This window comes from Mchenga conophoros, linkage group LG3 (assembly GCF_057382185.1).
Source record: "Mchenga conophoros isolate Kocher_MC1m ecotype Shallow Benthic linkage group LG3, M_conophoros_male_GT1.1, whole genome shotgun sequence".
NCBI classification, from domain to species: Eukaryota; Metazoa; Chordata; class Actinopteri; order Cichliformes; family Cichlidae; genus Mchenga; species Mchenga conophoros.
The window spans coordinates 44,773,301-44,825,926 of NC_140528.1; the positions used below are offsets into that span (position 1 = coordinate 44,773,301).

Here is a 52,626-nt window from a genome sequence, read left to right on the forward strand (position 1 = left end):
AAGAACATGCCAGATCCTAGCCCTGTGGAAATGTTGTCCAATAAGAAGTCTAGAAGCCTGGGAGGGAAACAGTAAAGAGGGTTTTATGCAGTACTTCTGAAAAGTTTTTCTTTAATAACAAAAGACAGTATTTTGGCTGGTGTAGACTCACAACTTAGGAATGAACAAAATCCATACAGCAGGCCTAAATTTAACTTTAAAAAAAAATCAAGTTTGTTAAAAACTGACGACGACATCAGTGTGTGAATGTAGAAGTTCACCCTGACGCCTCTGTCTTTCTAAATGGAGGTACAGTAACTTTGTGTGTGTATATATAAGCGTGTAAAAACTGTAGATAATCAGATTAAATCTCCGTTTTCCTCGTCCACATGTAAAAACTTGAGTTTTCAAAAATCTCCACCCCGGCAGGAGTTGATAAAAATCTCGGTTTTCAGTGATTGAAAATGCAGTTTACGTTTTGGACGAAAGATGCATAGAAAAATCTTTTCAAAAAACCCGTGTACGTGTGACCATATTCTACGAGAGGGTGGAGCTTTGACGAAGGATACTCCCTTTTAGGTTTTACTTTCTTTCTCTCTGCCAGCAGTGGCTGAACACGAGAAAAGAAACAGTTTACAGTCTGGTCAGTTAAATTCAATTTTATTTATAGAGGACCAAATCACAACAGCAATCACCTCCAGGGGATTTTGTATTTAAGGATAAAGACCCTACAATAGTACAGAGAAGACCCCAAAAAACAGATGACACACTGTGACCAAGCGTTGGGTGACAGTGGGTAGGGAAAACCTTCCTTCATAAGGAATGAAACCTCCAACAAAACCAGAGAGGCGCAATCATCTGCTGCGACTGGTTGGGGTGAGGGGAAATTCAAGAAATATTCATGGAAAATGGAGCAAAGCACAGACAATGGTAGATTCAAAGGATCTCGGCTGATTTAAAGCTCAAAAACATTCGGCTTTTGAAGCCTACCATACAGCAGCATTATAAGAGAGACACAAAGCTGCCACCAAGTGGTCAAACTGGAACACCGCCAGCCATAAGTAGGTAAAGGTTAATTCTTGGACATGAATTGACCTGTGGTTTGGGGAAGGCCTTGAAAGGGATTGGCGTCGGTTCCTGGGCCTGGTTATGGTTATCAGGGGTTCCATGGCCCCTGATCCCCATGTACCTAATAGAAGTGAAGAAGTTACAGAATTGAAAAAGGGAGGAAGGGAGGGTGAGGCACGTAAATGAGAATCAACAGCTTGCAGAACTGGGGGAACCTATCTAGATGAGAACCGGAAGGAGCGTGTTGGAGACGTGGTCCTGCTCTTGAAATTCCGCTACTTAATATCCAATAATTACTTTCCCACACACTTTCTGAACATATTTAAAAAAGAAAACCTTCGACTCATTTTAAACATTTTGACTACAGAGCATTGTTAAAGACTAAGCAGCACCTTGAAACAAAATGCACACGAACACACTGAAGCTCACAGAGCCACTGATAAACACAATAATACAAAAAGGTTTGACAGAGATGAAACACATTTTACATGATTGAAGTCTACAGCTCATTCTCTACTGCGTGCCCAGATTGGTATAAATCTTGACCTTGTTCTTTATCAAAAAACAACAACAACAGCAGCAGCAATAAGTAGCACACCTAAAAGTGGCAGGCCAACTTTCAGTCCAACAGATCCATCCTCTGTGTCTCCTCCTGTCTGACCTGCAGGTGAGAAACAGGTGTGAGGTGTCAGCTGTCAGGTAGGTGATGAGTGAAGAACAGAACAGAATCCATTTCCTCTTCAAACTGCTGTCAGACATTATCTACTGCACTCTGATCACATCACTCAGACCAGCTGCTTTCTACAAAGTCTCATCAACAACATCTTTAGAAACAAACATCAACAACCAGGAAGCAGCTTCACCTCTGATCACACACACACACTCAACTCTACTCACTCACCTGGAGGAACAACTCTCAGGGTGATGTTGCAGATGGGTTTGGTCTTCAGACGAACTTTTGTTGCACTCATGAAGACATGACACTCGTATATTCCAGTGTCATTAATCGTCACATTCTTTAGAATCAAAGACACGTCTCTGTCCTTCATCTGTCTGTCTCGCAGATCCACACGGTTCTTAAAGGATGGATGCTGGTTTTCCAGATCAAGCTTCTCATTCCGATACACAAAAACATATTCTGGTACCAGGTCAGCTCTGCTCCACTCTACAACAATGATGGGGTCCGTTTTATTTGGTACCTGACATGTGAGATTGACATTCTGCTTAGAATCAGCTGTGATGGTTTCCTGGTCTGAAGGAGGAAACAATACAGAGCAGAGAGGTTAAAGGTGAAAATACAACTGTTCACTTCACAGTGAGGACCAAACAGAGATTCCTGAGCTGTATTTCATGTATTTTTAATCATATTTTACATTTAAATCTTAGGTTTTATTCCCTTCTCAAATCAGTTTTTATATACTTTCCTTATTAATCTCACTGCCTTTACGAAAAAGTACTTTGGGTCAATCCCTGTCGTTTTGTATTCATCTGTTTGTTAATGCAAATGACCAATTAGCCAATAAAATGGAAGCAACCAAATGCATTTAGACATGATCAAGACAACCTGCTGAAGTTCAAACTGAACATCAGAATGATGAAGAATGGTTATATAAGTGACTTTGAATGTAGGATGGTTGTTGGTGCCACATGGGCTGGGCTGAATACTGCAGACAGGTCTGATCTGCTCACAGTCATCGCTACAGAGAATAGTCTGAACAAGAGGAAATATCCAGTAAGCAGCAGTTCTCTGGATGAAGTGGCCCCAAGCCTCTTCTTCAACGCCTTTGACATTGTTGTAAGTAAAGAAAATGTGTACAAAAACAAAAATGATTGTAATTTCTTTGAGTTTATTGCAGTTTTTAGCAGTTTATGTTGTTGCTGTCGACGTAATACATACAAATTAATAAAATGTGTAACAACATGTAAAAATGTAAAGATAAGCTGTCGTGGACTTTTTTCTATATTAGGGTTCGCTTCAGTCGCAATAAATATCAGGACTGCCAAATGTGTTACTTAGCTACAAGATATAGTCTACTCCATTTCCACACAGCTTCTTACTTCCTCCAATCAATCAATTGTTCTTAGTGTTATTAGTGAGCTGCTGTTATTTTGTACTTACGGGAAAACATGCAGGAAAAAAAGCAGCAGAATGCAGCAGAGCGACTCAGTCACTGCACTCATTTTCTCTTCATCCACTTCAAAGTTCAGCTGTTAAAAATCCAAGAATGCTGATATTGTCAGGAAGACAATCTAACACTGTAAATGTCAGGTAACTGATATAAACAGTCTTGCTTTGACTTGAGGTTGAGGGTGTGTGTGCGGTGTAAAGAAACCAGATAGTGGGAAGAGTGAAGCTGAGAGGCGGGAGACACATGTCTGAGCATGAAAGAGAAATAACAGCAAAATAATGAAGTAATTAAAATTTGAGTAAGTGAGCTTGACAGAGCCTCAATTCTCAGCTCAAATGTTTTACATATATCCTCCACAACTTTTCTTTAACCCTTTAAGACCTACCATAGAACCAAGGCCGCCAGAGCTTACTTTATATTTTTACAGGCTGTAGTGCCATTTTAGGGAGCATTTCAAGTTGCTATACATCAATACAACTGTTATAGCTCACATTTTAATAATATGTATGCATTAAGTCCATAGTAACGACATAAATTGCAAAAAAGTGCAATAAACTACAAAAAAATTTAAAATCGTTTTTGTTTTTTTTTACATATATTTCTACTTGGAGAAATTTAAGAGGTTTATCCCTCAAAACTTTAAATACAAAAAAGTTGCAAAAAAAGTAGTTTACAACCACAGGAAATTTATTTTGAGTGTCTTCATAGTTTTATTTTTGAGATACACCAATTTTTATATACTGCAGAAAAAACGAAAAACAATCTTATGATGCAAATTTGCAAAGAAAACAGCATGTGCATCAAAATAAACTATTTAAAGCAGTGCAATTTGAGTTCTAAGCATCACAGAAACTATTCAGAAAAGCATAAAGTCAAACATGACTTATAAAAACACCAGTATAGGCTTTTAAGGCCTACAAGTAAAACACTACATTTTCCGCGAAAATGACGTCACTTCCGGTTTCGGGCAGGTCATGCGGTCATGTGATAGTTCGCGCTGATGGACGTAGGAAGTGTTACAAACAGCTGATCGGATCGGCAAAGCGTGTTTCTGGAATATTATGTTTTTGTTGCTACAAGCGCTTTTTATGCAGTTTTTGCAAAGCTATATGTGGAAGGAAACTGTGACCGAGGACAAGCTGATGGCATAAGATGTAAGTACAATTCCTCCAGTTTCATATGCAAAAAAAATTATTGCGCTAGCTCACGTGGTTGCAGTGCTACCGGGATTTAAAAATAGTTACGCAAAATGGAGCGTGTCCGCTCCTACCGGTTCTAAAGGGTTAAGTGGGATGTGGTTTAACATTAATACCTAAATATTTAATATTTCCAAATTGCAGCAGGGTAGAAGAATTTTTGAAGGAGCAATTAATGGGAAGAACTGTTTATCAAATAATATGAAACACTTGAGAATAAGTTTATTAATGTAATTACCTCAGAGAGTGGTTTGTGAGTGTTGGAGAAAAAGTAACACATCCGCATAAAGACTGATCTTATGTTTTACATTTATGCATTTTTTGCACTTAATTACTGTAGCCTGTCTGATTGCTGCTGTTTGTGGTTAAATAAAATTTGCAAACAGTGAAGGGGAGACAGAAGCTGGGGGATGTTTGGGCATTTGTGCTGTCACAGGCTCTTGGGCAATTACGTAATATTTTCAACTAGTTTATGAAAGAGTCTTCAAAACCAAAATTGTGTAAAGTTGCAAATATAAATAAATGTATTTTTCTGCATCTAGAGACAATATCATGGTTTCAATGTTTTTACTACATGAATAGTCTATAAAATTAAGTATTCTGTGTGTATTTGTTGATGAGTGCCTACCTTTAATGAAACCGGTTTGGTCCGGTAGTTCTTTAAGGGGGGTTTTGTTCCAACACAGCTGAATCAAATGAATGGCTTGTTATCAGGCCATTGCCAAACTTGATAGCCTGCTGAAGAGGTAATCCAACCATTTGATTCAGCTGTTGGAGTAGAGATGCATCTAAAAGCTGCAGGACAGTAGCTCTCGAGAACTGGAGTTGGACACCCCTTACTTAAAAAAAAATAACAGTCCAATTGTGATGAATCTAGGACTGCGTCCACACGTACACGGGTACTTTTAAAAACAGAGATTTTATGTGTACGTTTTTTTTCTAAGTATCCCGTCCACAGGTGCAGTTTTGAAAAATATCTCTGTCCAATTTAAATGCAAAAAACACAGTCAAATGTTGTCAAGAACATGCCAGATCCTAGCCCTGTGGAAATGTTGTCCAATAAGAAGTCTAGAAGCCTGGGAGGGAAACGGTAAAGAGGGTTTTATGCAGTACTTCTGAAAAGTTTTTCTTTAATAACAAAAGACAGTATTTTGGCTGGTGTAGACTCACAACTTAGGAATGAACAAAATCCATACAGCAGGCCTAAATTTAACTTTAAAAAAAAATCAAGTTTGTTAAAAACTGACGACGACATCAGTGTGTGAATGTAGAAGTTCACCCTGACGCCTCTGTCTTTCTAAATGGAGGTACAGTAACTTTGTGTGTATATATAAGCGTGTAAAAACTGTAGATAATCAGATTAAATCTCCGTTTTCCTCGTCCACATGTAAAAACTTGAGTTTTCAAAAATCTCCACCCCGGCAGGAGTTGATAAAAATCTCGGTTTTCAGTGATTGAAAATGCAGTTTACGTTTTGGACGAAAGATGCATAGAAAAATCTTTTCAAAAAACCCGTGTACGTGTGACCATATTCTACGAGAGGGTGGAGCTTTGACGAAGGATACTCCCTTTTAGGTTTTACTTTCTTTCTCTCTGCCAGCAGTGGCTGAACACGAGAAAAGAAACAGTTTACAGTCTGGTCAGTTAAATTCAATTTTATTTATAGAGGACCAAATCACAACAGCAATCACCTCCAGGGGATTTTGTATTTAAGGATAAAGACCCTACAATAGTACAGAGAAGACCCCAAAAAACAGATGACACACTGTGACCAAGCGTTGGGTGACAGTGGGTAGGGAAAACCTTCCTTCATAAGGAATGAAACCTCCAACAAAACCAGAGAGGCGCAATCATCTGCTGCGACTGGTTGGGGTGAGGGGAAATTCAAGAAATATTCATGGAAAATGGAGCAAAGCACAGACAATGGTAGATTCAAAGGATCTCGGCTGATTTAAAGCTCAAAAACATTCGGCTTTTGAAGCCTACCATACAGCAGCATTATAAGAGAGACACAAAGCTGCCACCAAGTGGTCAAACTGGAACACCGCCAGCCATAAGTAGGTAAAGGTTAATTCTTGGACATGAATTGACCTGTGGTTTGGGGAAGGCCTTGAAAGGGATTGGCGTCGGTTCCTGGGCCTGGTTATGGTTATCAGGGGTTCCATGGCCCCTGATCCCCATGTACCTAATAGAAGTGAAGAAGTTACAGAATTGAAAAAGGGAGGAAGGGAGGGTGAGGCACGTAAATGAGAATCAACAGCTTGCAGAACTGGGGGAACCTATCTAGATGAGAACCGGAAGGAGCGTGTTGGAGACGTGGTCCTGCTCTTGAAATTCCGCTACTTAATATCCAATAATTACTTTCCCACACACTTTCTGAACATATTTAAAAAAGAAAACCTTCGACTCATTTTAAACATTTTGACTACAGAGCATTGTTAAAGACTAAGCAGCACCTTGAAACAAAATGCACACGAACACACTGAAGCTCACAGAGCCACTGATAAACACAATAATACAAAAAGGTTTGACAGAGATGAAACACATTTTACATGATTGAAGTCTACAGCTCATTCTCTACTGCGTGCCCAGATTGGTATAAATCTTGACCTTGTTCTTTATCAAAAAACAACAACAACAGCAGCAGCAATAAGTAGCACACCTAAAAGTGGCAGGCCAACTTTCAGTCCAACAGATCCATCCTCTGTGTCTCCTCCTGTCTGACCTGCAGGTGAGAAACAGGTGTGAGGTGTCAGCTGTCAGGTAGGTGATGAGTGAAGAACAGAACAGAATCCATTTCCTCTTCAAACTGCTGTCAGACATTATCTACTGCACTCTGATCACATCACTCAGACCAGCTGCTTTCTACAAAGTCTCATCAACAACATCTTTAGAAACAAACATCAACAACCAGGAAGCAGCTTCACCTCTGATCACACACACACACTCAACTCTACTCACTCACCTGGAGGAACAACTCTCAGGGTGATGTTGCAGATGGGTTTGGTCTTCAGACGAACTTTTGTTGCACTCATGAAGACATGACACTCGTATATTCCAGTGTCATTAATCGTCACATTCTTTAGAATCAAAGACACGTCTCTGTCCTTCATCTGTCTGTCTCGCAGATCCACACGGTTCTTAAAAGATGGATGCTGGTTTTCCAGATCAAGCTTCTCATTCCGATACACAAAAACATATTCTGGTACCAGGTCAGCTCTGCTCCACTCTACAACAATGATGGGGTCCGTTTTATTTGGTACCTGACATGTGAGATTGACATTCTGCTTAGAATCAGCTGTGATGGTTTCCTGGTCTGAAGGAGGAAACAATACAGAGCAGAGAGGTTAAAGGTGAAAATACAACTGTTCACTTCACAGTGAGGACCAAACAGAGATTCCTGAGCTGTATTTCATGTATTTTTAATCATATTTTACATTTAAATCTTAGTCCTGTTCTTAGGTTTTATTCCCTTCTCAAATCAGTTTTTATATACTTTCCTTATTAATCTCACTGCCTTTACGAAAAAGTACTTTGGGTCAATCCCTGTCGTTTTGTATTCATCTGTTTGTTAATGCAAATGACTAATTAGCCAATAAAATGGAAGCAACCAAATGCATTTAGGCATTTAGACATGATCAAGACAACCTGCTGAAGTTCAAACTGAACATCAGAATGATGAAGAATGGTTATATAAGTGACTTTGAATGTAGGATGGTTGTTGGTGCCACATGGGCTGGGCTGAATACTGCAGACAGGTCTGATCTGCTCACAGTCATCGCTACAGAGAATAGTCTGAACAAGAGGAAATATCCAGTAAGCAGCAGTTCTCTGGATGAAGTGGCCCCAAGCCTCTTCTTCAACGCCTTTGACATTGTTGTAAGTAAAGAAAATGTGTACAAAAACAAAAATGATTGTAATTTCTTTGAGTTTATTGCAGTTTTTAGCAGTTTATGTTGTTGCTGTCGACGTAATACATACAAATTAATAAAATGTGTAACAACATGTAAAAATGTAAAGATAAGCTGTCGTGGACTTTTTTCTATATTAGGGTTCGCTTCAGTCGCAATAAATATCAGGACTGCCAAATGTGTTACTTAGCTACAAGATATAGTCTACTCCATTTCCACACAGCTTCTTACTTCCTCCAATCAATCAATTGTTCTTAGTGTTATTAGTGAGCTGCTGTTATTTTGTACTTACGGGAAAACATGCAGGAAAAAAAGCAGCAGAATGCAGCAGAGCGACTCAGTCACTGCACTCATTTTCTCTTCATCCACTTCAAAGTTCAGCTGTTAAAAATCCAAGAATGCTGATATTGTCAGGAAGACAATCTAACACTGTAAATGTCAGGTAACTGATATAAACAGTCTTGCTTTGACTTGAGGTTGAGGGTGTGTGTGCGGTGTAAAGAAACCAGATAGTGGGAAGAGTGAAGCTGAGAGGCGGGAGACACATGTCTGAGCATGAAAGAGAAATAACAGCAAAATAATGAAGTAATTAAAATTTGAGTAAGTGAGCTTGACAGAGCCTCAATTCTCAGCTCAAATGTTTTACATATATCCTCCACAACTTTTCTTTAACCCTTTAAGACCTACCATAGAACCAAGGCCGCCAGAGCTTACTTTATATTTTTACAGGCTGTAGTGCCATTTTAGGGAGCATTTCAAGTTGCTATACATCAATACAACTGTTATAGCTCACATTTTAATAATATGTATGCATTAAGTCCATAGTAACGACATAAATTGCAAAAAAGTGCAATAAACTACAAAAAAATTTAAAATCGTTTTTGTTTTTTTTTACATATATTTCTACTTGGAGAAATTTAAGAGGTTTATCCCTCAAAACTTTAAATACAAAAAAGTTGCAAAAAAAGTAGTTTACAACCACAGGAAATTTATTTTGAGTGTCTTCATAGTTTTATTTTTGAGATACACCAATTTTTATATACTGCAGAAAAAACGAAAAACAATCTTATGATGCAAATTTGCAAAGAAAACAGCATGTGCATCAAAATAAACTATTTAAAGCAGTGCAATTTGAGTTCTAAGCATCACAGAAACTATTCAGAAAAGCATAAAGTCAAACATGACTTATAAAAACACCAGTATAGGCTTTTAAGGCCTACAAGTAAAACACTACATTTTCCGCGAAAATGACGTCACTTCCGGTTTCGGGCAGGTCATGCGGTCATGTGATAGTTCGCGCTGATGGACGTAGGAAGTGTTACAAACAGCTGATCGGATCGGCAAAGCGTGTTTCTGGAATATTATGTTTTTGTTGCTACAAGCGCTTTTTATGCAGTTTTTGCAAAGCTATATGTGGAAGGAAACTGTGACCGAGGACAAGCTGATGGCATAAGATGTAAGTACAATTCCTCCAGTTTCATATGCAAAAAAAATTATTGCGCTAGCTCACGTGGTTGCAGTGCTACCGGGATTTAAAAATAGTTACGCAAAATGGAGCGTGTCCGCTCCTACCGGTTCTAAAGGGTTAAGTGGGATGTGGTTTAACATTAATACCTAAATATTTAATATTTCCAAATTGCAGCAGGGTAGAAGAATTTTTGAAGGAGCAATTAATGGGAAGAACTGTTTATCAAATAATATGAAACACTTGAGAATAAGTTTATTAATGTAATTACCTCAGAGAGTGGTTTGTGAGTGTTGGAGAAAAAGTAACACATCCGCATAAAGACTGATCTTATGTTTTACATTTATGCATTTTTTGCACTTAATTACTGTAGCCTGTCTGATTGCTGCTGTTTGTGGTTAAATAAAATTTGCAAACAGTGAAGGGGAGACAGAAGCTGGGGGATGTTTGGGCATTTGTGCTGTCACAGGCTCTTGGGCAATTACGTAATATTTTCAACTAGTTTATGAAAGAGTCTTCAAAACCAAAATTGTGTAAAGTTGCAAATATAAATAAATGTATTTTTCTGCATCTAGAGACAATATCATGGTTTCAATGTTTTTACTACATGAATAGTCTATAAAATTAAGTATTCTGTGTGTATTTGTTGATGAGTGCCTACCTTTAATGAAACCGGTTTGGTCCGGTAGTTCTTTAAGGGGGGTTTTGTTCCAACACAGCTGAATCAAATGAATGGCTTGTTATCAGGCCATTGCCAAACTTGATAGCCTGCTGAAGAGGTAATCCAACCATTTGATTCAGCTGTTGGAGTAGAGATGCATCTAAAAGCTGCAGGACAGTAGCTCTCGAGAACTGGAGTTGGACACCCCTTACTTAAAAAAAAATAACAGTCCAATTGTGATGAATCTAGGACTGCGTCCACACGTACACGGGTACTTTTAAAAACAGAGATTTTATGTGTACGTTTTTTTTCTAAGTATCCCGTCCACAGGTGCAGTTTTGAAAAATATCTCTGTCCAATTTAAATGCAAAAAACACAGTCAAATGTTGTCAAGAACATGCCAGATCCTAGCCCTGTGGAAATGTTGTCCAATAAGAAGTCTAGAAGCCTGGGAGGGAAACGGTAAAGAGGGTTTTATGCAGTACTTCTGAAAAGTTTTTCTTTAATAACAAAAGACAGTATTTTGGCTGGTGTAGACTCACAACTTAGGAATGAACAAAATCCATACAGCAGGCCTAAATTTAACTTTAAAAAAAAATCAAGTTTGTTAAAAACTGACGACGACATCAGTGTGTGAATGTAGAAGTTCACCCTGACGCCTCTGTCTTTCTAAATGGAGGTACAGTAACTTTGTGTGTATATATAAGCGTGTAAAAACTGTAGATAATCAGATTAAATCTCCGTTTTCCTCGTCCACATGTAAAAACTTGAGTTTTCAAAAATCTCCACCCCGGCAGGAGTTGATAAAAATCTCGGTTTTCAGTGATTGAAAATGCAGTTTACGTTTTGGACGAAAGATGCATAGAAAAATCTTTTCAAAAAACCCGTGTACGTGTGACCATATTCTACGAGAGGGTGGAGCTTTGACGAAGGATACTCCCTTTTAGGTTTTACTTTCTTTCTCTCTGCCAGCAGTGGCTGAACACGAGAAAAGAAACAGTTTACAGTCTGGTCAGTTAAATTCAATTTTATTTATAGAGGACCAAATCACAACAGCAATCACCTCCAGGGGATTTTGTATTTAAGGATAAAGACCCTACAATAGTACAGAGAAGACCCCAAAAAACAGATGACACACTGTGACCAAGCGTTGGGTGACAGTGGGTAGGGAAAACCTTCCTTCATAAGGAATGAAACCTCCAACAAAACCAGAGAGGCGCAATCATCTGCTGCGACTGGTTGGGGTGAGGGGAAATTCAAGAAATATTCATGGAAAATGGAGCAAAGCACAGACAATGGTAGATTCAAAGGATCTCGGCTGATTTAAAGCTCAAAAACATTCGGCTTTTGAAGCCTACCATACAGCAGCATTATAAGAGAGACACAAAGCTGCCACCAAGTGGTCAAACTGGAACACCGCCAGCCATAAGTAGGTAAAGGTTAATTCTTGGACATGAATTGACCTGTGGTTTGGGGAAGGCCTTGAAAGGGATTGGCGTCGGTTCCTGGGCCTGGTTATGGTTATCAGGGGTTCCATGGCCCCTGATCCCCATGTACCTAATAGAAGTGAAGAAGTTACAGAATTGAAAAAGGGAGGAAGGGAGGGTGAGGCACGTAAATGAGAATCAACAGCTTGCAGAACTGGGGGAACCTATCTAGATGAGAACCGGAAGGAGCGTGTTGGAGACGTGGTCCTGCTCTTGAAATTCCGCTACTTAATATCCAATAATTACTTTCCCACACACTTTCTGAACATATTTAAAAAAGAAAACCTTCGACTCATTTTAAACATTTTGACTACAGAGCATTGTTAAAGACTAAGCAGCACCTTGAAACAAAATGCACACGAACACACTGAAGCTCACAGAGCCACTGATAAACACAATAATACAAAAAGGTTTGACAGAGATGAAACACATTTTACATGATTGAAGTCTACAGCTCATTCTCTACTGCGTGCCCAGATTGGTATAAATCTTGACCTTGTTCTTTATCAAAAAACAACAACAACAGCAGCAGCAATAAGTAGCACACCTAAAAGTGGCAGGCCAACTTTCAGTCCAACAGATCCATCCTCTGTGTCTCCTCCTGTCTGACCTGCAGGTGAGAAACAGGTGTGAGGTGTCAGCTGTCAGGTAGGTGATGAGTGAAGAACAGAACAGAATCCATTTCCTCTTCAAACTGCTGTCAGACATTATCTACTGCACTCTGATCACATCACTCAGACCAGCTGCTTTCTACAAAGTCTCATCAACAACATCTTTAGAAACAAACATCAACAACCAGGAAGCAGCTTCACCTCTGATCACACACACACACTCAACTCTACTCACTCACCTGGAGGAACAACTCTCAGGGTGATGTTGCAGATGGGTTTGGTCTTCAGACGAACTTTTGTTGCACTCATGAAGACATGACACTCGTATATTCCAGTGTCATTAATCGTCACATTCTTTAGAATCAAAGACACGTCTCTGTCCTTCATCTGTCTGTCTCGCAGATCCACACGGTTCTTAAAAGATGGATGCTGGTTTTCCAGATCAAGCTTCTCATTCCGATACACAAAAACATATTCTGGTACCAGGTCAGCTCTGCTCCACTCTACAACAATGATGGGGTCCGTTTTATTTGGTACCTGACATGTGAGATTGACATTCTGCTTAGAATCAGCTGTGATGGTTTCCTGGTCTGAAGGAGGAAACAATACAGAGCAGAGAGGTTAAAGGTGAAAATACAACTGTTCACTTCACAGTGAGGACCAAACAGAGATTCCTGAGCTGTATTTCATGTATTTTTAATCATATTTTACATTTAAATCTTAGTCCTGTTCTTAGGTTTTATTCCCTTCTCAAATCAGTTTTTATATACTTTCCTTATTAATCTCACTGCCTTTACGAAAAAGTACTTTGGGTCAATCCCTGTCGTTTTGTATTCATCTGTTTGTTAATGCAAATGACTAATTAGCCAATAAAATGGAAGCAACCAAATGCATTTAGGCATTTAGACATGATCAAGACAACCTGCTGAAGTTCAAACTGAACATCAGAATGATGAAGAATGGTTATATAAGTGACTTTGAATGTAGGATGGTTGTTGGTGCCACATGGGCTGGGCTGAATACTGCAGACAGGTCTGATCTGCTCACAGTCATCGCTACAGAGAATAGTCTGAACAAGAGGAAATATCCAGTAAGCAGCAGTTCTCTGGATGAAGTGGCCCCAAGCCTCTTCTTCAACGCCTTTGACATTGTTGTAAGTAAAGAAAATGTGTACAAAAACAAAAATGATTGTAATTTCTTTGAGTTTATTGCAGTTTTTAGCAGTTTATGTTGTTGCTGTCGACGTAATACATACAAATTAATAAAATGTGTAACAACATGTAAAAATGTAAAGATAAGCTGTCGTGGACTTTTTTCTATATTAGGGTTCGCTTCAGTCGCAATAAATATCAGGACTGCCAAATGTGTTACTTAGCTACAAGATATAGTCTACTCCATTTCCACACAGCTTCTTACTTCCTCCAATCAATCAATTGTTCTTAGTGTTATTAGTGAGCTGCTGTTATTTTGTACTTACGGGAAAACATGCAGAAAAAAAGCAGCAGAATGCAGCAGAGCGACTCAGTCACTGCACTCATTTTCTCTTCATCCACTTCAAAGTTCAGCTGTTAAAAATCCAAGAATGCTGATATTGTCAGGAAGACAATCTAACACTGTAAATGTCAGGTAACTGATATAAACAGTCTTGCTTTGACTTGAGGTTGAGGGTGTGTGTGCGGTGTAAAGAAACCAGATAGTGGGAAGAGTGAAGCTGAGAGGCGGGAGACACATGTCTGAGCATGAAAGAGAAATAACAGCAAAATAATGAAGTAATTAAAATTTGAGTAAGTGAGCTTGACAGAGCCTCAATTCTCAGCTCAAATGTTTTACATATATCCTCCACAAGTTTTCTTTAACCCTTTAAGACCTACCATAGAACCAAGGCCGCCAGAGCTTACTTTATATTTTTACAGGCTGTAGTGCCATTTAGGGAGCATTTAAAGTTGCTATACATCAATACAACTGTTATAGCTCACATTTTAATAATATGTATGCATTAAGTCCATAGTAACTACATAAATTGCAAAAAAGTGCAATAAACTACAAAAAAATTTAAAATCGTTTTTGTTTTGTTTTTTACATATATTTCTACTTGGAGAAATTTAAGAGGTTTATCCCTCAAAACTTTAAATACAAAAAAGTTGCAAAAAAAGTAGTTTACAACCACAGGAAATTTATTTTGAGTGTCTTCATAGTTTTATTTTTGAGATACACCAATTTTTATATAATGCAGAAAAAACGAAAAACAATCTTATGATGCAAATTTGCAAAGAAAACAGCATGTGCATCAAAATAAACTATTTAAAGCAGTGCAATTTGAGTTCTTAGCATCACAGAAACTATTCAGAAAAGCATAAAGTCAAACATGACTTATAAAAACACCAGTATAGGCTTTTAAGGCCTACAAGTAAAACACTACATTTTCGGCGAAAATGACGTCACTTCCGTTTTCAGGCAGGTAATGGCGGACATGCGATCGTTCGCGCTTGTCGCTACCCGATCCGTACCGGAAACCCGATCGGTACCCCGCATGCGCAAATCTTACATCACTTCCTCTCTTTGCCAGCATTGCGACATTCAATATATTTGAATGATACGGTTAGCGCCCAGTTAGCTCCTGGCATTTCTCAGCAGCTCTGCCTCCTTTTCGACTACCGGGACATTTAAACAATGGATAATCCGTATACAAACAAATTCATGCTTTTCTTCTCAACAGAGAGCATTCCCCGATTGAACAACAGCGCCGTAAAATAAGAAGAATGGCGCCTAATTACAGAGTTAATAATACAGACTTTGTAATATGTCACGTGAAGATTCCTCAACCAGATGAAGTGTTTACTGACAATTGACAGTGATAGCAGACATCATCATCAGTATTCCAACAATCCTCTCCACACAGACAAGCATAAACACACTCGACTATCACTAATGCATCCCTTCCGAGCCCTGGGGACCAAAAATGGTCCCGCCCCAAAAAGTGCAATAAAAAGATTATATATTCATATTTTTTTCCACTTTAAATTGGTCAGTCTTTTAAAACTACTTCTCCCTGAAATATTCATATAAAGTTTTAATTATATTTTCGTTGTTTTAACCCTTTAAATCCCAGTTTTATTACATGAGCGCCCTGTTTTTTTTACAAAAAACTAAATATTTTCCAAAAAAAACATTTGAAGTAATATTCAATTGTTATTATAATTAGGCCTTTAGATGGACTAAAGATTGGCACCAACATTCATTTCGATCGCCTTTTTTTTTTTTTTTTTTTTTTTTAGGACCAGAAAATGGTCTCCAGGCGGCAAATGCTCCTCCTCTAGGCCGAAAACAGTGCATCTTGCCGGGGTAAGTCGCGACGATTACCGGGGCACGATCACCGGGGACCCCTTTTTCCAGCACACACGTCCGATACCACGTGATAACAAATACGTCATTCCCTGTTGACTAAAAAAAAAAAAATGCACCCTCTCACGGCCCTAGGGACCGACAATGGTCCCGCCCGATCAGCGGGCCAAGCTGCTGCTGCACCCCGGGAGGAGTGCCTCTCTCGCGGGTATGTGTCGAGCAGCCCCGGGGCAAAGTGGTTGGGTCGCCGCTATTACTATTTTTTTCTAGGAGCACAGTAAATGTAATAAATGGTGATCATGTTTTCACTTTTTGCTTATTAGCACTTATTATTTACTTATTGCTTATTACCACTATATACTATTACCTTGTTGTGTTCTAAAATAAAAAAAATATGAAAATAAAAATACAAGATCACTTTGAACAAGAAAACATTTATTTTTAGAACTATATAACAATGAACATATACTGGAATATTTGGAATGGGGAAAGGTATGAGTGAGAGTGGGGGCTGGAGGGGAGTGAGGGGGAATCGGCTGGGGGGGGGGGGGATCGGCTGGGGGGCAGTCCTGCTCAGGTGGAGCAGTTCCTGCAGGTGGTCAGGCTGTGGTCCCTGCATGTCACGTTCCCACATTTGTGGCAGACGCTGTAGACCCTCTTTCTTTTTCCTCGGCACAGCTGACATTGCCTCCTGAGCTTTGGTTTGATGGCTGCAGAGGGACCGGGAGAAGGATCTGCAGCATCGGGAGAAGGATCTGCAGCATCGGGAGAAGCAGCGCCTGTCTTACAAACTCTGCTGTGAGGACAGAGCGGGGAAGTCGCTCTCTCCTAGCAATGCATGGTTGCACTAAGGCTTCTCCAACCTGCTCTATGTAGACCCTCCTCCTGTAACCTTTACTTCGCTGCCAAGCTGGGTCCACCGCGGTCCACAGGACATAGCCATTATAAACAGAAATGTCAAGCAGATGGTGGAAAAGGGCTAACAGCCACCGTCTCGTCCGCCTCCTACAGCTGTAGTCGTTAACAGCCTAATAAAAACACAAAACACACACACACACAAAAACATTAAACCTACGTATATTTTACACAAGAATATATGAGCAAGAATGAATAAATTTGTGCGCAACTGATGCTGACACCTACCTGATCGAGTTTGTCCACACCTCCCTTGCATCTGTTGTAATCCCTTATTATGTGCAGCTTTCTCTTGGGTCCGTCGCAGATTCCTGGAGTCCGGTGTTTGGAGCTCAACAGGAGCACATTTTTGCCGCGGCGAGGGACGTATGAGACGGCCGTATGCGTGGAGGTGAAAGCAAACACGGAGGAAAAAACTCCTCTCCCCCTTGTCTGCAGCAGTTCTGGCGGAAGCTCGGGCTTGTTCTTCCGAATGGTGCCAACCAGGGTATTTGTTCTCCTCAGCAGCTCCACTGACAGAGGGTAGGAAGTAAAAAAATTGTCACAGGTGACGCTGTGTCCCTGTAGCCCCTCCGTCAGCTCCAGAACCACTCGCATACCCTGGTTGGTCTCAGCGCGCCCAGTGGCTGCTTTGCCCGTGTACAGCTGCAGCCTCCAGGCATAAGACGTCTCCACGTCGCACACCGCCCATACCTTCAGTCCATACCTCCCCGGTTTTTTGGGCATATACTGCCTGAAGCTGCACCTCCCTTTGAATCGGACAAGCTGTTCGTCCACGCAAATGTCTTTGTTTGGGAGGAACATCATTTCGAGACGATGGGTCCACATGTCCCAGATCTTGCGAAATGGACCCAGTTTGTCGTCAGAGTGTGTTGGTCTCGCAAGTCTGTCGTCGAATCGCACAGCTCTGGTGATGTGGCGAAACCTTTTCTCCGACATGGTTGCACGAAAAATCACCCGGCCGGATTTCTCGCTCCAGAGGCTGATCGTGGCTTCGTTTCGGGAACGATAAACACCGGCCAGAATTATTAGTCCGACATAGGCACGCAGCTCATCGCTGTCCACGTCCCTCCAGTCAGCCATAGCACGTCTCCCCTGGAGATTGGTCATTGACACGATGTGCTGGATAATGTCATCCGTGAGGAAAAGGGAAAAGCTGGATAGTGGGTCACTGATCTGGGCCAGGGCGTATAAAGTGGGTCCGGTGCGTCCCGTGGCCGCTGGAACGTAGCGGAACGTCTCAGCGTTCGTAGGTGACCACCGTGTTCCATTTTTTGAGATCCACCCCGCTGATTCTTCCTCTCCGCTCTCACTTTCGGACTCCGATCCATATGAGTCGGAACCGGACTCCTGCTCCTCCGTTTCCTCCTCTGAAGAAGTATCCGATTCATCCCCCGAGGATGGGGCACTTTCCTCGCTGTCGGGGTCCATGATGAGTCGCAGGGCTTCCTCCGCGTTGTACCGTCTTGCCATTGTGAAAAAGATTACTCCCAGCTACTGCTCATTCTTATAACCACGGTTTTAGTGCAGCTGCACAAACAACCCAAGCTTGCAGACAAAACAAGTCTAATTTGGCTTTGGTATTCGTTTCATATTTGATTTGTTTACATTGCAGGGTGCACTGAACTGCAGACTTCAAAAGGAGAAAACGTTTGAAATTAGGCACACACTCTTTGATTCTGAGGTTAGACACACACTCCTTTATTTTTTTTAAGACACACACACACACATTGATGATGATCCAAACTCATCATTTGAGCAGAAAGACACTGCTTTGAATGTGGGATTTTCCTCTGTAAAACTTGTATTTTCCAGCAGGCGTCAAATGTGAAACAAGAGCGCCACATGATGGACAAATAAAAAAATTACAATTCTAAGCACACACGTCCGATACCACGTGACAACAAATACGTCATTTCCTGTTGACTAAAAAAAAATGCACCCTCTCACGTCCTAGGGGCCGAAAATGGTCCCGCCCGATCAGCGGGCGAAGCCGCTGCTGCACGCCGGAAATGAGGCTTCGTTTCCCGCAGGTCTGTCTAAGCAGCCCGCTGTTTTCCAGCCGGGATCAAATGTGGAGCAAGGGCGCCACCCGGTGGACAAATAAAAAAATTACAACTCTAAGGCCCATAGACCAAAACGAAACGGAAACATAAGTAATCACCAAGACATTAATGGTAATAATTCTGCAGTGAAAAATAGCGTTTATAATGGAAGTCAATGGGCCAAAAATGGTCCCCAGGGCTCGGAGAGGATGTGTATTGTTAGCTTAGCCACTGAAGCTAATTTAAGGAAGTCAGACTTGAATTTTGAAATGAAATTATGCCAAGTTTTTTTTTAGAGGATTTGGCTATATTCCATTCAACACAGTGCAAATGGCTTGTACCTGAAAACCTAAAGGGACCATTTATGGTCCCAGGGCCACACAGGGGTTGTAATGACGCTAATTCAGTTTACAAAAGGGTTCATTCGCTCGGTCAGCAGGTGGCAGTATCCTCTTACGCTGGGGAGTAAACTGCCATTAAACGAACAGAAGAAGAAGAAAACCCCTGCACATGCGTGGTACGGATCGGGGAGTCCTGATCCGTAACTATCTTTTTATTTTTTGTTTTTGTCTACATTATATTGAAATGTTTCATTATTGGAAACATTTTAAGAGATACTTGTTATTCTTAACAGATACTCTGACCCGTAACTATCGTAAAACGCAATTAAAAGTCATAATTCCACACTGAGATTTAATCTGATTCATTACAACTTACTCCCAATCATTCCCATCATGCTGACAATAATGTGGACAATCCTGTAATTTGAACAGCCTCGTCAAGTTTAAGGTGGTCTGGGCACACCTAGCACAAAGGAAAGAGCTGTTTCTGATGTTCAGGTTGCTGTGACATGACATCTTCTGCAAGAGATTGAGGATTTTTCTTCTCTTTAAATATATAGCATATACTCCTTTCCACAGCAGCATTGTCCTCACAGGAAGAACCCTCCTGGGTCATCGGTGATGGGGGGCCTGATGATTGTAGCACATTTGACTGGAAGAGGTCTGTCTGTGTCTGAAAGAGATGCTATTTAGCAATGTGTTTTATGAGGACATGATATTTGTGGCTTTGAACAATGCCAGGTCTTCCTCTGCGCATTGTAAGTCACAAATATCTTTCCAAACTGTATTTCAGGCTTAAGTACAGAGAAACATGTCTGTGAAGAGGATGCACCAAAATCTACCCTCACACAAAGTGGAGCATGTGCCATCTGGGCAACTTTCTGTCTCCTTTTCCATGTCGCAGCCTTGGCCTCTCCAAAGAATTTCAGGATCACCATTTCCATCAATATACCCTCTTGTGGAAATACCTCTTTCACAGTTTCACAAACTGAATACTTTCAAACTGTGTTGCTCCACTTCACAGACAAGAACAGAACAGAATCCATTTGTTGGATTTGTTCCTGATGGGTGATGGGCACTGCCAGGGCTGCCCTTTGTCACTGATTTTGTTTGCAATTTTTATGGACAGAATTTATAGGCGTAGCCAAGTGGCGGAAGGCTTTCACTTGGGTGGTCTCAGAATCTCATCTCTGCTTTTCGCAGATGATGTGGTTCTGTTGGCTTCATCGGGTGATGGCCTCAAGCTCGCCTTGGAACGGTTCACAGCCGAGTGTGAAGCGGTGGGAATGAGGATCAGCACCTCCAAATCTGAGGCCATGGTCCTGAGCCGGAAAAAGGGTGGAGTTCCCACTCCGGGTCAGGGACGAGTTTTTGCCCCAATTGGAAGAGTTTAAGTATCTCGGGGTCTTGTTCACGAGTGACGGGAGGAGGGAGCTGGAGATCGACAGATGGATTGGTGCTGCGGACGCAGTGATGTGGACCCTATACCTGTTGTGGTGAAGAGAGAGCTGAGTGTAAAAGTGAAACTCTCAATTTACATGTCAATATACGTTCCTACCCTCACCTATCGTCACGAGCTGTGGGTAGTGACAAAAAGAACGAGATTTTGGCTGCATCCAGACTCTTCTCACGGTCAGAGGATGGGCAGCATGGTAGGTAGCACTGTCTTTCTGTGTGGAATTTTCATGTTAGGTAAAATGGTTATTCTAAAGGTGTGAGTGTGAATGGTTGTCTGTGATGTCCTGTGACAGCTGGAGTAGACTCCAGCACCCAGCCCGTGACCCTAACTTGGACAAGTGTAAGCAAATGGATCATCTGAGGATGTTGCAGGAATATAAGCTTACACAAGGTTTTATCCCACCACCCTGCATCAAAAAATAACAATCCTGCTGTTTTCCAGAATATAATGAATCAAAGCCAATTCAATGATGTTCAGAAGCACCAATAAAATATTCAACTGTGTACAGTTCTGGCCAAAGAAATGTGATTTTCTTTCTCTTTTTTCACTACAAGTCAGTTTTTTATGGCAAAAAGATGGCATTTCAACAATCTGGAGACAAAACCTCATTAGACACATTTCTCTCATTAACTAAACCGGTAAAGCTGGGAAGCGGTGTTTCGTCTGAATGTGGTACAGGTGTCATTGCTGATGAAGGTTGGGGTAACTGACAGAAGATTTAGATTTGCAACTGCTTACAGAAATAATGCCAAAAACATATCCCTTCATATCATATCATATATTTTATTTTATTTTATTGCATTCCAGTGTTTTCTAATTTCTGCTACAAAGCTTTGCACTTTTGCTGTAATGAAGCAAATTTCCCACCTGCGGGACTAATAAAGGTCATCTTATCTTATCACTGGAATAAGAAAATCCAGAAAAATCTCTTTGTCCACACTCGCAGGTTTTCCACACATACAAACTGAATGAGGAGCCCACAGCTCTTTTTGGTTGCCCAGTTTCATAGCAGAACAAGTACACTAAGCTCTTTTTGTATTTTTTGGGAGTAGAGCTTTACAATACAACCTATGCTAAGATGGTTTAGTGGGGTTATTCACCCACATCAGGTTAACTGATCATTCTTAAACTAAGTGAAACATTTTAAACATTGCAGCAAAATGAGCAGGCTTCATGTGACCTACTGTTTATGAAAAACTCAGACACTGCCTGATCCAAATGTCTGCAGGGGAATGAAAGACTGGGGTATTCATGCATAAGTGAAATGACTTAATTAGAAATAAAAGTGCATATTTCACTGGTGCCTTCAAGCACAGTCCTGTCTGGGCTTGAGCTGAAGTCAGTTACTGTATTTTTACTGTATTCTCCCTCTGGTGGCAAAGGTCAACCTCAGTTACAGACACAGATCTGTGTACAGAAAGAAGTTCAGAGTATCTTCAGAGTAACAACTTTAAAGTCATGTTAGTACCAGGGCTCAGTCTGTTTAACTGAAACAGACTGAAACTGAAATCACAGGAAATAAAACCACACAGAGAGGAGAACTCTGAGCAGAAGGTATTATTTAAATAAATAAAAATGTGTTATAACTCATTACTGCAGGCCTGTGTCTGTCTTTATAAGCTCATGTATTATAAATTTACATTTACGTGTATGCTGTTGGTAATCACTGTGCAATAACAGCCATGCACCAACTGTGACAACCCTCCAGTTAGGCAGTGGTACTCTTCACTCTGTAATAAGAGCTTCCTGGGATTGTCTTTAATCACAGATGGATGTCAGAATGGTGACTTAGAGCCAAGCACACTACACAAACATGATAAGAAGCCAGATTTATAAACCTTTTTCTGTCAGACAGTGATAAGCTGTAATTGTGTTTTTCCCTTAGTACTCATTTTTTTTTATGAATCCAGGGTTTAGATCAAAGTCTAAATCAGATTAAACATTCAGACAAAAAAAGACTTCTCACAGCATTATGCATTATATTCAGCTGTTGTTTTCAGTACACATGTTACATTTAAAAAATACAACATAAATGTAGGACACATGTTACTGCAAAACTTTTCATCTGATTTTTAATGGCTCGTGACATTGCAGAGAATAATGAACAAGCTGGACTTTTGTAGTTCAACAAATAAAGGTCAAGGGTTAAAAGTTACAGTAAATTAACATTTGTTTGCACTGGTGGGAGGGTCCTGCTCAGGTTTGAACGCAGGATCAGTGCTGCTAACCTAAATATTATCAAAACGTGTTGCTTCTCTGAATTAAAACACAATTTGCTATCACTGAATTTTCTATTATAACATCACCTCCTGTTGGTTGATGAGCGTGACGATGAGTGGGTTTGACATTCATTGGAATCTTTCCAGTTGTGGGAATCTTTCAAATCCTGAATGACAACAGTGTTGACTCAGAGTTCAGCTGGAAAATTAAAGATAAACATTTTTTTTAAAATTCCAAGACATTTCAGCTCCAGGCAGGTTTTCTACGGATCAAAACTCACCAACAAGAACAAACAGACCAGCTATAAGTCCAATACATGCAATCATGCTTCCTCCATTGCTGACGCCTCCTTGTAGACCTGGAGGTAAGAAAGAGGTGTCAGCTGTCAGGTATGTGATCACAGACCTGAGGCCTGTACTATGACATTCACACGCCATCTTGCAGCTGTCTGCTGATAACTCTGCATTCCTTCACACAGAAAACATCCTACAGCAGAGCCTATAATGAATATAAAGTTTGACATTGAAAAGACATCCACAACAGCCCCTTCAGTGGACCAAAACTGGACATCCAAAAAATACCATATAAAACAACATCACTCTGTTGTTGAGTGGGTTTACTGACGCTGCATGATTTTCAATATTTTCTTTACAAGGAAAGATAAAAATCCCAGTTTGTGATCAGTGCCAACCCCATCCCGTACACCCCCTCTGAACACGCTCTCAGCTGAACTGATAAAACCTGGGTAGATGTTTCAACAGACAGAGACAGTATACTGGGTAAGTTCAACTTTCTTCATAGTACAGTAGACCCAGCAGCTTTCTACAAAGTCTGATCAACAACCAGGAAGCAGCTTCACCTCTGATCACACACACATACTGAACTCTACTCACTCACCTGAAGGATCAACAACAGTCAGCTGGATGCTGCTGATGGGGGGAGTTGGAATATTAAGACTCTGCCGTTGACGGCATTTAACGACACGACAATGGTACGTTCCAGTGTCGTTCGCCCTCACATGCTTCAGAATCAAAGACACGTCTCCATCTTTGATCTCCCCATCCTGCAGATCTACCCGGTTCACAAAGGATGGATGCTGGTTGTCTGGATCAATTCGCTTCTCTCTGTAAAAAAGGACATAATCTGTCCCGAGGTCAGCCCTGCTCCACTCTGCTACGCAGATGGACGAGGTGTTGTTTGGAGCTCGACATGGCAGAGTGACATTCTGTCCGGGCTCAACCGTGATGTTTCTATGGACTGAAAGAGGAAACAACACAGAGCAGAGAGGTTAAATGGATCAAAGTACGACTGTTTACCTATCCAGCAGCCAATCAGAGGAAGAATCTAAGAGAAAAAGGTTTTCCTCCACACGTGCATGAACTCAAAGCACGGCTTTATTAACAGAAAGGAAAAGGGCGATACAAAAGTACACTGGGATGAACTAAAACTAACTCACAAGGAGGCACAGGGAAATCACTGGGAAACGCACACAACACTGAGGGACGACGCGACATGGAACAGAGGGAGACTTTGACATAAATACACAGAAGATAATGAGGGAAGTGGAATCAAACAGGGAACACAGCTGAGGAATTTACACATGACAGGATGGAGAGGACACGAAACTAAAAACACTGACACCAAGATGCGGACCTTAAACGTAACACAGGAAATTTAGAGAGAATACAAGAAACTCAAACTAAGACACTAAACTAGGGCAACTAAGTGAACTTAGAACAAATCATAATAGAAAATCACAAGGACACAAGAAAACTCAAAGTGTAAGATCCTGACACTGTTAATAAATATACTCTCTCGGGAGCGAGTTGTGTGTTTGATGTGCAGTGTGGATATATTTATATTTCACATTTGAAAACAAAGCCACTCTGTAAAAATACCCCTGCATTCAAAATGTTGCTGAAATTTGGAAACATGCATGTGCTAAATCTTGAATAAAAGTTGTCACTGAAGGAAACCTTTTATAATTATATAACATTATGTAACATTTAAAGGGTCTCATTGATATTTAGGGCCATATTTACAAAGAAACAAAAAAACTTGTAGGCTGTTAAAAAGGTTGGGGTGAGAGAAGGAAGACAGGATAAAGACATGCTGTGGAAGAGAGACAGAGGTTAATAACAGATATGATTCAATGCAGAGAGGTCTATTAACACATAGTGAGTGAGAAAGGTGACTGGTGACTGGACCAGGTGAATTAAGAAGCAGAAAGTTAGCGGCCATCCAAGTCTTTATGTCTTTAAGACATTCCTGCAGTTTAACTAATTGGTGTGTGTTATCTGGCTTCATGGACAGATAGAGCTGGGTGTCATCTGCATAGCAGTGAAAATGTATGCTATGTCTTCTAATGATGCTGCCTAAGGGAAGCATGTATAATGTAAACAGAATTGGTCCTAGCACTGAACCCTGTGGAACTCCATAATTGACCTTAGTGTGTGAAAAGGACTCTCCATTTACATGTACAAACTGGAGTCTATTAGATAGATATGATACAAACCACTGCAGTGCAGTACCTGTAATACCTACAGCATGTTCTAATCGCTCTAATAGGATATTATAGTCGACAGTATCGAACGCTGCACTAAGGTCTAGCAGGACAAGCACAGAGATGAGTCCACTGTCAGAGGCCATAAGAAGATCATTTGTAACCTTCACTAAAGCTGTTTCTGTGCTGTGATGAGCTCTGAAACCTGACTGAAACTCTTCAAATAAGCCATTGCTCTTGACGAAGGCGGTCCCACTTTTCTCCTCTCCTCCTCTCCCTTAGCTTCCCTGCTTAGCCTCTTATGTCCTTGTCTAGTCTCGTGTTTTTTGTATTACTTTACCCTGGAACATTCTCTCACAGTCTGTTCTCTAAAACCTAAAAGAGGAATTATGGATTTGATCAACTGGTCCCTAAATGCAATTGACACCCCTTTCTCAACGAGAAGTTTGGGCTTGGGTGAGCCTAAGTGCTGAAGATATCTACCTATTCGGAACCATGGTAACAGGCGTTCTGGCTGATCAGAGCTGGCTTGGCCCTGACTTATCGAAGATTTAAGAAACCCCCACAAGGCTGCCCGCTGGGATTGAAACGATGGGAGAGGCGTGAGTTTCTCAAAATGGGCTCATTGAGTGCAGCATGGATAAGATCTTGGAAAAGCTACGGCTGCTGCGAATATTCATAATAAGATCTCTGAGTGCAGACTGGATTACACCTTGGGGAGGCTCACTGTGGTCGTGAGTTCTCAGAATCGGCTCTTTGAGCACAAGAATGACAACATCACAGAACGCAAGTATGGCGAAGCTCACGGCTCTCCAACGGGAGATTGAGAGACCAGTGTTGGACTGTAGAACTGCTTTAAAATTCATATGAGTTGTTCGCACTAAAGTAAAAACCACCATCACTTCATGCGGATACCCTTTCGGTGCCAGCTGCGGTTGCAAGGCTGGAGCCGAACAAAAAACACCCTGATAACGACTGTGTTTAGACTGTTCCTTCCCATTCCATGCAAGGCCACCTGGGTTGGCTGGCAGACTGTTTACTTAGCCTAGCAGGGCGAAGGACACTGTCTCAGCTGAACTCTGGACATGCGCACACATACATATACACTGATATGCACACACTCATCCCCCCTCCCTTTCCAAGCGCCTTCGATGCTTGTTCCTTCCTGGGAACACGGCGGGTCTGAGCCCGCGGTGGAATGGTAGCGCTGGGCAGGATGGCTGCTGTGTTTGGGTCGGATTACTCTTCACCCCCCACCCGACCCTGTGGCTTGTCACGTGTTCCATACTGTTGTGCTCTGGACATTTATGTGCTTTTTTGTGCAGAGGAGTTTTTTTGTTTCCTGTTCTCATGCTATCCTCCCAGGAGCCCAACAAGAGTAGAGGTCTCTTTTTTTCCTCTTGTACTTTCCCATTGTAGTGTATATTTCAGCGTTTGTTTTCTGTAACGCTACCGATCTCCGACCTGTATCCCCATGTGATGTCTGTGTTGTGTGTGTAAGGTCCGGGGGGGGGGGGGTGTCCTATTTCACTGCAGGAAGGTTGGAGATTGGCCTATAATTAGCTAAGACTGCTGGGTCTAGAGATGGCTTTTTGAGTAAAGGTTTAACTACAGCCACCTTGAAGGCCTGTGGTACATAGCCGATTATTAGAGATAGGTTGATCATATTTAAGATCGAAGAATTAATTAATGGCAGGACTTCTTTGAGCAGTTTTGTAGGAATGGGGTCTAAAAGACACGTTGATGGCTTGGAGGAAGTAATTATTGAAGTTAACTCAGAAAGATCAATTGGAGAAAACATCAATGGTACTAAGAGTAGCTGTCACGGACCCGGCTCTGGAGGACTCGGGGGTCCTTGAGCAGTTTTGAATGTTGTTGTTATTATTATTATTATTAGTAGAGATGGACCGATCCGATATTACGTATCGGTATCGGTCCGATACTGACCTAAATTACTGGATCGGATATCGGAGAAAAATAAAAAATGTAATCCGATCCATTAAATATCACAAAAGCACCTCACAAAACTTGCAACACGCCGTAACTCACCTCAGAACGTTAGCAGTCGGAGCAGTATGCATCACGTGATAGAGCGGCTGTGGCAGGCGGGACCCGTCGGTGGTCTGGATAGCATTTGGAGCTTCGCTAGCAACCTGGCATTTCATCTACGACAAAGTTATCCCCGAGAGAAGTAAAGCAAGTGTGTAAGTCCATCTCTGAATGTTTGTAAAGCATTCCCACGTTAAGCTTAACGAGAGACTGCCTCTCGCTCTCCGGCTGCTACTTCAATCGTGAAACTGCTTAAATGATCAGCTGATCGGCTTTTCTGTCGCGAGTCCGTCTCTCATTTGTTTTTGGTCCACTTTGCGCCAGAAAGAGCAAACCAGCGGCTGAACAACAGCAGCACGTTTAAGCTTGATAAGCTGTTGTTACAATTTATTTAAATATTAATTTCTACACCAGGATCTTTTTCTACGTAGCTGACGGCTGGTAACTGTGCAGGGGCGGATCTAGCAAAGTTTAGCCAGGGGGGCCGATAGGGCATTAACTGGGAAAGGGGGGCACAAAGACATACTTTTCTTTCTTATTCTCATTTAAAATGTCGAGCTTTTAATAAATAATTATCTGACACCCAAAGTTTTAATTTGATGTAAAATGAATAGAAATCAATTACTGTATATAGTGATTAAGTCTAATATATATATACCCTAGTAAGCTATAGTACTTTTTACTTTGGGAAGGTACCATCTGTGCAGTCTGCAATTTTGTTGAAGAAAGATGTTGAATCTATTTAATATTTCTTGAAAAATAATTGATTTCTGTGCATTTTTTTTCACACTGCATCAAATTAAGGTTGATTACGTCGATTAAGCATCATGAGGTGGCGCGTGAGGGGTGGTTCCCTATTTTTTATTTATTTATTTTTGTTGTTGCTGGGAGTTGGAACCCTATTAGTTAGGTTGCTTAATATTTACGCTAAGTACTCTTTAAAATACCAGAATAGGGAGGATGGTGTAGGTCTAAGTTTATTAGATTGATCAGTATTGCTGAACTATGAAATATTTTTTTTGTATACAGGTATAACAGAATAGCTTTAGTGTAGTTGTTGTTTTAAACTTGAGTATGAACTTGCAGACTTGCAAAATGCAGCAAGATATTTTAAAAAACAGTTTTGTTGATTAAAAAACACTATATCGGATTCATATCGGTATCGGCAGATATCTAAATTTATGATATCGGTATCGGACATAAAAAAGTGGTATCGTGCCATCTCTAATTATTAGTAGTAGTAGTATTATTATTATTTGGTGATGTGTGTGTTTTTCTGCACAATGCTGTGTTAGTCTGTGTTCCACTCGTATGTATAGGCAGGGTGTGGGTGTGTAGGTGTGTATGTCTGTGGGTGTGGCTGGAGGATGGAGCACAGCCACCTGCAGGCCTGATGGGTGTGGCCCTGCGGGAGGACTGGCCACACCTTAAGTTTCTGCCACACCTGTTGGTGATCAGGGCTCGTCGGGGGAGCTACTTAGGAGAGTGTTGGAGCTCCCACCGGTGCGGGATCATTGAGTTATCGTACTAAGTTAGTGTGTGTCTCAGCATATGTCAGTGCTGTTCATATATGCCCGCCGAAGGTTAGTGTTGACGGCTGCTTCTATGGTTTCCCTGCAGGAGGAAGAGTGGTCCAGAAAGGCAGCACGCACGGGGTGTGCAGAAACACAACAGCGGGGAGCACGAGCACAGACGTCGGGGGGAAGCACGCACACAGGGTTCAAGGGAGCAACGGGGAGTTATTGTGTTTACAGCTTTTCACTGTAAATAAAGAGCACTGTTTGCATCGCAGAGTCTGCGTTTTGGGTCCTCCTTTCCCCACATCCCCACGGTCCACCAGCCAGACCATGACAGTAGCTGTAGACAATATTACATCTGTGGGATGATTGTTGGTATTTTTTTTCTCTAATGATAAAAATTTTAGTTGTGAAAAAGTTCATGAAGTCATTACTAGTTAACGTTAAAGGGATTGTTGGCTCAAAAGAGCTCTGACTTTTTGTCAGCCTGGCTACAGTGCTGAAGAGAAACCTGGGGTTGTTCTTTTTTTTTTTCAATCAGTGACGAATAGTAAGATGTTCTGGCTTTGCGGAGGGCTTTCTTATAAAGCAGCAAACTATTTCTCCAGGCTAAATGATGATCCTCTAGATTTGTGACACGCCATTTCCTCTCCAGCTTACGAGTCATCTGCTTTAGGCTATGTGTTTGAGAATTATACCACGGAGTCAGGTACTTCTGATTAGAGACCTTAGTTTTCACAGGAGCTACAGTATCCAGAGTCGTACGTAGTGGTAAATGGCCTGTATTTATATAGCGCTTTACTAGTCCCTAAGGACCCCAAAGCGCTTTACATATCCAGTCATCCACCCATTCACACACTGGTGATGGCAAGCTACATTGTAGCCACAGCCACCCTGGGGCGCACTGACAGAGGCGAGGCTGCTGGACACTGGCGCCACCGGGCCCTCTGACCACCACCAGTAGGCAACGGGTGAAGTGTCTTGCCCAAGGACACAACAACTGAGACTATCCAAGCCGGGGCTCGGATACCTTCCGATTACAAGGCGAACGCCCAACTCTTGAGCCACGATCGCCAGTGAGGAGGTAAAATTATTAACAAGATAATCGACCTCTGTTGGGGTAGCGTTCAGATAGCTGCTCTGCTCTGTGTTGGTACAGGGCATTGAAGATGATAACAGTGGGTGGATTATATTCTTAAACTTAGTTACAGCACTTTCAGAAAGACATCTACTGTGATAAAGTCTACTCTCCACTGCTGTGTAATCAATTATTGTAAATGTTATCAGGAAATGATCAGACAGGAGAGGGTTTTCAGGAAACACTGTTAGATGTTCAGTTTCTATGCCATATGTTAAAACAAGATCTAGAGTGTGATTAAAGTGGTGGGTGGGTTCTTTTACATTTCGAGAGAAACCAATTGAGTCGAATAACAGATTAAATGCCATGTTGAGGCTGTCATTTTTAGCATCTACATGGATGTTAAAATCACCCACAATAATTATTTTATCTGAGCTCAGAACTAAATCAGATAAAAAGTCTGAGAAATCAGGCAGAAACTCTGTGTAAGGCCCAGGTGGACAATAGATGATAACAAAAAAAAAAAGTTGTGTCGCGCTGTTGGGGAGATTTGCGGAATTTTCTAAGTTGTGGCAGGATGCTAGATCATGGCTTTCAATGTCGTTTTGAGCACTAAAGGCTCTTCCTAGGGCAGCTGCTACTTTCACTTCACTGTCTGCCTTTAACTGATAGTGTTTAGTTTTCTCCTCCTCCAACCTTGCTTTTGTTTCCAATTCCTTTAATTTCCACTCAATTTCCATTTGTCTGATCTTGGTTTCTTGTGCCAGTATTTCTTCTGTGGCTTTTGGCTGCAAGTTCAGCTTCTGCTTCCACCTCATGACTGCCAGTAGAATCTGCCTTTGAGTATGCAACCGAACCATCTGGGAATGATGTTTCAGTTTCGGTATTACCAAACACAGAACCATATTCCCCTTTGTTTAACATCACTTGTACTCTTTCCCTTTCAATATTTTCCTGTCGTTTAGCAATGACTTCACAAATGTTAGTTGTAAGCACTGCACAAGCATCTGTTCGTTTAACAATGTCTGGAATCATGGATTGGCTGCTAGAATGGGTTCATAATGCCGTTGTACTACAGCGTGCTTATGTCTTATGTCATGACTGCCATTATTTAGCTCTTCAGGTGAGCCAAAATTTTTAACTTTGTTCTGATTTCTTTAGCTGCCTTCTTCCAAGTGTCATAAGTCATAATAATGCCTTCTCATTTTTCCCAGGAAAAGTACAGTTTAAAACATGTACCTTAATTTTGTCTTGTATCACGCTGCTTCACGCTTCATTGAGAGCTGCATTGTGGCACATGTGAGCCACAAAATTGGGTCTGAGCTGGAAGTGCAGCTTGTGGCTAACTACGTGACAGGTCCCTCTGCTGGACACTACCCATAGCTATGCAGGCTTATATCAAGAAACAAAAACTGACCTTTACAAAAATTATGTTGCCGTTTAAATTCTCCTAAATATTACAAAAATACTTTGTTATAAATAAATAATACATAAGCTATAAATTATTAATTCAAAACATCATTTACAACTTTTTAAAATGTTTATTTATTTATTTTTTGTGTAGATGCCTCACTCTGCAAACCTGATCTTCCTCTCGCATTATAGTTTTTTTTAGCACAAGTTTTAAAGTATCCATGAACACAGACTGACAGGCATTTTCAAAAGACCGGAAAATATAAAACAGCAGTGTTATCGCATATTCACTCCTGCAGCTTAAAGCCTAACAGTTGCAAACACACTTGCGGAATGAACTGGTTTCCTGTTCCAGACCCTGCTCAGACTCACCTGCAGAGACCAGCAAGACGCAGGCAGACAGCAAACCGCAGCAGAGTGACGCAGATGTACCAGCAGACATCTCTCCTCCTTCAGCCTTGAAAAACTTTTAACTTCCTTGATGACAGACGATTTAACCTTCGAGGGGGCGTGTCCACTGATAGAATCTAGAAACAGTGCATGAGGAGGAACAGATGTTTTACATTGATCGGTTGTTTAATGTCTTTAAGATGTTCAAACTTTGTGCCCTTCACTGTTTCTCTGCGTGATTAAAAACCTCTGATATCTGTCACCCTCTATGTTGCTGTCTTGAGCCATATGTCATCTCTATATATTTTGCCTCCAAGCAGCCAGACTTTATTGTGATGTTTTAAAGTGGCCTTGAGGAATAGTTCTTCAATCATTCTTCCTCACCATTTTCAGCTGTTGTTGCTTGTTAAGCCACTTAAGACTGACCCTTCACTAGCACGCTGTCGCCAAAACACATTTTTTTTCGCAGCTGCTTAAAACAGATGCCATGATGTTTGCTTAATTGTCTAAGTACTGATGATAATGCAAGATTTTCTTGATTGGTGCTTGCGTTTCAGTAAAACCATGAAAAAAACAACAACCTGAAATCAGCATGAAAACACTATTTAAAAAATAGCTTTGTCATTTCTGATTATTACAAAAAATAGTTTTGTTGTCCTGTTTTATTCATTTGGGCTGTTTGCACTTTCTTAGCAAACACTGCAGCTGGTGCAGAGGAACCTGCATTCAGGTTTGATGTGCAGCAGTAGAGTGAAGTGCAGGCCTGCAGGTAACATGTAAAAACATATTTGCAGTGTAGTGTAACACTGCGGTGTCACCAGACTTCTGTAGAAATAAAAAGTGGAATGTGTACATGTTATCAGTGGACTCATTGTTCTGCTCCTTGAGATGAAGTCGTGTCTGAACTTGAGCTGCATTTTTCCACTATGGTTTTAAAGTGACTTTTCACACAAAGTCACTTTAAAAGGAAGCTGGCCCAGGCTCATAAAGTACCAGAGGAAGCACGGTTGGCTCCATCCTGTTGGCTAGTTGATCCCCAAAGCCCAGCAGTAAAGCTCAGTCTGGTGTTCTGATGGGGACCATACAAAAGTATAGCCACCAGGACTCCAACAGGAGCAGAAGAGACAGCTGCCAGTTGGCTGTGGGTTACAAGTGGTGGTGATTGGGTAAAGCTGCTGGGACAGGGCTGGATCATCTAGGTAAGGACGTGTAATGTTGAGAGGCCCGAAACACCCATAGAACCCAGGAAACATCACTTATGATGTGTACCAGTATGACCACTAGATGCGCCTTTCAACAGATCAAAGCTCACTGGTGTCAAGTTTGTCAGTGTGGCAGGCAAGGGTAGGACCCGTACACATAGGAGGAAGTAAAGAACTTAAGCAACAGCTCTATTTGCTGTGAAACGGAACTAAAAAATAAAGTACAAAGAAACACTAAAAGAAGCAAACAAAAGATAAACTAGAAACAAGGACTCTTGTAAGCAAGGAACTCATGACTTGGCATAAACAAGAGAACATGAAAAATGCCTCAACAAGCAGAGGGAGACTGAGGACTTAAATATACACACAATAACGACAGGATGGGAAAAGTGGAAACACAAATGTGGAGACACAAATCAGACATAACGACAAAGGGGAAGCGAACCTGAACAAAGTGCATACAGGACAAGAGACAATCAAAATAAGACTGGAAACACACTGACAGAGACTCTGACACACAAGCTGGACAAAGAAACCGGGGAGACAAGAGTAAACACGGGGACAAGACTGACTAAATATAGGAGAAGATTAGACAACTAAGGTCACTAAGAACAGAAGGCTAACAGAAACACACTTTAAACTTGGCAAATGAATAACCAGGAACCTAAGAATTATAATAATTTTTTAAAACGAACAGCACAATGTTCAGAACTAGAAAATACTGAGAAAATACAATATGTGTGGACAGATGTGAAATCTTTTTTCTTTTCTTTACTGAACATAATGTTTTTTGTTTTTCCTCCCACATGTGATTAATATCAGTTATGACATGAAAATAAACTATAAGCTATTTTTTATCGCTTATTTTCATGTGAATGTTTAGGTTTGATTTTTAAAGTTGTCAACATCAGAAAACCATTCATTTGTTTTTTATTTGGTACAGAGCAAACAGCACTAAATATGACCTCTTTCTATTCTCCCAAATAGTATCATAATAACTTTAAATGGAGGCTCTGAGGTGCAAAACAGAACCTCTTTTTTAAAATTGGACCTCCTGCAGCATCTGAACCGCTCCAGTGAATCCAGCCTGCAGCTTTAATGTTGGTTTAAACAGTCACTGCTGTGAGTGCGAATCAGAGGCTGACTGAACTGACTGTGGATGAAAAGGTTGAATAAATACAGCCAGCAGGGGGCAGCACTCTGACTTTGTTTACGTTTATCCTTGGCAAACATAAATAGAAGAATAATCTATTTAATCTATTCATGCTGACTGTATAACACATTTCTTCTATGTGTGTTGCATCTGTACTTCTTGCACTTGTTATATGCATGCTGTGTCTTCCTGCACATTCTGGACACACACACTGCAGCTCTTCTTCATGTTGCTGCTGGATCTAGAACACACTTCTCCTGATCCGGATGAATTTTTCGGTGGAATCTGTGATTAAGAGTTTAATGTCCTGCATATGTTGCCTGCACATGAGTAACCATCATTTGTGTTGGCCCTGCATGCAAAACATTGGCAGTCATGCAGGGTGGATCATTCCTTGAAAACCATCCAGTTTCACCATTTGATTTTTTTTTGTTCTTTCCTCGATGGGCTTGAAATCTAAACGGGGACTATCACTTTTCTTTAATATTTGTTTAAGTGATGTCTTGAAGCACAGAATATTATATGCACATTTATATACCCAAATATTATCAGTTCTTTGATCTAAGTGTTCTTTCAGAGCGCTGCTTAATTATTGAAAGTGTCAAAAACAAAACAGAGTAAAAAAGTTTAGCATCATTTCTTCACTCACAGCAGGCAACAGCTGACCCCAGGCCTGCGTCTGAGTGCAATGAGTGAAAGAGGTGTTCCTAATAAACTGGCTCCTCCCTCACAGCTGTTTGCAGACTAAGAAGTGAGCTCTGGGTGTTTTGTAAATACAGAGTCTAAGCCCGTCTTACTCAGTCCTCCTCTATCGTGCAGACACTGATCACAACCTCAGCAGCAAGCTCAGCACTGAAATGTGGATCGTCTCCTGCGTCCTCATTGGCTCTCTGGCCTTTTCTTTGCCAGGTGAGTTCCATGTGTGTTCATAGTGCCCGCTTCATCATTTTAAAACTTGAAACATGATATGTATTTTTTTATTTTGAAAATGAAGTGTTTATTTAACCTACCGACAGAATTTAAAATAAAAAAAATCTATATTAATTTGCACATTTTAATTTGTATTATATTTGCTAACGTCTGACATTTTTTAATTGTCATTGTTCAGGACACTCAGCAATTATTTTATCAATAAATATCTTTAATAATATTAAGTAAAGAACAAATTCAGGAGACAGAGTCTCCAATAAAAACAGGTTAGGAAGCCAGGAGCTCCTTTGCATTGTTTTCTAACCAGGTTTAGGATTTAAGCCATAAGATTTTAAAAATGCTGGAATAAAGTTGTTTCTTGCTCGATTTCTTGCTTCCTTGCCCAACAATGTACAATGAAGACCATTTGTGTCCATGTGGTCTGTGGAATCTTACAGATCTGGTTTCTGAAGTACTGATTGATCAGTGAGGGTTTGGACCTATTTATCACTGACAAGAAGATTAGGTCTGCAGCATTTGTTGTCATGGTGAAAGTAGTTTAAAATGCTGAAAAACACTCAAAAAAAGAAGATTTTCTGCTTCAAACAGAAAAAAAAATTTAATCGAAGACTGAGACCAACTGAAAACCACATAATTCTGTAAAGGTCGATAACAATGAAAGAAAAGACACCCTGGCTTCATGCTTCACTACTTTAACATGTGGACTGCTTTGTGGATGTGACTCATATTCAGTGCTTCCTGTAGCCTCCATAAAGCCGCAGCGGTTTCTGGTGATGGATCTTTTTTTTTTATCTATGCCTTTATTTTACATTTAATTTCTTTATTACTTGTAAGTGTTGCTCATTCAGAAAGAATTTTTTTTTTTTGATGTTCTGTTTGAACTTTTTAGTAAACATGAGGAGGAAACTGTGTCAGGTTTATCTCACAGGATGTCTGTTTCTGGTTTGGTGGATGGATGCACATGAGCGATTTTCTCAGACCCTGTAATTTCTCCAGGAACACGAGATGCTGCAGCATTTTGTGAAAGTCGCATGACTTTGATAGAAGTGTCATATGTAATCGATCTAGTCTACTTTTCAAGTAGGTATATGCACTGTCACCTCAGTTCTTTTCCCCTTTCCTCATTTTTCTTAGTTATTTGCAAATTTGTCACACTTGAATGTTTCATTTTATCAAACAATTTTAATTTTAGTCAAAGATAACAAATACAAAATGCTTGTGGAGGAATTTTGGTCCACTCGTGTTTGCAGAATTGCTTGAATTCAGACACATTGGAGTGGTTTTGAGAATGAAGAGCCTGTTTGAGGTCGTGCCACAGCATCTCATTTGGATTTGAATCCAGTCCTTTAGTGACTGTGTTTGCTTTATTTTAGACAATCACACCACCACACCTCCACCTACATCTGCCTCCATCACTCCTTCTCCATCACTCATTCCTGTGTTGTCATCTATTGGATCAGTATGTGCTGTGGTTTTGCTTATGTTAGTGGTTCTGGTGGTGAAACGATGGGTATGTGGAAAACCCAAAGGTAAGATTATTACATTTTTTAAAATAATAATTTTCAAACATTTTATAGATTTATTTTGAAACTTGTAATAACAAACATGTCCAACACTTTTATGTCCAAGCAGTAAAATACATTGCTGTTCATTTTCTTCATTTCAGAGGATGCAGAAGAAGTTAGAGAAAATGTCATCACAGATGGCGTCATATACAGTGAAATCATAACCTCAAATTATCAACAGCAGCCAGCCAGACAGAGCCCAGGTAGTGTTTTATATGCTGAGGGTCCATGTTGCTATCTTTATGGAGTCCAGTGTCACTTTAAATAAGTTACAGGGAAAGTTAAAGAAAAGAGGAAAGGGAAAACTTGATTTAAACATTTAAAAAATTCTCCCCAGAACTCCAGAGAAACTCAGATTCTCACCAAAACTCTCTGAACATTATAACCAAACCCCATCAAACAGCCAGTTCATTATTTCAGATCATATATTTCCTACATTCTTGTGTGTCTTCCTGCAATGTTTGAAAGCTCATTTCAGCTCTCGCCTGTTCTAGCTGCAGTGATGTCCACTGTGTGTATTTATTGTGCAGAGAGCGATCCAGCTGCAGTCTACTCCACAGTGAGGAGGGACGACGTCACTTATGGACGAATCATCATCAAAGACAAGAAAAAACAGTCAAAGAGGAGAGGTGAGGTACAACCACTCTGCTTTGTCACTGCAGACCCCCACAGCTCACAGTGGGGCTTTATCGTGAATCCAGCCTTAGACGCTCTTGGTCTTAAGCTAAAGATTGTTTATTTTAAGCTGAATCTCTTTAAGTTTCTAACTTGCTGTTCTACATTGAAATTCTGCTGCTGTATTTTAAATGGTATCAGGGCAGCTAGAGTCATGTTCACCACATGACCGAAATGACCTGATCTGCACATTTCTTCTCTAACAGCATCAGAGCTATACAAAGTTGCCGATATAGAATCACCACACTGCTGATACTCTTCTCTTCTTTGACAAGTCTTTGTTTTTGGATGGAATTAGACCGATTACTGTCGGGTTAAGGCCACACCAAATGAGAAATATCATAAAAATGGTATATTACCCAACATTTTTATTGATCTTCTTCAAACTTCACAACATTATACTGGGCCCTGGGTCACATGAGTCATGATTTCAATACAACGTCACAATGAAGCAGTAAAGTTTCCTAAAATCCCAGTCTGCATGAACACATGTTAAAATCCTCAAGTTTATACAGCTTATAGATTTCTGCTAGTTGTGCTCCAATCATATGGGTAAAGATAATAAAATACACAGTTTTCGTATATAATTCTTCAAGATCTTAGGTCAAAGGTTAGGGTCAGATGAATTAGGAAAAAGCTTTAGTTTCCATTCGGTTATCAGTTTTGTTCTCTGTTATGTTACATTTCATTGTAAGAATTGAACAAAAAGGCTGCCAGTATGACCTGTAAAAACCTGCAGCCTTTTTTAAAAATTGCTTCATTGTGCAGAGAGTGATCCAGCTATAATCTACTCAGAAGTGTGAACTAGTTATGAACAAATTGGCTTCAGAGCAAACAGACCTGCAGGTACAGTTATTCTTCACTATAAGATGATTAGGATTTTTTTTTCTAAAAGGTTGAAATGATCCTTTAAAGTGACCAGGAAGTGTATCTGTAGCATAAACACAGAGCAGGTCCTGATCTGCGGTTTCTGGGTGAGTAACTATAAGATAAAGTTTGGGTGACAGAAACACAGTCAGCACTCTGCTGAGGCTCATTGTTTCTTTTCCATGAACTACTAAACCTAAGCATTTCCTGCTGGCTTTCTTTCAAATTAAAAGCTAATTTATGACAGAAAGGCTGAAAAACTTTTAATGTGAAAATGCTGGAGGAAGTACTGAGCTTCATTCATGGCGTTTTGACATTGATAAGGACAATGAGTTTTAGAAAGATGAACACCCTGCCCTAAAAATAACATTTATATTATTTAAACTGTCTGAGCTTTGATCAATAATGTTTCATTTTGATGACACTCAACAGTTCTTTTGTTGTTTTGTTGCGATTTAACTGCATATAGGTTTGGTTTTGTACAGAGCTGTGGGTTGAGCTGTGCATGTTTGTGTGCTCAGATTTTCTGGAGCCAGAGGTCATTTACTCCAATCTCCAAAGTAGTCGACCAGTCCAGCCAGTGGAGTCCAGCTGCTCTTCTCGTGTTGTCCTGTGGGTTTCATGAAGATGACTGATGGAAAATTTGAATGGACTGATAAAACATCTGTCTTCAGTTCAGATAGGAAACAAACAAATTAACTGCAACCACAGACTATAAACAGCATGAGCATCGCTGCATTGTGTGAGTTACAAGCAGCAATTCATATGACAGTTTTCAGAAACCCAATGAACTGTTTCATTATTAAATTAAAAGCATTCTGTGCTTTCAAACTCAAAATCGTGAAATTTGGTTTGATGAAAAAGAAAACATTTCATCATGTTTAGTCAGTTTAATTGAATTAATTGTTTGATTGAAATAATTCAACTCAGTCAATTCAGTTCCATTTGTATGGCAAATAAAAAGATCACAGCAACAGTCGCCCCGAGGTGCTCAAACTGGACAGCTCCCCTGATCCAGTCCAAAAAATTATAGAACCATAGTTAATCATGCTTCCATCAGATAGCATGTATTTTAAATGTGAAACATAGAGACAACGAACACAAAGAAGAACATAGACATGACGTTAGTTTTGTGGATTATAAAGGCCTTCAGAGTCTGCTGCCATCTACTGCTAATACTGGGTATTAGCAAATGAAAAACTACTTAATGTCTATATGTTGTGATATGTTTATAGTTAGTTATTCAGAGTGAAAATGTTTTTATTGTTGATGAAGGATTACCAGACTGAAAATACATCATATAAACACACATTTTTCTGTATCTCTCCCACATGTGATGAATACCTGTTACTGCAGCGGTCCCCAACCTTTTTTGCGCCACGGACCGGTTTATGCACGACAATATTTTCACGGACCGGCCTTTAAGGTGTCGTGGATAAATACAACAAAATAAAACTAGTACCGGTACCGAAAAAAAAAGGTTTAGTCATAACACACGTGAAAAGACCCAGGAAGACCGAGTTAACGATCAAAACAGTAACAAAATAAGGCTGAAAACCGATAAAAACCCTGAGAACCATACATCACACCTGAGCCTCAACTCTCGCGGCCCGGTACCAAACGACTCATGGACCGGGACCAGTCCGAGGCCCGGGAGTTGGGGACCGCTGTGTTACTGGATGAATCTGAACATTCTTTGTTTAAATGTGACTCCATGGGGCAAAATAAACAAAAGGAACTGAACTGTTATCAAATGTTCTTCCACATTTTGCTTTAAGATAAGTTTCTGGATGACGTCCTACTGCCTGCTGAGGGTAAGTATAGGTGGGTTGGACATTCTTTCTTTTATTCCCAGTTATAGGAATGTTTGAAATCTGGGAATGAAAACTAAAATAACTGGAACAGCAGCAGGAGACTGAGCTGGAGGCTGCTGTGAATCCTAAATCTGTTGTTTTTTTATGTTTTATTTTTGTTTGACGAACAGCAAGGAGGCCACTATCAATCCAGCAGATCCCTTTAACTCCCCTCCAATATTAACCTGTTTTAATAGGCAGTGTTGGGGATTAACGGAATACATGTACCAGCGTTATGTATTTAAAACACAAAATATGAGTAACTGTATTCCGTTCCATTACCATTTAAATAGGTGATATTCAGAATACAGTTACTTTGTTGAACTAAATAGAATACACGGTGGTCACTTCCTGTTCCATATGTTAGGCTATCCCCTCTCTATGCCTTCCAATTTTGGTTTTTTGGGGGGTTTTTTTGTTTTTTTTCCCTTCCCGTTTGGAAAGATGCCCAACGGATTTACTTTACTTAGACCCAGGAGATGTTACCCTTTCCCCTGGGGTGGAGACAAGCAGATCGCCCCTGGCTCAGTAGTAGCAGAGAGGCTCGCATCCCAGAACCCAACCGGACGGCCAACACCTCCGCCCAGCCCTGATGGCTAACAGAGAACGGGGGTGTGTGAAGACCCCAAACCTAGGAGGAGGAGTTGGCCGTCCGACTGCGGTCTGGAGTGTGGGGCCTCCCTGCTGCTACGGAGTCGGGGCGGTCTGCCTCCCCCCACCGCAGGGAAAAGGGTAACACCACCTGGGTCTGGGTGCAGTTCCCCCCTCCAGGGGCAAGGGTACCTAGACCCGGTTTGTAGAGTACGCTTGGGGAGTCTGATCGTGTGTACAACGTCTCTTTATGTCTGTCTCCACGTTGGTTGAGTGTGGAGTAAGTGCATATGAGAGCATGAGGGTGGGAATGGATGTTTGTATCTGTGTGTGCCTGTATTTCTGTGTCTATATGTCAGGTTGGGTATCAGACGCCACCTCTCTGGGGACATCTCAGGCCCTCCAAGGTTTGGAGGCCTATCTCCCCCTACCACCACTTCCCCTGCCAGTGGCGGACTCCCTCAGGTGTCGGTGCGTTGGTGGTTCTTTGTGTCCGGGGATGGGCGTCCAGGTACACACCGGCTCATTCCTTGGCGGCCGCTTATCGGGGCCTGGAGCCTGGGGCTTGCTCGGGCCACTTCAGAGGTGGGGTGCCCCCGGCCTCTCGCCCTAAGGCAGCTGGGATAGGCTCCAGTGCCCCCCACGACCCTGAAAAGGATAAGCGGAAGAGGATGGATTTTTGTAACACAGTGAAAGAATAAGGATCTCTAATGCCTGGATTATTGGTCTTGACTGTATTACAAACTGCTTAGAAAATGCTTTGAGCTACTTGATTTACACATGTGTCCATATCCTTTCAGTCTGATCCACAAACAGTTAGTCAGTACAGATGTGTTTATTTATTTGTTAAGCTATGTTATAACATTACTTTTATAATTAAACAGAATATTAGAAAATGTAAAAACAATTAAATAATGTAGTGGAGGACACACACACACGTTTGTGGTATCTTTCTCTTACCACAGTGTAATTCTGGAACTACTGTAACAAACCTGAAACTGCTTAGCAGTTTGTTTGTTTTGGCAAAAACATGCCCAACAAGAGACAAGGAGGGCAGGTTACCACCATGATATAGCAGATGAATTGGCAGTAAGTAGAGGACTGAGCTGGCGTAAGTATCACCTCAGTGATTGCCTCCAATGGATTGCAGCTGGGGAAAACAAACGAGGGCCTTTGGCTCCACCCACAGGGGCGGGCACAGGAAAGCACAGGTGCTAGGCGGAAAAACACCAGACACTTACCCAGGTCATGACAAAAGCTGAATTTAACACCATTGCTGGAGCGAGTTCAAATGTACAATATGTTTTAACATATCACAGCATTCTTCTGTGTTTAAATATAGACTCGAACTGGTTACATTTTCATTTGTAATGGAGCTGTAAACCATACTTGCCAACCTTGAGACCTCGGAATTAGGGAGACATTCAAAAGGGCTGTTCGTTATATGGGTCGTTATATACATATACACACAAAAAAAACTTGAATTTGACAGTGTTTATTTATCAGACAAAATAATTTAAATTATATAGCTGTCCAGTACCTGTGCAACAGATGGTAGTCATGGTTCAATATTTGGAGGCAGCATTTCCCTTCGAGATGTCCTGGACGAAATCAAATTCTTTTCCCCAATCATTTCAGAACTTGCACACATATTTCCTTCTCTTATTGGTCATTGCAATTTCTCTTCTGCTTCCTCTTCCTTTGTTCTGATTCCCGCGCTTGACTTCGAGGTCTTACCGTTATTATTGTCCAGCCGGAAACAGGAGCCCAGTTAATGATATTTTTGTTCCCAAATTTGGACATCCAGCCACTAAAATTACTTTTTCTGTTCGTGAATGCAAGTTAACAACTGTAATTTGGCATCAAGGATTAGTTTGCTTTGTTGTAAAAATAAAATGATTTTAGGGCATCTGTGACATAAACCTTACACAGGGTGTTAGCCTGCTAAATTTGTGTGTATAAGAAAGGTCGCCATTAACACTCAGCCACGCAGGCGGGCGGTGTGGACACCCAACACTGTGAACACGATAACTTGAAAATGTGGTGATGTAGGATTTTCAAACTGATAGCATAGGTGCATCACCTGAAAGTCTCCTAAAAATGTCAGATACGTTTGAATGACAGTGATCTCGAGGTCAGAGGTCATGTTTTCTGAAAATTTTGGGGGTTTTTTGTGACGCTGTTCTCTATAACTATTTATCTCCCTGTTAAGTTTGATTATGCCTATCTGTTGTCTGTCTGACCAAATCTACCACTCTGAACCTGAATTAATCCCCCAAACACATATTCACTCTATATAGGCTATTTATGCATTTGATCACTCAATTATTAATTACTATCTTTACCCGTATGAGATAGGTGGAGTGAGACAAGATGAAAATATAAAACAAATGTTAGGAAGCAGCCTCGCTATGACACATGTTACAGCTGATGAATAGAAAGTATCTAGTTCTGCCTTTGGGGCTGATGGAAATAATATAATTGTTTATTTAATTTGTATTAAAAAAAACTTTTCAGCTCATCCAGTGCAACATATTGCCCTCAATCACCTAATTAGTCAAAAGTCCTGTTCTAAAAATATTCTGATTAAAATGTGACACTGAATGTGTGGAAGGTGATCCAGCTGAAAATCTTTTCCTGTAATGTTTAACAACTGGATTCAATGGGGATACTGTGGCAATACATATTTAAAATCTAATGAAATACAGTATTCAGTTGATGAACACAAGATTTAGTCGAAAAAAAAAGAAACTAGTTATTGTTTGCGACTATGAAGAGTTAGATGCTTTTTTTAAATGTGTGCAAGGTGTGCAAGTCTACTTTGAGCAGACTTGCACACCTGCACAACACCAAAGCTGTTTTACTTTGAAGCAAACAACTGTGCTGAAACGTGAAGAATAAAAATGTATAAAATTGATTTGGGTAATTTGTGTCATTCAAAGACGAAAGTTGATTATTTCTTTGTAATATTTTGTTACTTCCCTCTGCAGCCCCTAATCTCTTCAGTGGGTTCAGCTGTTGCTAATTGACCTAATCAGGTGTGGATAAAAGGTGACCTGAGGCAGGCTTTCAGGGAAGCTCACTAGTCTTTGCCTTGGAGGTACCAGCCATTTTAGCCAACCTGCTATGCCATTTTAAGATAAAACCTCTTCTCACTAACATTCTGGTATTCATCTCCTTTTTTATGTGGCGGCTTCTGAGCCGGGTCGTAATATATTTGTCAAGCAAGTCTATAAAAAACTATTTTGTTTTTAATCAATTTGAATATTAAAAAGTTAGTTTCAGTAGAAGCAACCAAAACACTACAGACATAAAGCAGATACGTAACACTTTGCCAGAGGTCTGTAAATTAGATTTTCATGCATGTCTGTATTACTGTTTTCAAATTCTATATTTGCACTCTCTCCATAAAAACACAAGGTATGCTATCCAATGAGTCATAGATCTACTAATTGGAGCCTTTGTCTTAAAACAATGCCAAGGATAATGCAATAATCTTAATTCATCTCTGCTCTGAAAAATGGAGGTAAACTATTTCAGACAGCAAAGATGTTATCAATAACAATCTGAGTTTATCAGACAGCTATACAAAAAGAAAATATGAAACCCACATGGACTCTGCTTGTTCTTTGTCATGAAACAGAAAGAATAAACTTTAATAAAGAACTTGAAAAGAAGCCATATGAATACTGGGACCAAGATAGATTTGTTTTGCTTCAATATGCCCGGCGTATTTGGTATTAATTCCTGATATGGAATCAAGGAGGTGGCAGCGAGTTTATACCTAGCTGCCAGAATACAACAAGTGCACTGTAATTACAAGTATACCAGAATAAATACCGACGACTGCCAGTAACTTCCAGTTTTGAGAAGTCAGATGAAAAAAGAGAAATTCTAGTATGGTATCAATCAATTTGTTGTTACACTATCTCTTACCGTACATTACTAAATCTCCATTTGCACTATTTGCCTATTTGCACTACTCTGCCTGGTTTACACCCAATGCCATTTACCCATTATATTGTATATTGTATAGCTTTCTTGTTATATGTAAAATTGTATTGTATTTATTTTAATTTTTAATTTTTAATTATTTTACTTGCATTTTTAATCACTCTTATATTTAAATGTTTATTTGCTATTTTATCTAGGGATTGAGAGTAACATAGTTTCTATTCTCTGTATGTCCTGTACATGTGGCAGAATTGACAATAAAGTTGACTTTGACTTTGACTTTGATCAACAGGACACCGTGAAAAATCACAAAAGTTCCTAAAAAGACAAGGAAACAGAGAACTAAAATGTGAATGTGTGTGACTTGAATACAACACTTTTATAAATACAAAGAGATAACAATAAAGAAGAAGTAGCGCTGTTGGCAGGTAGCTCACCTGCGGTGCTTCTCTGCCATATAATCAGGTGGTTTCTCTTTTCTTTTTTTGCATTCACTCCTTTGTCTCTCTGGGATCTGGTGTCCTTGTTAGTGACAAACTTTCAGTGCATTTTAAGCTGGTTTTCAGTCGTGATTTCAAAGAAACTAAAAGGTAAGCTGCATGTCTTCTCTCCTCAAATCCTGCTCATACACAGTGATGACTTTATTATATTTGTTGGTACATCTCTTTATTTTTTAGATAGGCTGCCTTTGACTGTGCTTCACTGAGTTTGTTAAATTTGGTTAAAACAAAATTCCAGGTTGGTACCTGCCTCTGACTTGCTGCATCCATTCAAGCAGGGGCGCGTCTAAAGTGTGGGCTGAGAAATCTGTATTTCCTTAAAGTGAACTCAAAAACTGAAAATAAAAGACAAACCCTGAAATTCATAGGCAGAAACACTTACATTCACAGGTTTAAACTGTGATGATTTGACCCATAGATTTCTAAAGCTAAGTCTGCAACATCTCACTTTATGACACTTATTGTCTGTAGTGTGTACGTGTTTCTATGTATCGCTATTGACTACTCTAACAATTTTCACAAGATCCCCAATTCTACTAGCTAACATGTGATCCAAGATTATGACAGGGTTATTCCTATTTTTTTTTTTTTAATTTAGGTAATGTTGCCTAATGCTGTCTGTGAATCAGTAACACAAATGGAAGACACTGGAGAAGGTACCATATATATTTTGAATATCAAAGAGTAATTCGAGATGTGAAGGCTTTTTGTCTAAAGGATTTCAGGTTTTGGAGGTTTGCTCTTCATGACATCCTTAAACTTTGTATGTCTTTATGTGGATGTTTTACAGGTCAGTGAGGAGAGCAAAAAAGAAGCATTTTGTGAACCCACTGTTGCTCCTCTGCTACACAAATATCAGACATGCTTCCTATCTTCAACATTTAGTTTGTTTGAAGATAATACAACAAAATACAGACTTCCTAGTCTGTTTCAGCACAAATAAAACAAGAAATAAATTATTCAGGCTCTAAAATCACTTGTCATTTACATTCAAATGTTATATAATCTGTATGCATCTTTTATTCATTAATTTGTTATTGTGTGTTGCATTTAAATCTTAGATCTGTTCACAGGTTTTACTCCCTCTTCAAAGGATTCATGTACTTTTATTTTTAATCTCTATGCCTTAACTAAAAGCGCTTCGGGGCAACCATGTTGTTTTATGTCAAATTAAATTTTGTAATTTTAACTGCTTCATTGTAAATAACTCGTCAGCCAAACATGTAGGTATCACAGTCGTCATCATGTACCTAAAAATAAATTAAAAAGAGGTTGATTTAACTATTTTTCTTTCACATAAAGATATTTTGTGCAATGTGGTAATAACTCAGTTATAATAGTCTTAGAAGTGTATACAAATAGAATGCTGAATGCTGCCAAATATGGCGAGTGCAGTTACAGCCAGATTGGCATTTCAGAAAAGGTTTTGTGATTAACTCTAAGTCAAATAGATTTTTCTTGAAACAAAAGACAAACCAACAAAGAGGAGAATATGGCAAAGGTGAGGATTTGAAGGAGATTTGAAGGAGATTAAGCTGTCGCTCAACTCGTTGTTAACAGACGTCGAGAGAGTAGTAAAGCAACAAGCAATGTTAACGACTTTAATGGACCAAATCAAAGAATTAAAAAGCTTGATTAAGGAAAAAGATAAAACAATCGAGGTCTTAGAAATGAGAGGGACGATTTAGAACTGCATGCAGGACTGGAGGACGTGATTATTACCAGTTTGGAAACCAAACACTGGAGCTACTGACACTGAGAATGGTGTGAAGTCTGGCGGGGATGAGCCCCTGGTGGAGGGGCAACAAACACTAGAGCGTCAGGTAGTGGAGGCTTTTTGCGAGCAAAAAACTTCCCCTGCATAGCAACAACGTCGCAGCGTGTTATACCCTTCCCATAAAGAAAGCCAGGGCACCTCCAGCAATAGTAGTAAAATTTGTGAATCAAAAACACAAAATTGAGCTACTGAGGCAGTCTAGACAACCGAAGGGAAGTGGAGTATATGTGAATAAACATCTCACAAAAAAGAAAAGAAAATCCAAGCAACATGGACGAGAAATTGCAAAGTGACGATAAAGCTCAATTGAACACCAGAAGAAGCCAAGGTCGTAATGATCAGGCATCTTCATGATTTGGACAATTACTGGGGACGAAGGTCTGTTATGATGTGTTTGCTAACAACTAGCCAAACTTATTCAATGAAAGACACCATTTCCAAATGTCAAGGGGGAAAATGGCAAGGTATGATACAGTAGACTGGAAGAGTATTAGTGTGAAGCTGCAAGTCGGATATGGAACTGGGATGCTACTCCAGCAGTGTCACCATTATGCACAGAGATGAGATATAGATCAGTTATGTATGGATCAGAAAGAACTGTATAGGTATGAGTGTTTATTCTTCTTCCTGCTCCTTTTCATGAAACAGTGTTGCTTTAAATGAAAGGAAGGTTTGTGTATAGGACATGAATTACTGCTGTACAATGTGTGAAACAAAAAGAATGAATGAATATGCCTGTATACCACTACATATTTAAGTTGTGCGTGTGTCATTGTAATTTTTATAAAACAAACCAAGAAAAATGTTTGTGTTTCAGAGTATAGATCACTTCAGTAAATAATGACTGTGATTTTTTTTCAACTTGTTTTTATTGCACAGAATTAATTAAATTGTAATCAACATTTTGACATACAAAATATTTAAGTGTTTCCTCTGATAGCCTGAGACTGAGCTTCTCTTAAGGAATGTGCAGATGCTGAATCCAGTTGTTCTTCAGCCTGTAGAAACTATTTCAATCTCCTGTCTTCCTAATTAACAATCAATGTTCCCACAACATTTTTAAATGTTTCCTAAATGTTTAGTCAGTTTTTATTAATAAAAATCACTCAATAAACATTAAATAGACCAACAAACAATGGAAGCACCAAAATAAGAAAAAGTTTATCCTGCAACAAATTTAACAAAGGTCTCAAACTATTCTAAAGTTATAGGTTCTATTATTTAAAAAAAAAGTTGCAAAGGTGTACAGATTTATCTGCACTACACCATAAACTGCAAAATGTCCAAAATGTCACATGACAGCACTGAAGATATATCTTCTGTGTAACATAATGACTTATTTTTAGTATGTTACACTGAAAACCTGCCTGTCCACTTTGTTTTTGAATGCACAATAGGAGCCTATGACTCACTGGGTTTGTGCGTCAGCACTGACAAATGTATAGATGCTATTCTTTGACGTCTCCACACATCAGTCAAACATTTCTGTACAAAGTCCCTGCTGCTCTAAAAAACACTAACACAGCCCTGAATACATGTTAGAAACACATGTGAATGTGAAAGATTTACTTCAGACCTCAGAGTACCAGCCTTTAAAATTCTGTGCCACAAACAACAAGTGAACCTGTTTGATTTGTTTATGCTGAGTTTATCTCTGCACACATTCAGAACCCTGAAAACACAGCAGAAAATAAAACCACAGAGAGAGAAGAGATCTGATGAGAAGACATGATTGCCTTTAAAGGCTGACTAAAATCTCAGTGGACCAAACTGTATATGGAAAGACCGAATATAAGTATAAACTTGTACTTGTTACATAGTCACTTTGTAATGGAGCTTTAAACCACTCATAGTACTTCATAAACACATCACAGTCACAGCGCTTATGTTTACAGCAACTGTTTGTAGAAGGAAGCTCCTTTTGGTGAGTTTCAGTTATTGTGCTTCAGTAAAGTTAATAGTCTATTTTCAGCTCCTTTTCTTCTTCCAGGAGGTTCATAAATACACAAAAGTGAACACATGTAGTGTATGCACAAAAGTGAACACATGTAATGTATGCACAAATGTGAACACATGTAGTGTATGCACAAAAGTAAACACATGTAATGTATGCACAAAAGTGAACACATGTAACGTATGCACAAATGTGAACACATGTAGTGTATGCACAAAAGTGAACACATGTAGTGTATGCACAAAAGTGAACACATGTAGGGTATGCACAAAAGTGAACACATGTAGTGTATGCACAAATGTGAAAACATGTATTGTATGCACAAAAGTGAACACATGTAGTGTATGCACAAATGTGAAAACATGTATTGTATGCACAAAAGTGAACACATGTAATGTATGCACAAATGTGAAAACATGTATTGTATGCACAAATGTGAACACATGTAGGGTATGCACAAATGTGAACACATGTAATGTATGTACAAAAGTGAACACATGTAGTGTATGTACAAAAGTGAACACATGTAATGTATGCACAAATGTGAACACATGTAGGGTATGCACAAATGTGAACACATGTAATGTATGTACAAAAGTGAACACATGTAAGGTATGCATAAATGTGAACACATGTAACGTATGCACAAAAGTGAACACATGTAAGGTATGCACAAATGTGAACACATGTAATGTATGTACAAAAGTGAACACATGTAAGGTATGCATAAATGTGAACACATGTAACGTATGCACAAAAGTGAACACATGTAAGGTATGCATAAATGTGAACACATGTAACGTATGCACAAAAGTGAACACATGTAAGGTATGCACAAATGTGAACACATGTAATGTATGTACAAAAGTGAACACATGTAAGGTATGCATAAATGTGAACACATGTAAGGTATGCATAAATGTGAACACATGTAACGTATGTACAAAAGTGAACACATGTAAGGTATGCATAAATGTGAACACATGTAACGTATGTACAAAAGTGAACACATGTAAGGTATGCATAAATGTGAACACATGTAACGTATGTACAAAAGTGAACACATGTAAGGTATGCATAAATGTGAACACATGTAACGTATGCACAAAAGTGAACACATGTAGCGTATGCATAAATGTGAACACATGTAGTGTATGCACAAACGTGAACACATGTAGGGTATGCATAAATGTGAACACATGTAGTGTATGCACAAAAGTAAACACATGTAATGTATGCACAAATGTGAACACATGTAGTGTATGCACAAAAGTGAACACATGTAGTGTATGCACAAAAGTGAACACATGTAGGGTATGCACAAATGTGAACACATGTACGGTATGCACAAAAGTGAACACATGTAGTGTATGTACAAATGTGAACACATGTACGGTATGCACAAAAGTGAACACATGTAGGGTATGCATAAATGTGAACACATGTAGTGTATGCACAAAAGTGAACACATGTAGGGTATGCATAAATGTGAACACATGTAGTGTATGTACACATGTGCTAAGAGTGTAGTGAAGATACACCCATGCCAATGGTATAGTGCAGATCCACCTGTGTTTACAGTCTGGTGTACTGTAAGGTCACAGTGTAATGTAATGTAAGCTTAGAATACTACGGGCTTACACTATAGTATATTGTAGACACATCTGTGTTTACAGTATAGTATACTGTAGTTACACTTATTGTCTTACTATTGTTTACACTAGTGTTTAGAGGGTAATGCCCTATATTTACACTGGGCACATTGTTTTTGCACAGCAAATGCAACAACAACAACAACAACAACCACCACAGCAAAAGCTGTCAGACCACCTATCAGTTCAGTCTTTCCTTCATCTTTCGCTTGTCTTGGTGGACCTGCAGGTGAGAAACAGGTGTGAGGTGTCAGCTGTCAGGTAGGTGATGAGTGAAGAACAGAACAGAATCCATTTCCTCTTCAAACTGCTGTCAGACATTATCTACTGCACTCTGATCACATCACTCAGACCAGCTGCTTTCTACAAAGTCTCATCAACAACATCTTTAGAAACAAACATCAACAAGCAGGAAGCAGCTTCACCTCTGATCACACACACACTCAACTCTACTCACTCACCTGGAGGATCAACAACTCTCAGGCTGAAGGTGCAGATGGGATCACTGTCCAGATATGCTCTCTTCCTGCGTTTTCTGCTTATGCGAACCTCATATATACCAGCATCAGCAGTCGTAACATTCTTCAGAATCAAAGACACATTTCCATCTGTCATCTGATTGTCCGGCAGATCCACCCGGTTCTTAAAAGACTGATGCTGTTTGGTAGGATCAGGTTGATTGTCCCGGTACAGAAGGACATATTTTTTCCCCAGGTCAGGTCTACTCCACTCTAGACCTATTATGGTTTTATTACCATTTAAAGCTTGACATGGCAGAGTTGTGTTTTTGCCAAACACAGCAGTCACATTTATCCGGTCTGAGTGAGAGAAAAAAGAGAAAGGCAATATTGACTTCTAACCCAGCCAACCACAGTGTGAAAACCTAGAGTGAGAAAGCCATGAGTACCCAAACCCCCTGCTGAATGGAAATAGTGAGTTTACATTTGACACCATTACATCAGTTTATCTTAAAACAATTTGTAAAAATATGGCAAATTTCACTGTTTTGGGTGATATACTCAAAGTCCAGCATGCTGCAGGCATGTCCCCATTTTTACAAACACAAAAGCTATGAAGTTTCAACAAGAGGATTGTAAGAGCCAATTAAAGGTTAATTTTATTTGTACTGGTAAAATGATTAGAGGAGAAATATATATGTTTGATGTTAAGAATATAATTCTAGTTGATTTTAAAATACTATTTGTTAAATGTATAGAATATAGAAGTGCAACATTCTAATGCGCTTTTTAGTATTTTGGGCTTCCGGCGCACTGTAGTTACGTAGTTGAGGAGTTGGATAAGCTGGAAGCAACACAGTTTTTTGACCGAGTCTTGCCATGTAAACTAAAAGTGTCAATAAACATATTGTTTAGAAGAAGGATGCTTGGACTAGCTCGCGTTTCAATGCATGTTGCCGGACTGACTCCTAACGGCGGTACAGAAGAGTGAAATAGAGACGGAGTGCCGCCACTACAGGGATTAAAAACCCAAGCAAAAGTCATTTGATACATTTCCACATCTTCAGCTGATATCCATCCACAACATTATTAAAAAAAACAAACCCTGCCATTACTTAGTTTGAGTTCTTTTTTCACCCAACACAGACTTGATGTGTTTACTGTAGGTGTGCAGGCGCCACTTATAGCCTCATTTTGAGCAAGCAAACCCTGACTGGGACTCTGAATAGGAGTTAGTTTACCATTGGGGAACAGTTTGTTTTAATAGATTACGAAATAAGTAATCCTTCTTATAATCCTACTGCTAGTTCGAGACAACTGAACCCAATAAAATCAACTATCATTGTGTTAAAGTGTATTGAATTATTATAAGTGTCTCCACATAGATGTTTTTTCATCAAGCAAGAAGTCTTCTGGAGATAAAAAAAAAGGCCTACACAAGCTGCCTACAGCTCAGCTTCAAACCAGATTCTTACAGGACACTTCACTGGTTTGAACGATGGAGGGATGCCTCAATTGTTTTGCATTTTGCATTTAGATTTTACAGCTCAAAGTGAAAAAAGAAAAACAAAAGTAAAAGTAGTATTCGTACTATGTTTATTTTACCAGTGGTGTATTAGAAATAATGAACACCAAAGCAGCTAAATGCACCCTTTAAATGAATTGACTCAATTTTATGAGCAATTAAATTCCCAAATAAAACGAATGTTTTTACCA

The 52,626-nt window shown here is 39.9% G+C and overlaps 6 protein-coding genes across 7 annotated transcripts; 1 reads left to right on the plus strand and 5 right to left on the minus strand.

Moving 5' to 3' along the window:
• Window positions 1–330: 330 nt before the first annotated feature.
• On the minus strand, window positions 331–3,346 carry LOC146578915 (butyrophilin subfamily 2 member A2-like). The gene is made up of 3 exons (XM_085269140.1): window positions 3,167–3,346; window positions 1,949–2,299; window positions 331–1,708 (listed from the first exon to the last, which is right to left on the minus strand). Exons 1-3 carry the CDS (start codon window positions 3,174–3,176, stop codon window positions 1,605–1,607), a joined length of 465 nt encoding a protein of 154 aa, XP_085125266.1. The 5' UTR covers window positions 3,177–3,346; the 3' UTR covers window positions 331–1,604.
• A 2,138-nt stretch (window positions 3,347–5,484) lies between these two features.
• LOC146578916 (butyrophilin subfamily 2 member A2-like) lies at window positions 5,485–8,755 on the minus strand. The gene is made up of 3 exons (XM_085269141.1): window positions 8,576–8,755; window positions 7,338–7,688; window positions 5,485–7,097 (listed from the first exon to the last, which is right to left on the minus strand). Exons 1-3 carry the CDS (start codon window positions 8,583–8,585, stop codon window positions 6,994–6,996), a joined length of 465 nt encoding a protein of 154 aa, XP_085125267.1. The 5' UTR covers window positions 8,586–8,755; the 3' UTR covers window positions 5,485–6,993.
• Window positions 8,756–10,893: 2,138 nt separating this feature from the next.
• LOC146578917 (butyrophilin subfamily 2 member A2-like) lies at window positions 10,894–14,162 on the minus strand. The gene is made up of 3 exons (XM_085269132.1): window positions 13,985–14,162; window positions 12,747–13,097; window positions 10,894–12,506 (listed from the first exon to the last, which is right to left on the minus strand). Exons 1-3 carry the CDS (start codon window positions 14,043–14,045, stop codon window positions 12,403–12,405), a joined length of 516 nt encoding a protein of 171 aa, XP_085125258.1. The 5' UTR covers window positions 14,046–14,162; the 3' UTR covers window positions 10,894–12,402.
• An 8,516-nt stretch (window positions 14,163–22,678) lies between these two features.
• LOC146578918 (butyrophilin-like protein 2) lies at window positions 22,679–31,835 on the minus strand. 2 transcript variants are annotated; one of them, XM_085269115.1, is made up of 4 exons: window positions 31,762–31,835; window positions 23,727–24,086; window positions 23,110–23,187; window positions 22,679–22,995 (listed from the first exon to the last, which is right to left on the minus strand). In XM_085269115.1, exons 1-4 carry the CDS (start codon window positions 31,829–31,831, stop codon window positions 22,958–22,960), a joined length of 546 nt encoding a protein of 181 aa, XP_085125241.1. In that variant the 5' UTR covers window positions 31,832–31,835; the 3' UTR covers window positions 22,679–22,957. The 2 variants fall into 2 exon arrangements, with proteins under 2 accessions (XP_085125241.1, XP_085125242.1); XM_085269116.1 differs by having other exon boundaries at window positions 22,679–23,027.
• Window positions 31,836–34,962: 3,127 nt separating this feature from the next.
• Window positions 34,963–39,876, plus strand: LOC146578919 (uncharacterized). The gene is made up of 5 exons (XM_085269133.1): window positions 34,963–35,043; window positions 36,438–36,593; window positions 36,731–36,832; window positions 37,160–37,258; window positions 38,693–39,876. The coding sequence occupies exons 1-5, from the start codon at window positions 34,992–34,994 to the stop codon at window positions 38,794–38,796; spliced, it is 513 nt and encodes a 170-aa protein (XP_085125259.1). The 5' UTR covers window positions 34,963–34,991; the 3' UTR covers window positions 38,797–39,876.
• Window positions 39,877–47,031: 7,155 nt separating this feature from the next.
• On the minus strand, window positions 47,032–50,109 carry LOC146578920 (uncharacterized). The gene is made up of 2 exons (XM_085267860.1): window positions 49,502–50,109; window positions 47,032–47,044 (listed from the first exon to the last, which is right to left on the minus strand). Exons 1-2 carry the CDS (start codon window positions 50,107–50,109, stop codon window positions 47,032–47,034), a joined length of 621 nt encoding a protein of 206 aa, XP_085123986.1.
• Between the last annotated feature and the right edge of the window lie 2,517 nt (window positions 50,110–52,626).

What these genes read in the sequence shown, in the direction of transcription:
- LOC146578918 (XM_085269115.1), bottom strand. Translation starts at nt 31,831, where the DNA reads ATGTCTGCTGGTACATCTGCGTCACTCTGCTGCGGTTTGCTGTCTGCC. An exon ending in GACTGTTGTTGATCCTTCAG is followed by an intron (nt 23,188 to 23,726) that starts GTGAGTGAGTAG and finishes TCTTACCTCCAG; the next exon opens with GTCTACAAGGAGGCGTCAGC. An exon ending in TGGTCTGTTTGTTCTTGTTG is followed by an intron (nt 22,996 to 23,109) that starts GTGAGTTTTGAT and finishes GTTGTCATTCAG; the next exon opens with GATTTGAAAGATTCCCACAA.
- LOC146578916 (XM_085269141.1), bottom strand. An exon ending in CCTGAGAGTTGTTCCTCCAG is followed by an intron (nt 7,098 to 7,337) that starts GTGAGTGAGTAG and finishes TCTCACCTGCAG; the next exon opens with GTCAGACAGGAGGAGACACA.
- LOC146578919 (XM_085269133.1), top strand. Translation starts at nt 34,992, where the DNA reads ATGTGGATCGTCTCCTGCGTCCTCATTGGCTCTCTGGCCTTTTCTTTG. An exon ending in TCTGGCCTTTTCTTTGCCAG is followed by an intron (nt 35,044 to 36,437) that starts GTGAGTTCCATG and finishes GCTTTATTTTAG; the next exon opens with ACAATCACACCACCACACCT. An exon ending in AAAACAGTCAAAGAGGAGAG is followed by an intron (nt 37,259 to 38,692) that starts GTGAGGTACAAC and finishes TTGTGTGCTCAG; the next exon opens with ATTTTCTGGAGCCAGAGGTC.
- LOC146578917 (XM_085269132.1), bottom strand. Translation starts at nt 14,045, where the DNA reads ATGAGTGCAGTGACTGAGTCGCTCTGCTGCATTCTGCTGCTTTTTTTC. An exon ending in TTTTTTCTGCATGTTTTCCC is followed by an intron (nt 13,098 to 13,984) that starts GTAAGTACAAAA and finishes TTCCTCCTTCAG; the next exon opens with ACCAGGAAACCATCACAGCT. An exon ending in CCTGAGAGTTGTTCCTCCAG is followed by an intron (nt 12,507 to 12,746) that starts GTGAGTGAGTAG and finishes TCTCACCTGCAG; the next exon opens with GTCAGACAGGAGGAGACACA.
- LOC146578915 (XM_085269140.1), bottom strand. An exon ending in CCTGAGAGTTGTTCCTCCAG is followed by an intron (nt 1,709 to 1,948) that starts GTGAGTGAGTAG and finishes TCTCACCTGCAG; the next exon opens with GTCAGACAGGAGGAGACACA.
- LOC146578920 (XM_085267860.1), bottom strand. Translation starts at nt 50,109, where the DNA reads ATGTGTTCACTTTTGTGCATACACTACATGTGTTCACTTTTGTGCATA.